The sequence below is a fragment of the Protopterus annectens genome, chromosome 3.part1, assembly GCF_019279795.1.
Source record: "Protopterus annectens isolate FY-2018-M chromosome 3.part1, PAN1.0, whole genome shotgun sequence".
Lineage (NCBI taxonomy): Eukaryota > Metazoa > Chordata > Ceratodontiformes > Protopteridae > Protopterus > Protopterus annectens.
The window spans coordinates 252,941,643-253,013,731 of record NC_056732.1 but is presented as its reverse complement, the minus strand read 5'-3'; positions in this window follow the sequence as shown (position 1 = coordinate 253,013,731).

The window sequence follows — 72,089 nt, the reverse complement described above, 5'->3', positions numbered from 1 at the left end:
CCCTTATGTTAAATGAGTAACCTATACTCATGTGTTTACAAAAGTTATAAGATTCGTATTTGCTCATCCCAGGATTCTTAATAACTTATGTTGGTCCATTTCTAAGAAATTTTTCAAATTCAAACCTCTTTTGAATGTAAAGGAAGGGGATGGACCTAAGAAACTGCATAATTCTTAATTATTACTAAACAGGCTCCAGTTTTTCTTTATAATTGAAATTATGTGGCCACATTCAGGAGTGAATGTTAATATAAATGAAACTTGTGTCCTATTAACCTTTTGGAACGTATTCATTTCTTTACATGGATACGATGAACTTTGAAGTAAAGGTGAATAAAATGCACTAGATCTTTTATGCAGCACTTCATCCATCATTTCAGTTATAAGCTCTCTTGGATAACCTCGAGTAAGGAACATATCAGCTATCTTCCTACATTCTACTTTAAATTCACTATCAGTTACCATCCTTGTCGCTCGGACTAATTGTCCTTTAATTACTTATTTCTTTTGGTGGAAACGATGGGAACTGTTGAAGTGTAAGTAAGTATTTGAAAATGTATTTTTCCTATGGATCCTAGAGCCAAACCCCTTTGAGAATGATCTTTAAACACTTTTATATCCAAGTAAGCTTTAGTTTCTGTGTTAAATGTGTATGTAAAACTTAAAAAGGTAGTGGTTTGATTCAAATAGTCTACAAACCTTTTTGCTTCATCCACACTCCCCTTATACAAGATTGAAATGTCATCAAGAAATCGTGTATACAAGACAAAATTGGTTGGTTAACTGATTTTGTGAAAGAATACAATTTCTTTCCCATAGTGCCATTACTGAGTTTGCAAAACTGGCCCCACATGGGGTCCCCATTGCCACCCCTATTTTTAGTAAAAATAATTGGTCCTTGAACAAAAAGCAATTGTTTGATAAGACAATGTCCAGTAATATACTCACTAACCTGATATCACTGTCTGGGGCACCTTTCAAACCCAAGAAACGTAAAACATGATCTATCCCTTCTTCATGGGTTATGGACGTGTATAAATCCCTGATGTCTATAGTTAGAAAGTTATAAACACTATCTAACACTAATGAGTTTAATTTATTTACAGAGGCCCATGAATCTTTACAAATCTGTTCCTCATCCAATAAATATTTCTTCAGGATGTCATCCACTACCTTTGTCAAAGGGTATGTGATACTATGGTGGTCATCAACCAAAGGTCTCATAGGTGGATCCGTCAGGGATTTATGTATTTTCGGTAATTCGGACAACACTGGTGTCCTTGGAGCTGGCATGCATAAGTAGTTTAACAAATGTAAATCTATGAGTTGTTCAATAAATAGATTGTTCAAGTGCTCTCTAATTTTCCTATATGCTGTGTTGAATTCATTGAGACTGACTCTGATATACGTGTCAGTATTCAGCATAAGACTCATTTTCTGAGTGTACCAGTCCAGTTCCATTACAACCAGTCCTCCCCCCTTATTGGGTTTAAATGTTCTTATAGGTAAATGGCAAAAATCTAGAAAGGTTGCCCAAATCTCCCTATCTACATTCATCACTTGATTACGTTTCTCTACGTGAAGTCTCCTGAGGTCCATTTCACAAATTTTCTAAAATGTAGAAATTAGTGGGTGGCTAATGGGATTTAAGGTACTAGGAATGTAATATTCTGATGACACAGATTGTGCCCCCTAAACAACAATGGTAGGTTCCATTTCCTGATGAATTGTTTTAAATCTAGAATTGTGTGGACAATATTCATAGGTTTAGAAGGCACAAAGGAAAGACCCTTTGCTAAAAGTTCCACTACACAAGGTTCAATCTCATAAGGGGTAAACCTATAGATGGAAAAATCTTCTCTTTGATTTTTAATGATAGGTAAAGGGGGCAATGGTTGCTCATTCTCTTCTAAAATGACTTCTAGAGAGGTGTCTATACCAATATTCTTGTCTTGAATAATCAATGTTGGGGATTCCTCCAAAGTCATATACTCTATAGCATAATTTTCATCTCCTGACAGGTTACTCATTAGTGAATTAACAGGATCAAAAATGTCTGCTCTTTTATGATGCAAAGGTTGAGAAGAGAGGGCATCCACTGTTAGATCCACACTATCTGGTACAAAAGTACTTGGAATACTGTCCACTACATCACATGGTCCTAACTCCTCTTTATTATCGATCAAATAAGGCCCAGGGGGCTCCACACAGAAACTATTCGATGTTCCATTTGAATCCCTCTTCCCCTTCTTTACTGGTAAGTTCATATTTTCCAAGCCTTCAGCAAACACTGTTGGTGCAACATTAAAGTCATTCGTACCCTCACTAAAATCACCATGTGTCAATACAAGTGAACCAAAGACACTCAAACCTGAATGTTCATTCTCTAAATCGTCCCTGATGGACAAACTAACAGATAATGCTTCCTTACTGAAGAGTGGGTGACTACCAGTTACACACTCTAAATTAGCTGCACAGCAATTTGACCTAAATACTAAATCTAATGGGACAACAGTCATAGAACTCTTGTATGCACTAACCTGTGTAAAAATAAAGTTCATACTGCTTACATTGTTCATGCTTACAATGTCAAGTCCGTTTGACTTCTCTTTATCAAAAACTGAAGGGAGCCCAGGAAGCTCCTCAATACAGCTATTCAATGTAGAAACATTACAGCAACTATTCAAACCCTCTATTAAAACCTCCTTCCCCCTGATTACTGATGCTGTCACATTGACCGGATCATCAAACAGGGGTGAAACAACATTGTTAAAAGCAGTTAATACATTTGGGACATTTAAAGCATCATTAGAGTCACTATGAACATGTATGATAAACTCAGAGTCCCTATAGTTTAACAATTCATACTTAGGGGCTTAGGGTCATTGCTAATGACCAAGGTGTCAATGGAAGGTTCAGTGTTATATAATCTGTCACTGCTGTTACAACCTGCAGCATCAAGCACAATTGCGGCACCATCAAAAACAAGAGGAAATGGAACTCAGTGATGGAACATCCATAGACCACACAAATGGACTAATTAGTGGGTAAATGTTAATACTGGTTAAGGAGTTCAGATAAATAGTACCTGCTGCACTTCAGTCTCCTTGTGCTATGTTTCCACCTCCCAAAAGGGTTACCTTTTCTTTCTGTTGCTGATTTTTTGTTGTTGCTATTGGCCGTTTCTCCACTTCTGATTTTTGTCTCCTGTGAACACTTGTTGCTTGAGGCCTTCCTGCAGGAAAAACCTGGTCCACATGGTCAGGTTCCATAGTGGGGTTGCCAAAATCATCTAATTGGTCTAGCTGCTTCCCTGGTTGAACTGATTTCAGACTCTGAGGGTAGGAAACTGCTGTTGTTGGATGAACTGATGACATGTTCCATTGCATTGACCCATTCCAGTTCTGGGAGTGACGGGGGGCAGGATAGGCTGTACCACTAGAGTAAGTTTTAATGTCTCGCTGTAATTTTTAAAGTTTTGTGAGCCTTAGTTTATCCACATACTTATTGATGCTTTCAAAACATCTTTTGTAGCCATATTTGTACCGGGAAAATTCAATTGAAAAACAAATACATGTATGTATAACATTGATTTCATCGTTCAAACAGTTTATCACGAGACCATAATGCTTAATGATACGTTGCATTAATTCAAAGCCATGTCTATTGAATAAATCAAGTAATTCTTTGTGGAAGGGGGAGACTGAGATGAGACCTGTAGGGTATTGACAGGATCTCAATCCCTTAGGAACAACTCTTTCTTTTAAACATTCATTGAAATAAGTAATTTATAACTGTAATTTTTTTGATTTTAAATAGTTTTGCATCTAATAATTTCAAATTAGATGCAATTGAGACTGATGCTTCAACAGACAGATTCTCATTTGCTCCAGGGACTTTGTTAGTAGCATTGTTCAACACTGGAATGGTGTTTAGCCATTTTGACACATCAAACCGGTCAAGATGTTCATCGTTGGTGGTCAAGGTACAAGTACCTTGTCCTAGGAAACACTGAGTGGTCTTACCTCTCACATACCCTTTGGCAGAGGTAGTGGATAACATCCTGAAGAAATATTTATTGGATGAGGAACAGATTTGTAAAGATCCGTGGGCCTGTCTAAGTAAATTAAACTCATTAGTGTTAGATGCTGTTTATAACTTTCTAACTATAGATGTCAGGGATTTATACACGTCCATAACCCATGAAGAAGGGATAGATCATGTTTTGCGTTTCTTGGGTTTGAAAGGTGCCCCAGATAGTGATATCAGGTTAGTGAGTGTATTACTGGACATTGTCTTATCAAACAATTACTTTTTGTTTGAGGACCAATTTTTAAAAAAAAAAAATAGGGGTGGCAATGGGGTCCCCATGTGGGGCCAGTTTTGCAAACACAGTAATGGCACAGTTAACAAACCAATTTTTCTTGTATACACAATTTCTTGATGACATTTTAATCCTGTATAAGAGGAGTGTGGATGTAGCGAAAAGGTTTGTGGACTATTTGAATCAAACCACTACCTTTTTAAGTTTTACATACACATTTAACAGAGAAAGTATAGCTTACTTGGATATAAAAGTGTTTAAAGATCATTCTCAAAGGGGTTTGGTGCTAGGATCCATAGAAAAGATACATTTTCAAACACTTACTTATACCTCAACAGTTCCCATCCTTTCCACCAAAAAAAAATCAGTAATTAAAGGCAATTAGCCCGAGTGGCAAGGATGGTAACTGATAGTGAATTTAAAGTAGAATGTAGGAAGATAGCTGATATGTTCCTTACTCGAGGTTATCCAAGAGAGCTTGTAACTGAAATGATGGATGAAGTGCTGCATAAAAGATCTAGTGGATTTTATTCACCTTTATTTCAAAGTTCATCATCTCCATGTAAAGGAATGAATACATTCCAAAAGGTTAATAGGTCACCAGTTTCATTTATATTAACATTCAGTCCTGAATGTGGCCACATAATTTCAATTATAAAGAAAAACTGGAGCCTGTTTAGTAATAACTTAGAATTACGCACTTTGTTAGGTCCATCCCCTTCCTTTACATTAAAGAGAGGTTTGAATTTGAAATATTTCTTAGAAATGAACCAAGATAAAGTTATTAAGAATCCTGGGATGAGCAAATGTGAATCTTGTAATTTTAATTTTTGTAAACACATGAGTATAGGTTACTCATTTAACATAAGGGACAAAAACTACAAGACTTTAGTAAATAAATACAATTCTAACACTAGCTATGTGGTTTACCTTGCCCAGTGTAACATATGCTCCACATTTTACATTGCAAAAACAGATCGTAGACTGAGGGAGCATGTGTATGAGCACATTTATTGTATCAGGAAAAGCAAGGTCAAAAATGCACTAACTGCCCACATTAAAACAAAGCCTATCCATAGTTTCAAATTTAGAGTAATAGACCAAGTAATAGGAGACAGAAGGAGAGGGCCAAAATCTTTACTATTAGAAAAAAGCGAATTGATGTGGCAAATTGGTTTAGATGTTGCCACCATCCTGATATTAATGATGGGTGCTCCATTCAATTTATTAGATAATTTTTGATTTATAATTTATATCTTTATGAGTGTTTTTGTTATGAGTAACCTATCAGATGTACGTGTTCTGAGTGGTGTTATATACATTAATATATTTATATATGTATATATATATATATATATATATATATATATATATATATATATATATATATATATTCACTGTCATTTTGCTACCAGTGACTTTATGTTAGTATGACAAACGTGGTGGACCCCTTAGGTATAGACACACTATGCCTTAAGGTAACAAAGTTTTAAAGTAGAGTAATGGTTGAATAATGTAAGTTCTGAATTCTAAGTATATTTAACATTGAGGGGCAGAGTATTCAATAACAATAACATCTTTTGAGGTTTAATTTTTGATTTTTAAAGTATGTATTATGTTAAATAGGATGTTATACCTTTTTACTAGTTCCTATTTTAAATCTTATAGAACTTAATTAATGACATTAAATGTGTTTGTTGCCTTTAGTAACAGCAAGGAATTTAATGAATTTTACCTTAGGTTTTTAAGCTGCAAGTATATAATTAATTGCTTTTGCTTTTGTGTTGTATTGGTTAATTGTGTAATTAGGGGGTGGATGGGGGAGCTCCCTTCTGTGGTTATAAACCTAACTGTTTTTTGTGCCTGCTGTTTGTTGTCTAAAGAAGTTTAGTCATTGCACCGACGAAAAGCGCTTTACTTCATTTCCTCAGTGTGGCATTGTATTTTCTTCTTTTTTGTTCTCTTGTCTGTTAAAGGGCTACATAGCTGAAGATTCCAGAGTTTTGAAGTGCTTTATCCTGCATTTTATTGTTTTTCTACAGTTTGTAGTGGTTAAGTGTTGTGACTTCAGTATAAAGGATCCTGGGTTCCAGACCAGCAAGGGCTGTTCATTTTGTAGCTGGGCAGAACAAGGACTGTTGGATACAGAGTGGTTATGGCAGTTTTGAGCAGCTTTAAGTGCATTTGTGTGGGTTTGCCTGAAGCTTAGTGGTGCTAAACTATAGGTAAACGTACAGGCACTTACACAGTGTAGGTAGTGCTTACCATTGTGCACATCAGCTTAGCTGTGATATTGGAGCAATGTTGATACTTGCTAAGCATAGCTTAGCCCTGGTAACCAGGATACACAACCCAATCTGATACCCTGCAGTAAGTGTATGTAATGCCATGTACAATACATGCACCTATGTGCTGTCATTACAGTACCAAGGAGTGTGAGTGTAATGTGTGGGACACAGACATATATGAGGCCTGTACAACACTGTTATCTGTGTGAATGTGTGACATACATGTTTAGTAGTCCAGGGCCCATGCTGTCACACTGACATGTGGTGTATCATGGCAGTACTACTGCTGACAGTGCTAAGCCAAGCAAGAGCAGAGTGCTTAATGTAGTACTGACAACAGGCACACCTTCGAGCATGACTGGACACTGACGGCTCCCTGTTGTATCCCTGGTGTGTGAGCTGTGTCACAGTATATACCCCTTACTTGTCTGTCAATGCACTCATGCTACTGCATAGCTACCTGCAAAGCTGATGACTGTCAGTCCCTGTACAGATGTGCAGATGGCAGGTATGCAGCTGGGCTATGCACAGTCAACCTACACTTGATTGATGCCTACTATGCATGTGGCATGTGCATGAGATGTAGTACTAATGTTTGGGTATACTATGGGTTGTATCGCAGTCATGGCCAATGTGTGATGGTGGGTATGGCAGAGTGTCATCATGGGTTTCAGGGAGCACAATATCCAGTGGGGAATGTGGGTGCTGTGTACACTGTTATTACACCAAGGTACACCATGTATATGTGCCATATACCACGTTAAGGTTACCACTGTCACCATCAATCATAGAGGTAGCTGTTACTACAATCCAAGCCAGTTATGCATGTGATGTGTGCAACCTACCTGTAACACATTGGAGATACAGTCAAGGTAGTTAGCAGCGATAGGCCATGATATCTCAGATGTGTGCCTGGCTGTTATGTGTCTGTAAATGTGTATGTGATGGTATGCCAAACTATGTATTATTCAAATACATCCATTACATCCCCCATTAGCAGACTGTACATGGCGGGGGTTGTTCTGCATATACCATGTAACCTGGACACACCTCACCCTAAATGCTGTGCAGTGTGTGCAATGTAAGCCACACACGTCAGTATCATGACATAGCTAGATATGGGTCTAGTCCTGGTGTTGGCAAGTAACAGTGTGCGTGTATATGGATGGGTCTAAATCAGGTTGCAGGGTAAACATGCCTCAGCGGGCCACCTGTCCATGTGGCACAAGTCATAACCGGTATACAAACTAGTGAAATGTGTTTGACTGTACCCCAGATTTGTCACAGCCATGGTGTCATCACAGTGACATACCCTGTTGTGCAATATGACTGCAGACCATCCTCATGCTGACACATGTACACCTACAACACACATGGATAACATTTTAGAGACCACAACCAACTAGTGTTACTAACAACTATAAGGCATCATTGCTGGACAGCTACATTACCTGCCAAATATACCACACACTCTACTCCCTACAACATGTTACTCTGTAGGACTGTGGTACACTTTTGTACAATCACTGTGTGCATCAGAACCATATCATCCTGTCCCTGCATCGATGGTATGGATGACAGGTATGGGGCACAGGTATCATCGTATGCACAGGGCATCCTCGTGCTGACACATGTACACCTATAACACAATTGGATAACATTTTAGAGACCACAACCAACCAGTGTTATTAACAGCTATAAGGCATCATTGCTGGACGGCTACACTATCTGCCAAATATACCTCACACTCTACTCCCTGCAACATGTTCAACATGTTACACTGCAGGACTGTGGTACACTGTTGTATCATCATATGCACAGGGTGTGATGGTTTGCCAGAGGCTGAGGGTGGGCCATACATTTGATACCATGTATGTGGGTGAGAGGTGTACTCTGGGGAGCTGGATGATGTGATGTGGTGTGTGTAGGTAAAGGGTTGCCCTAGGTGTGGTTGCATAGTGTGTGGGTATGCATGCACACAGTGCTGCCATGTGGCTGCCCTACACAGGTGTTTATGGACAGCTGCAGACTATACCTGGCAAGGTGTGCAGTTCACTGCCTCCAGCCATGGACATGTGGACTGTGCCTGCCAGGGGTTCCATGGGCACGTCCAGGTACAGGTGTCAATGTGCTACTCTCATCTGCTGATAACATTTGTTCGCTGGTAACATGTCCCTCCTGGGCCTGTTCAGCACCACATGCACGTGGCCTGCTGTGGTGTGGACAACACACCCCCCACACTGCTGGGGCTGCTACTGCCACTACAGGAGCCCCTTCGTGTCCTAGTATGTCCACATTGACTGCCAGCTGTTGGTGTTGCTAGCCCACATCCAAGTGGGTGTCACCGCATCCCCATCACATGTTGAAGCACGGACATCCCACAGCCGATGAGGGCCATCATCTCATCATGCCATCTATCCACTTGCTCGGTAGAAGCACGGATGGCACCAGAGTGTTCATGGATGTTGTCGCTTACAGATGTGAGAGTAGCCCTATGCAGCCTAAGGCCCTGTCTGGTGTAATGCTCAATATGTGCCTGCACCACCATTACAGCCTGAAACATGCTTCTGCTGGTAGCATCTATGTCGCCTCTGCCAGGGGCATGATGTCCAGCAGCCCTACCATGAGCACCTTGGGACATCTGCCTATGTGGTAGCCTGCCAGACATCCGGCTATGCCTGCTGTGACTGGACACAGTAGGCATGATTACCACACTTTCCTGTGCACTGCCACTGAACGCCAGCTGTCCCTCTGCTACGGCCACTGGTGATGTGGTGTGTATAGGCACTGAAACTGTGTGCAGGGGTGGGGTGGCTAAAAGTGGGATGTCAAATGTTGGCACAGTGTCAGCCCCTGACAACCCCACCTGTGCCTCAACATTATTATCATCATCATCATTGGTGTCTGTATAGACACCTACATCAGATTGCATGCAGGAGGGACCCTGACCCACCTCGCCACCTGTGGGGGAAAACAATAAACTCACTTTAAAACATGTACAGCATTGCCTAACAGTACACACACACGCACACATGCACACACACACACACACACACACACACACACACACACACACACACACACACACACACACACACACACCTCTGTAATACCCACCTGTCCATGGCTTTACAGACAGTCCCATGTATATGTCCATGTGTTACCCCATCCTGCATCACACTTGTTAACATACATACACTGATACCACTCATTAACATCATAGTCCTCTAAATGCCCACACAAGCAGCAACAACACAAGGCCTGTTGTTACTTTACCTGCCTGACCTGTGTGCAGTGGATTTACATGGTCTCACTGCTGTCATTCGGTATGCACCCTCTGTATGGGCGAAAATGATGTGCATGGCCCCTATATGTGTGGGCTACTAAGTTTTATCCATAATACCTCCCACTGGTGTGTCACTTAATGCTCAGTAGATGCCAGATATGCTGCTCTGTCAGCCCATCATGTGACACTTGTAATATTTAGATACATTCCTTGGTGTTTACTATTACTTCCCCAATGCATCTGTAGAGCTGCATTCATGGGTTGTAGTTGACCTCTCTGCTGACTGTGATATTAAGTGTGTACCTGGAGTATACCTTCCCTCTGGATGCCTGTTTCATGCTACAGACCATATTCTACTATCTACTGTCCTGTGATTACACACATGGCAGGTATTCCTGGTGTGTACTGTGGCAGTCCATGTCCATATACTGCGCAGTCCCAAAGGGGGGTACAGCCGTATGAACACCCCGCAATCACACATGTACATACATGGCCATACACACAAACACACATACATGGACACACGCATCATACATGCATCTACCTCCCACCACTTCACCAGAGTGACCCTGCAGGCAAACTAACTAACAACCAGGATGTGCACACACACACACACACACACGCACACACGCACACACGCACACACACACACACACACACACACACACACACACACACACACACACACACACACACACAGGTGAGGTTGCACAATGATCGTACACACAGTCCTCCTATTAACCATCTGCCAACATGCAGAACATATAGTACAGAACAGCATGCAGTTCAGCTATAGTCAAGCCATGCTAGCAACAGTATACATGTGTGTGATGCATGTTCTGTGTCACTAGGTAATGCCCCTTCCCCTGGATACTACTGCACTCATGTACACAGTATTGCTGTGCACCTGTTCTACACCCTGGCATGTACTGTGCACCACAACTCACAGGTGTACAACCCATTGCAGAATGTGTAGTACTGTGTCAGTTATGTCAGCTTTACTTCTCCCAGCCCCTATGTTTTCCATCTACACATACCTGGGATAATATGTGGACTGTTCTGTTGTCATTGGTGAATGCCTGATGCCTGATTTGCAGCTGTCATCATCAACAGACAATGTATGACCATTGCAGAAATGCTTACACTGACAACCATCACAGTATAACATGCCTATGGGGGGTGTACACACATTTATTGATTTTACACACACATCCTTGATCTGCCATGGGACCACATCACCGCATATCTTAACAGTACACAAGCCCGGTATGTGACATATGTCCTGTACTTTCACATGCAGTGTCTACAGATTGTGTTAGGTGTGCAGCCCATGACCACAATGCGTACACACCATGTGGGCATATGTGTGCACACCCTTATCATGACGGTTTATCACACCACTTGTTATGTGTACTACAGCAGTCACTGCTCATGGCAGGGGTACACCAGCATGGGCCTTCTGCATTTGCAAGTGTATGTTCAGTCTACCTTACATATCCCCCTATTCTGCATGATTGCAAGGTCTATTCATGTGCACATCCCATGGTGTTCACACAATGCCATCACTATTGCCGTGTGGGTAGGGATACAGCTGCCACAGGTCCTGAACCTGAATATATGCAGATAAAGCCATTCCTTCCATCCTTAGGATCCCTGCTGCAGTGCACTGATGTGTCATGCTGAGACTCCCCCCCCCCTCAGCTTTTATGCAGATGCATGACAGGTAAGCCCTACACATTTGTGTCATTTTACAGTGTCCCATACACTGAACACCACATTTTGCAGCCTAGACCCAGCTGATAATGTGGACTACTGTAATGTCTTATGCCATAGTGTATCTCTGCAGCAGTTGGCATTGCCCTACAGGTATATACACTGGTGTTGCACTGTATATGGGTGTTGTTCAGAACATGTCACTACTGTAGGCCATGTCTACCAACAGTATGTTACTCCCTGTGGACACATTCCACAATGACAGGATGTTAGTTATCATGCATGTTTGTGACATACCCTTCCAATACCCCATCATGGTCACCCCTGTGAGACTGTGCATTTCACAGCAACAATATATGCACATGTACAGCATGCATTCAAGGTAGGTATGTTGGATGTGTGCATGGAATATACCAGCACCATTACATGCCTGGTGTGTTGGCATGCCTCTAGATAAGACATACTCAATAGCTACAGGCTGCTGCCTTGTCTTTATCCCGGAGGGACTTACATAAAAAGGGTGAGAGATGCAATGTCAGTGGCCACACCTGTGGCACTGCTACAGGCTGGGTGCAATACTACCATACATCAATGGTAAATTTCCACAATACTACCATATCTGGACATCTGCTTATCACTACAATGCAGCAACACAATATATCTATGACATGTCAGATATGCATGTTCTACCTGTACCACTGCAGATATTTACACAACAGTGGTCTACTGATGTGCCCTGTGTCCTTACCTGCATGCTCCTCGGTTGGTGTGTGGGTGACACCCAACTTCACAAAAGGGTCCAGTGATTGTTGGTGTTCTGGACAAGCAGGTGCCACAAGGCTGCTCAGGAGCTCCTCCACATGTGTCAGGGGGATGGATGGCATGGTGCCCCACTGTGGCAAGGTGATCCCCTGGACTGCAACAGCACGCTGACAGGCATTGTGAAGCAGGTCAGTACAATGAAGCTGGACCTGTTCATAACTGTGGTTGTTCAGTCCAACATCATTGACCGTGTGGACTAGGTTGTTCCACAGGGTGGTCCACTCCTGCTGCTCATGTGCGTGCCTGCCAAACAGCAGTGGATAGTGCTGAATTATGTGTGCTATCACCATGTCATTCTCAGCAGTGGAAAATGTGGGCAACCATGCATGTGCCATCTTGGCTAAAAGACATAAAGATGGAAACAGGTCTGAGCAACTCGTACGGCAAGGTTACCACAGTTTGTAATACACATCTCTGTCACCCTCCCACCATATCAGCTTCAACAGACTGTACCCACAACTCATTAGGTATGGCTACAGCTTAACTACCGTCCGGACAGATTTTGTATTGTACTACACCTTCTGCTATGTGATTGTAGCCATGCCCCCTGTGTGGACACTATCATTGCTGGCCTGTTACAGACTATACACCTGCATGCCATTGACAGGGCCACTGTGGTTACATATATGCCAGTGGTATGGCTTCTCTGAGATTGCTGCACATCTGACAGTCTGTGTTATTGGGGATATCTGTGCATACTGTTGGACATGTACTGGGATTGTGTAGACTATTGCTACCAACGTATGTTCTATAACAGTTAGACAATAACATGTATATGTTCTATTGGCCAGCTGATCCACCTCTCCACACCCATATGCCCATAATATCTGGCCACATCACATGTGTGTCCTAACCTGGGCCCTCCTCGTGTACTGTTACAGCAATACCATCAGGTGGAACCACCCAGGGGATGTTGGCCCACCTGCTCAGGGCACACACAGACATGTTCCTGTCCCCTGAGCTTAGGTCTAGGGTCTGTTCCATACTGGGCTCCACAGACACATGAGGGATGTGCTACATCTGTCTGAGGCACCCAGTACACATTCACATGGTCAACATGCTCCTCCTGCTCAGCCTCCAGACCAGGCACCTTCAAGATGTGGACTGTTGTTGTGAGTGGCAGTGGGTGGGAGGCTTGTTCCCATTGTGCCCATATTGTGGACCATGGACCATCCACATCACAGACCACACACACCATCCACAGTGTTTACCCACCACGTGTGTCACACACCACCCCTGTAGACTGTCCTCTCTATCTACCAATCCTGATCACTTCCACATGTATACCTGCCATAATTCCCCATATTCCCATTGCATACTTCACAGATGGGGGCAATGTGGTGCCAACAAGGGACTAACATGTGACATACCCATCCATGGTGCACACACTGCCAGCTGTAGATACCTGTGTGTATTGCTATGTGTGATGCTGCCTCGCACATAGCACACATAACTGTGGTAGTGATATAGGGGACATATCTTTACATACATATATGTTTGTGTGCATGTGTGTGTTTGTACATATGTAGACTTGCATATAGGTACATATGTATAAATATATGTGATGTCATATATATGTGCATATATATATATGTCTACACATGGGTATATGTATATTTCTGGGTATACATGCTGGTATACATATATATCCTTATATATTATATATGTGACATATGTACACATATGCATATCTACATGTGGGGTACATTTAGACATCAGCTCCACAATCTCACAACACCTTTCTGCACAGCTGCACTGTTCTGCCTTGCTACAACACAGACAGGTGCCACATATGGACACAGCCTGACATTAGTGTGTATAGTTGGGACCTGATTGCAGGTAACCCTATTACACACCTATGGCATTCTGGCATGCTACATTACAGATTCACCTGAGTATCCTGCCAGTGCTGGGCCATGGCTCCCACATGTCCATCATGATGGCATTACTTCCACCACCAGCTATTGGCCACATAATATACATACTTTCCATTACACAACACACACTATGATGGCTTACATCTTGTATGTCACTGCTGTCCTGCACAGTTAACAGCTATGGCCCACTACCCACAGGGACAGAAACTATTGCCCAAAGCAGTTGTTCAGTTCAACATCATCACAACAACACCTGATGGCACATATAACTCATTCCACATCATCTATCCCATTATGAAGGACCAGGTACTACATTGTAATACATGTACAAATACTTCACATACCTGTTGTGGGAATGATGTCTTTATGAATGGCAGCTGCCTAAATGCCTGCATCTTCAGCTGTTAGTTTGATGAGCTTTAGTTTTTTTTCCCCCTGCTTTCTCTCTCTCTCTCTCTCTCTCTCTCTCTCTCTCTCTCTCTCTCTCCAGTGAATGGATGGAGCTGCTTTGAGGAGATTTGCAGCCTGGCTTTAGTAGGTGATACACTTGATTAGGTGATGGCCTCTGCACCAATCAGTGTTCTACACTTGCTAACTGCATGCAGCTTGCTGTGCAGTACTTCCAATTACCACTGTCATGGTAACAACCTACTATAAATCCATACATTATGTGGATGTGGTCCCTCTACCTTTTCTTGTGTGATGGACATCCTTCCTGTGTGTGATCATCAGTGTTAAAGACAGCAGGTAGCAATACCTCTTACAGGAGAACCGGCACACTCAGGCCAGCTACATATTTGTAGGAGGTTCCAGAACTACAGACAGAGTGTGAGTAGAGTTGTGTTATGCTTTGTATAGTACTGGTGTCACAGGGCGTGTGTGTACATACTAGTTTACCTTGTAATATATCAATACCTATCTGAATAGCTCTCAACTGTGGTCCTATCCTCTTGGTGGCCAGAGGTGTGCCTATCATGTTCTGTCTGTCCACCACACAGGTCGTGTCAGATATTTCACTGACAGTGTGTGTGTAGAGTGTTATCAATACATGGCAACATCCATTTATGTTTCTAACCTCAATTCCCTGACTAAGGGTATGTTGCAGACTATCCTGTAACACCAGTGACTTGCTTAGTGTATGGCAACAGTATTCCACATATGGGCCTGTGTTCCAGCCTCTGTCCTCCACCTACATACCACGCTTTGCACATATGACATGCTGTCAGGGGTTGTTCTGTAGTGGGCTGTGAGTATATCGCACTGCCTTTGCTGCCATCAGTCCATTGCTGTTGTATCCCCCACACATATGGTGAGGCTGGGGCCATATATGTCTGAGCTACACCTACACAATACATGTGTGCCCTTATGCACTCTAGAGGCCAGTGTATGTAACAGTGGTATATGGCCCTGTATTATTGAATCTAGGGGGTTGAACCATAAATGACTTAGGCGGTTACAGAATGTGGGGGTATCAGGGGTGAGCTGCCTTATGGTATCTTGATGCACAGTACCGTATACTTCACCTATATTTACATTACTTACATAAATTGGGTTAATGCAGGCCTACTGCCTCCTGCCATACAGACTGTTCTGTTTGTCAGTGTGCTTGTGATGGTGTCAGTTTTGCCTTGTCATGTAACAGTTACATCCCATTTGGTCAACTGAAGATTTTACCACCTAGTGATTTTGTACAGAGTGTAGATAGAGGCTGCTGAACTATATCCCTGCATTACTTATTGTTAATTGTTTGGTATCCTGTGCCCCAGTCTATATTTACTATTGTACAATTTGAAGGGTTTGGCCTGGACAGCAACAGCTGTGAACCATTCCAGACTACTGTATTACTATAACTGTTTCACAGTTGCATTACTCTGTTTATATGGATGTCAGTATCTGAACAGGCATATGACATGGCATATAGAACTGTAATAGTACACAAATAAAGGTTTTCCATTTCTGCCAACCTGTGTGTAGTGTTTTTTCCTATGACCTCTCTGTGGGTATATGTTGCAGGCAATAATTGTCATTTGTATGGGTAGCCCATACAGTGTCCAGCTGTTCAGGTGTTAACTGCAGACCTGGTGGCTGTTCCATATTATGTGCACCTTCTACATATGTAGCTTGCTGTACATATCTCTGCGTGTGTATGTGTAGTCACATATCTATCTATATAGATGTATATGGATGTATGTATATATATATATATATATATATATATATATATATATATATGTGCGTGTGTGTGTACGTGTGCGTGTGTGTGTGTGTCTGTTTGTGTGTGTGTGTGTGTGTGTGTGTGTGTGTGTGCGTGTGTGTGCATGTGCATGTGTGTGTGTGTGTGTGTGTGTGTGTGTGTGTGTGTGTGTGTGTGTGTGTGTGTGTATCTGTATCTGCATATATGTGTCTGTATATATGTATCCTGGGGATGTTGATAGGTTACTCATTTTACATTTCCTATGGGCGGGAAATGGTACTGCATAATATGCTACCAATACCAGCCTGACATCATACAGGTGGGATGTAGTACTGTTAACATATTGTGCCCATGTCATGTCAGGTCCTGGTTATGGGATCTGCAACACTTGGTAGTGTATTGCGGGGTGGATGTGCTTGGCTGTGGGGGGTATGCCTATTTGTACAAGACGTATATTGTTTGGGGCCTCTCAACCCCATTAACAGTGCATGTGGACATATTTGTTTTTGTTAATCTACCATTGCTATCTACAGATAAATGGCCATATATACCTATATAGATATATATATCTGCTTACATATATATATATATATATATATACATATATATATATATATATATATATATATATATATATATATATATATATATATATATATATATATATATATATATATATATATATATATATATATATATATATATATATATATATATATATATATATATATATATATATATATATATATATATATATATATATATAAAACTATGTCATATACCTACATAGATATATATCTGCATATATATTGTAACTTGCTGTATATGTAGACATATAGGTGTAGACATATATATGTGTCGATGTAGGCATTTGCATGTATATATGTTCATATATATATATATATATATATATATATATATATATATATATATATATACATATATATATATATATATACATATATATATATATATATATATATATATATGTATATATTTCTAAAAATATATATATATATATATATATATATATATATATATATATATATATACATATACATATACATATATAGATATGTTGTATCTGTTTAGATATTAATATATGTACACACACATACATCTTAATGTTCGAATACATTCTCTGTACTGTTGCATGACTGGGCTGGATGATATGTTTCTGAAAACATCAGACTTATGTATATCTGGCATGGCTTAGTCATAAATCACTTTGTCTATGGTGTGCAGGGTCCTGGTTTTGAGCCTTGTAGAGGCTGTTTATTTTGTTGCTGGGCAGAACATGGGCCATTGGATACAGAGTGATTAAGGTACTTTAAAGCAGTTGTAAGCAGGTTTGCACGTGTTTGCATGGAGGCAAGCACTGCTAACATCCGGTTACAGTTTCTTATACTCAGCATCTAAATTGCTTAACCAGTGTAGGTATTGCTTACCCCCATGCAAACAAGCTTAGACCCGCATACTACTGCTTAAAAGTGCTTACTCCAGCTTACCCCATGCTAATTTCTTTAAAAGAAAAGAAAAAAAGGGTTGATAGGAAAGTGGTGAAAAGGGGGCACAAAGAGGGAAAGACAGTAGGAAAAATAGCTAGGGATGTGCAGGAAGGGTGTAGGGAATGTCCATATCTGCCAATTTCTTCTACAGCAACAGCTGTGGATATACATTAAATTTGGAGGCCGATTTGGACTCAACCCCCTGGGCAAAGGGTGAGGACAACAATAATAAGTTGTGGTGCTAATTAGACTGGATTACATGTGTCCAGCGGACACGTGTGTGAAATGGACAGCTATGCATGGGATGAGATTTTTTTGTGGGAACAGATTGCCCTTTTTTTCAAGTGAGAGTGGGATGTTGGGAGGGGTAGTAGGTATATTTGGGGAGGTAAGTTGGGTAGGTTAACAGACAAGACACACAAGAAGCATACAGGGGTGGTATATGACACGTGGGAGATAGACACCTTGATGGGGAGTGGTGTTGGGATATTGGAAGCCCACAAGCCCCCTAGTGGTAGCAGTGGAACTGAGGTCCCCACCCATGGGCAGTCACCACTGCACCTTTACAGCCCTGAAGGTGATTGTGCTGGGGGCTGAGCCACAAACCCAGGCTGACTCTCTAATCGCAACAAACGGCCCTTGAGCTGGCGTAGAAGATCACCGCACTGCTCATTGATCACTCTACTCACCATGACCCTGACCATGAGATGGGTGACAAGTGCCTGTCCATGCCCACTCCCGGGAGGGGGCTAGCCCCATCCCATGAGGTGGTTCCACCTGAAGGTGGTGCAGGACCAGTGGACAAGGAGGTCTGGGGTTGGGCCCCAGATATGCTGCTGCCCGGTGCCTTGGTCATTTGAGGTGGGACAGGTGGGTCTGCTGGGACCGGCCTTCCCAAGCATGCTATAGTATTTAGATTTCATCATATATGGGTTAGTAATAGTCAAAATATTCCAGGGTTAGGTATAACAGAATGCATAGATATTGCCATTAACCCAGGTACCAGATACGGAACAGTTGCATAGCAAACAAAACACATGCATATATGGGATTACAGTGATAATAAGAACAGCATGCAGGTACATTGATGGCACCATGCCAGCAATGTTGGAATTATTCAATATGGCATATGCATGGGAACCATTAAAATATTTATCAAACAATTGGACATTATCAGAGTCAGTACATATCAGCTGGGGTGGTTATGTTGATTATTGTTGGAGATAAGGTGAGGGGGGAGATGTCAATTAACAAGTAGTATATTCCACATTACTTTCCTAGTCAGTGCTTCTTATCTATACCTTACAAGTCCTACTACACTACCCTATAGACTTATTTTGGACAGTGATATGGCTGTTGTCATCATTACACATGAACCGGTTTTACCTGCAGTATACACCTCTTACCTGGTATACCTGTGGAGGGAATGTTTGTTAACACTGACTAACTGTGCACATACGCCCAGATTCCAGGTTGATGTTTTCAACTATGCTATCCAACTCTTTCTGCACAGACTCTGGCCATGTGCTTACCACATGCTGGTGTGCCTGGACATATCTAGAATATTGCCCTCTTCCACCTTTAGTGACCTGACACACACATATACATGCTTTCCTACACAGTTATATTATGTAGCACAGTGTGGGTGACAGTGACCAGTGATACTTTATTTTTCAGAGAAACTGCAACACTCACAGTCTCCTACAATACCAGGGTGGACAGTACCAGTACAGGTTATATTGGTCTGTATTTCTCAGCACAGTGTTCATATCCAAGTACATGTGGGAACAATGTTTGTTAGCACTACCTGACTGCTGCCACACAAAGTTCCAGATTACACATTAGTATTATGCACATACATCTCACGCTGTTACTGTACACACTCTGGTCACAGCTTGACAACATGGGAATGTAGATAGGACATACTTGAAATATTATTCTCCTAACAGTTTTGGGGATTGCTACAGTGACAGGTGTGTTCTTATGATGGTTGACAATCACTTGTATTCCCTGTTTGCTGGCTACACATCTGGGATCATCCCACAGACTTACCAGGGGACAGGAGGACAGGCAGCAGATATAGGTTCATAGGTTCATAGGTAGGTGCTAGACTATTGGCCCTAGGGCCTATACAAGCCTAGCCATAAAGGTACCCTGGCTTTCGCCACCCAAGAAAATTATTTTCCTGTGCACCTGTCAAGCAAAACCACAGAAGTGATCCCCAGGCTGAATTTCCTATTACCCATCCAATCATCAAGATTTTTCTTGAAGAGTGCTAATGAGGAGCTCTGTTTGACATAGATAGGTAGTCTGTTCCAGAGTATGGGAAGTCTCTGGGACAGGAATCTATCCCCCCAGCATGTTCTGTTTATTGTGGTGACAAGGTTTAGGTCCCTAGAGCATGTAGCTCGGAGAGATTTCTTTAAGTAGAGCATGTCCAACAGCTGTGGGTTTGACATAGCTTTGTATGTTAGGCAGAGATCGCCTCTGAGTAGGCGATATGTGACAGAGTAAAGCTGGAGTTTTTTGAGACGGTCTGCATAAGGCATCTGTTTGAGACCAGTAATCCTCTTTGTGAGGTATTTTTGAAGCCTTTTCAGTTGTAGATGTCTTGTGAGGTACATACCAAAAGGGGAGTTGTACTCTATAATGGGTCTAATGAGTGATGAGTAGAGGGGATCAATGACCTCGTTTTTTCTGGATGAGAAACCTTTTGTGATGAGGTGTGCCGTATAGAAGGATTTCCTGACTACTGTGGCAATGTGATTGTCAAAGGAGAGACTACTGTCCACCTGTGTCCCAAGGTCTCTTATCACACTTTCGGTGTTAAGTAGACTACCGCCTATGTGGTAGTTCATGGGTACAGAGTTTTTACCAAAGAGGATGACAATGCACTTTTTGGCATTGAGCTTGAGACCATGTCTTTGACACCAGGCATCTGTCTCAGTGAGGCCCTTTTGTAGGATGTCCACATCCTTAGGAGTTTCAATTATGGCTCCTAGTTTGCAGTCATCTGCGAATTTAGTTAGCCAAAGACCTTCTGTGTTAGCCTGTACTTCAGAGAAGTAAATACCAAACAGAAGAGGACCCAGGACTGAACCCTGTGGTACTCCACTTGTCACTGGTCTGAAGTCTGATTTGGAGTCTGCTACTTTCACGGGGTGGGTTCTTTCAGTAAGCCAGTTGGCAACCCATCTTGTGACATAGGGATTTATACCTAGTTTAGTGAGTTTATCTATAATTCCAGAGTGGGGGATGGTGTTGAATGCCTTGGCGAGATCTACATAGGCTGTGTGAACCACCTTCCCCTCATCTATGGCTTTGGTGACTACTTGAAATAAGTCTATCAGGTTTAGGAGACATGATCTGCCTTTTACAAACCCAAACTGTGTGGGGTCCAGAGTTTGGAGATCTCCAATGTCTTTGTTTATGAGTTCCATGATGATGTGTTCCATGGCCTTGCAGACGAGGCTCGTCAGGCTAATGGGGCGGTAGTTCCCGGGGTCTGTTGTGGCCCCCCCTTTGTGGAGTGGGATAACTGTCGGGGTGCACCATTCAATGGGCACAAAGCCTGAGGTGAGGCTATGATTGAACATGGTACTTAGGTGGGGTGCCAGTTCATTCTGTAGTTCATGTAGAAGGCAGCCTGGGATGTTGTCAATACATACCAAAAGGGGCGTTGTACTCTATAATGGGTCTAATGAGTGATGAGTAGAGGGCATCAATTACCTCGTTTTTTCTGGATGAGAAACCTTTTGTGATGAGGTGTGCCATATAGAAGGATTTCCTGACCACTGTAGATTCAGATCATGGCTTTGTCTGCTACATCTTAAACACTGTCCATCACAGTTGTGTCTGCTATATTGATATTGCTGTATATCTCCAATCTGCATTCTGTCTTATTAATCCCCTGTGCTTATGCATTCTGACCTTGTATAACAACACTCTTATACAGATTTCCTAGACAGTTATATGTTGTAGGACAGTGTGGGTGACAGTGATGTGTAATACCTCATTATTCAGAGCAACTGCATATCATTCTTGTATTTCTGGACACAGTGTTGGTATCTGACAGACCTGTGGGAGGAATGTTTATTAGCACTACCTGAATGTTCCCACACACAGTACTAGGTTCCATATTACAATTATGCACATACATCTCACTCTGTTATTGTACACACTCTGACCACAGCTTAACAAGTTGGGGTGTTAATGGGACATATGTGGCTTCTTAGTCACATAAGGTATTGGGGAGTTGCTAGTGTGCCAGGTTTGCTGTCATAGATGTGTGTCAATCAGTTGTATTTCCTGTTAGCGGTCTATACATCTGATTTCCCAGGGGGACAGGTTGATAGGAAATAGATATGGGCCACTTTAATAGACATTCTGGATATATCTGTACAGTTGTGGGGTATGATTCTGTATGCAGACTACTACCACTGGCAGGATTCAAACCATGGCTGTATGTGTTAAACAAACAACAGTTCACATCTCAGTGGCATGTGCTATTCAGTTTTTGTTGTCTGCATTTTCCCTGTTTACTGTCTATGTGTCACTCAGTTGTGATAAATAGCCTCTGGGGATTACACCTGTCATATACAGGCATTCCTACATATTCAATTTATGCTGCATGGTGTGGGTAACAGTGCTTAATACTACAATACTATTACATGATTGCAAATCTACATTATCATATGATACCAGAATATACACCTGCAATCCAGCAGTTAGTCCTGTTTTTTCAGGATATTACACTTTTATTGCCATACAAACAATATGAGACTCTTCCTGCCATATTCTCTAGTGTATGCAGTATTTGCCTTGAACAATACAGGTTTTATACTAGCAATTACTTTACTGCTACTTTTATTTTTATTTCCTATGACAGTAAAAGCATGACTATTACTGACCTGCCTCACGTCGCAACTGCGCCAGGCGGCTGATGTGGGCCTCCTGGTTCGCGGCCCACTCTGTTGCAGCTGTGGGGGACATAAGAGGAATATTTAGCCATAACTATCCATGATATACCTGAGCTGGCAATTATTACACACATACTGGGGTGATACACACATCTGGAACATCGCCTGATGCTCCAGTGTCTTGGAGCTGCTCCTCCAAGAGGTCCCCCTTCTGCCACTTCAGGTTAGCATAGTGGTGCCTGACCTGCTCACCAGTTTGGGGTATGCCAGTGGCACTGTTGAGGTCGCGGGCAAGATGGTCCCAGGCCTCCACCTTATATTGGGAGCCCCGGTACTGACCCTGCAGCAGTCTCTGTGCATGGTCTTTAACTAGGAGTCCTGCCATGACCTTGGACTCTTGGATGCACCAGCGCTGTGTCTGAAAGCGCACTCCTTTTCCCCCTTACTGCCATAGTGCCTAAAAGGGGAAGCTACAACCAGTTATGAGATGTATTCCCACCTCTTGGGTTTAAGTAGGGCCGATTTCCCACACTTTTCAGTGATTGGCCAGTTTTGAAAAGGCTAAGCTATGGGCAAACCTGCTTACCTAAGGCTGGTATTGTTTAAAGGGGTATACCACTGGGCGCAAAGAGTTAGCTGGTCTACACATTGCTCACACCTCCTAAGCTGGCCTGCACCATGTTTAGTATTGCTTACATTAGACTTTGCATTATATTTACTTTTTGGCAGTGATTTCTTATTCATTACATCTTATATATCTGCCTGGTATCCATGATTATTGTGTATGTACACTCTGTGGAGTCCTTGTGTTTTATTGGGGACTTCAACACTCTGTTACAATTACACCTCACTTCTGGGCTTACTGCTGTACTCCAGTTCACATATTTATGTTATGTAGTGGGTTATGGTGCATATAACTGTATATTGATGCCTTTCACAGGTTCAGTTTGGTTATACTATGATGAGGACTTTTTTGCTACTACCTCATTCTTCTGTATTTCTATGATGGCTCAGTGGATAACTACTGGGACTATGGTGTATAGGGTCTTGGGTTTGAAACATGCATGGTTGATTGTTTTGTTGATGGGCAGAACAAGGGCCATTGGATACAGAGTTATTAAGGCACTTTTGAGTAGTTATAAGTAGGTTTGCACAATGGTAAGCACTGATAACCTGCCATTACATCTGCTTACAGAGAGTTAGCTTTAGAATTGCTTAGCCAGCGTAGGTATTGCTTACCACTGCACAAATGGGCTTAAGGCCGCTTATTAGTGCTTAAATATGCTTACTACTACTTATTTGTGCTTAGACCTGCTTAGTAGTGCCTTATTCATTATGATACTGACACCTCACATGTGCATTTACTGCAGTACTCCAGTTCGTAAATATATGTTAGTGGGTTATGCAACAAAAATATTGGTCATAACATGCTTTGCCTTGTAAAATGGAATACGCTCCAGTGGGACTAGAACTGGGAATGCCTGCTCGTAAGGCAAATGCTCTGGCCACTACACTATTGCTGTGCTGCTTCATCTGCCTATATCTTCCTTCTTATCCTCTTCCACCTTTTAAGCTGCTTTAATTGTAGCTAAGCGAAGGGCACACTCATGCGCCTATGGTTGCTGTAATCGGATTTTAAAAAAAAAAATATTTTCTTCATTTTTATTTATATGTACTGTTGCTGTTGTAGACATGGGGAAATTGTTGGAGGGGATATGCAGACACCTATGAGCGGTCTCGCTCAATTCCTACTCCTTTCTGCTGTTCTACATTGCAGGGGCATGTTTATTCTGAGAGCTCTGCTCTCAGACACGCCACCTGCACTCTTACACTCTCCATGTAAGCCAAGGAGCTTGGGCAGTGTGCATCATTAATATGCATGGTGTGCTGCTGTCCTGCTCCTAAATGGTCCCCTCTGTGCAGGACAAAGCTAGTCCTGCACAGAAGATTAGTAAATCCGGGGTTCGGTGTCTTATCCATCATACATATAATTCATATGAGCTCCACTATTTATAATTAAGTATAAAGTGTTATAAGTGAGAATGAATATAATGTGAAATGGAACAACAGTAAAAATGTCTGGAATTTCCTGTATTAGAACCCAGGACTCAGTGTATGGCAACCCTACACTTACACCTGTTGTCACAAGACTATTGAAATAACACTTCTATATTTTCCTATTCATTGCTATAAACTGGACAGTAAAATATGTTGCACTTTATGTATTCGAATCCAGGACCATCTGTATTACAGCCCTACACTAACATCTGCTGCCATAGTTAAATGACAGTTGCATAATTCCCTATTCATTCTTAAGTTCTATGTTTTAACCACTGCTCAATGCCACTTAGCTTGTTTGTGAGGTGCCAAACAGAATTAATAGAATGCATCCATTTTAAATTGTTGACTGTCTACGTTCAATCTAAAGGTGTTCGATGTCTGCAGGTGTTGGGGAAGCTTGCTAACTTCTGTGCAACGTCGCTTAGCAGTGTTGTGTGATGGAAAGCAAAAAATGCAGCAATGTACGTTCTTGACCTTTACAATGTCTACATCCTGTTTGCAGATGTTCTGTCTGCTTCATGTGTGGGCCACTAGTCCATGTTTGTGCACTGCTAAGTGTTGAGCAATCAAGCTGAACACAGCTAAACATGACATTGATTGGGTTTCTCCATTTCCCTTGTTTAAGCTATGCCACTCACTTCACAAACACTGGCATTAAATTACCAAAAAAAAAAAAACACAAAATGGTTAATTAGGTGAAATGAAGAAAAGGAAATCTAATGAGTTCACACTAATTTACATCTTCACCATGCTCACAATCCTAAAGCAACACTATAAAAAGGGAACCATGTAGCTAGGGAACCTGATAGTGAGGAGACTTGTTATGTGGGTAACACAGAAAAAGATATTACTTTGGGATTTATCTGGACAGAAGACTACTGATCTTGATAAGGTATGGTTGCATTTTTCTTCTGTTTATATATATATATATATATATATATATATATATATATATATATATATATATATATATATATATATATATATATATATATATATATATATATATATATATGTACACACACACATTAACAAATGCTACTTTTATCTGTATGCATTTTTTACAAGTGTACTGATGGCATAGACATGTTTGTCAGGGCATTTTACTTTTGCGGATGCACAGCCTTATTAACTCTCATTACAAGTGCTAATGTTGCAACTGTTTTTCTCTGTACACTCTTGCATTGTTATTTCCATGAAATGTAAATGTCCTGTATTGTCAGTGACACAGGGGTTTTAGCATTCTAGGATGGACCATACACACATTTAAGGGAGTGCAGGCCATAGGAAGACATGACTGTCAATTGCTTAGAATGGAATATTCTCTGGGAAATATGTACACATCTTTCAGGGACAGTTTATTTGAAAGCACTTTTTGTATTTCAATGTGTTTTTAGCAAAATGTGCCATTTGCCTGTTGTTTTGAGGGTAGGAGAGCAAGGTTGCATTTTTGTTTTGCCACAAACAATATTTTTCTATTGTTACTATCTTTGTTTTGGATCCGATCTTGCTTTGTGTGCAATTGTAATATTTTACAACCAAACAATTCCTTTTCATATTTGAATATCTTGACTATTTTATGTTTTTCAAGAGGGTAATAGTTGGAGCAGGACTTTTATTTATGTGATACTTATGTGTATTATCCCTCTTTGCGTTTTATGTCACCTAGTACTATGGCACCCTGGCATCCCAATCCCTGAAAAACCTGCTTCAATGACCCTGAAAATTAAGTCATAGTGGAAGCATTTTGGCATCATAGTGCCTTTCTGTTTGAGAGGGTCATGGGAATATGCCTGGCAGAATGCAAATTTGGCAGCAGATAGTTGCTAATGTGAATGCAGTAGGTGGCCATATCAGGACATATGATTAGGTGCGCCATCAGGCCACTGACATGATTTTCATCAGCCAGAAGGAGAGCAGCTGCAGTGACCCATGAATGGTTGGCTACTGGGAGTGCCTGGTAGAGACATCACTGACACCAAATAAAGAGTTCCTGTCTGCTGTCAGGGATTCAGTCAGCTCACTGGAAGATGGTCAACAGCATGTCATTGACGATGGTGCTGCTGTTTGAGGGATGACAGGTACATCCCAGAAGGAGCTTCCAGGTAGGCTTACCTATCTCAATTGTTAAATAATTATTGTATAGTAATATACTGACTGCAATAATTAAGTTATGTTTTTTTTGTTTGGGGGGGGGTAGTTGTAGATTGCTACAGTTAACAACACATTCTCATTGATTAAGAAGGGACTTGGGATGGACCTGCCATCAAGTTCTTGTGAAAAGTATTGTTAGTTGACATATAAAGGGAAAAAAGCTTTAATTCCCTGTATTACTGTACATTCTAATGATGGTATCCTTACTTTTAGCTTAACTTCTTCCAGGACCATCCAGCATAGAGAGCCTACAATCATCTGCACGTGGTAAGCCAAACATTTTTATGTCAGTACTGATGAGTAGTTCAAAGAATTAATTAGTTTGTGATGTGTGTGTCAGGACTGTTATGTGTATTGCTGTACTGTCTATAATACTGGCACCACTGTTAGTTTGTTAGCAAATATTTCACTACAGTAGTGTAGGGATTATTTTTTTTCCTGTGTTTGTTGTTTATTATCACAGGTGATCCTGACATTGGAAGTGTGTGACTCCTACCACCTGATGTCAGAGTAATAGCAGACTCTGATGATGATGGTGGCCAAACAGAGGCAGACTCGGGAGTGCAGAGGTTGAATCTGACACTGAGGTTGACATTCTGCCATCCCATGTAATTCCATCGGACACAGCCAGTAGGCCTACACCAACCAATTCCAGCGTGGCCTCAGATTTTGGACAGGTGGAGGCTGAGACACTCGATCAGGGCAGTGTTGTTACTGTGGCATCATTGCCTGTTGACACTGGTCATTGCCAATGTGTGGGTGAGGAGTCATGCAGGAAAGTTGTGAAGAGTGCTCGAAAGAGGCCATCTATCCATCCTCCACCTGATCCAGGTCAGTGTTCCTGTGCCACTCAGCGTATGTTTACAGCCATCATGAAGGCACAATAGTTCTCATAGTTCCTCCTTTGAAATACTTAGGGTTGTCGTTATGGCACAAGCTGATATGTGTGACTGGTTACACAGTGTTGCTAATTCAATAGATTTAATGGAATGGGTGGTGTATGTGATGGAAAGTCTGCTGGGAGGAGGATGGCATCCTTGTGAGCGTAGGTCAGCCACATCACCTGATGTTAGCTAACATGGCCATACCAGATCATGCTGCCATAGTTGCCCTACTTCTATTGCTCCATCAGTGATTGAGGTGATCACACTCAAACATGGCAGGTCAAGGGATCATGGTCCTGGGCATCCTCATGAGGCGACCTGGTCCAGCAGACATCAGTCAAGTTCAGGTAGTAGCAGTGCATCTGACTCTGGGCGTGGAAGTGTCAGTGCAACTCCTGGCAGAGCTAGCTCTGAGATCAGGTATGACAGTGAGGAACTGCCACCTTTACCATGCATGGCTTGCACCTGTCTGACATGCCAAGATGTAGAGCTAGCCTAGAGCTTGGATGTGTTCCTGCAGACACTTGCACACCAATTTCACCTGGAGGCCCATACAGACACACACACAACAGTTACATGGTTTAGCTATGAAGCTTAAACTTCATTTTGTCTCACTGGCCATTTGTTACTTTATCTGTATGTGTGCCTGCTCCTCTTTCTTACTAACACTCACTCACTCACTCACCTTCCTTTTGTGTCAGCCTAGGCTTCCTGTGCCCAGCCCCCACACACACAACAACCTGTGCAAGTGATGATAACTGGGCCATGTCCTTGTTTTCTTTCTTTTGAATTCAGGGATACATAAGATTTTGTCTGATGCTCAGGGTGCATAGCTGACTTAGTTCTTAGTATATCTGCATTTGTGATGCTCTTTTGCTAATTGGATTTTTAACATATTTTGGTCTTACAATGTTACAGTTGATAGAATCAAAACATTTTTTGCATCAGTATTTTTAATAATCTTCTGAGGGTTGTGAAGTCTGAACCTGAAATGTATCTCATTACTTCCTAAATTCTCTCTTTAATGATTGTACAGTAAAAAAATATGAGGCCAAAGCGAGGACATTTGGTCACCATCAATAAATTTTAGAGGTATTAATGTGTGAATCTTTGATACCTGAAGCCTGTTACTGGATAGAGGACACATGCATTCTCATAAGTCTCTGCTGTCACATGTTAAAGTCATTGCTGCACAAATCACCCACCTTTTACTTGCTTACATTACCAAGTAACAACATGCAAGGATATGCTATTTATTCATATTATTATACAATTCTGTTTTAACTCTCAAAGTTCAATACTTACCTTGTAAATCCAGCAGCTGCTACAGTTTTAGTTCAGGGTTGATTCTGTCTGATGCTAGGAGTATACAACCATTACAGAGTAGGAAAAGGTTTTAAGTGTTGCCTGACATCAATGTTACTATATGTATGTGCATAGGATGAAGGTTTTAGCCCCTTAGGTCATGAGTGAGTGTGCTGTGCATTGCCTCTTAGCCAATGAAAGGTCATATTGAGCATGTCTTCATCTGCCTACACCCATGGCAGCTGCTGATTCCCCCTCTGACTCCTCACCTGTGTGTGGCTGTGGTGACCTTGCCATTGGTGGTAGGATGTGTGCCCCTTCACTTTGTTAATCCCGATGAAGCTGTTTTCTCAGGATGATGTTGTAAAGCATGGTACAGATGGTGAATATTTCAGTACATGTACATGGATTGTACTGCAGTGCTCCCCCAGGTGTATGTAGGCACCGGAATGACAACTTCAGCACCCCAAACACATGCTCTATGATATTTCTGGTTTCAGTGTATGCCTCATTATGGCATTCTTCAGTGGGTGTGTGTGCATTTCTGATGGGTGTCATCAGCCACAGTTCCAGTACATAACCTGCATTCCCCAGTAAATGACACTGGAGAATATCACCCGTAGTGAACATTTGATACAGTTAGGAGGTGTGCCAGATATGTGAGTTGTGGTAACTGCCTGGGTTGCCAGCGCACACATTCAAGATGATTCCCTTACCATTACACATGACTTGGCAGTTAATAGAGTGGAATCCCTTTCTATTTATGCAGAGCCTTCACTATTGCCTGGGTGGTACCTTAATTTCTATATGTGTACAATCTATGGCACCTAATACTCCAGAGCAGTGTGCTATGCGGTAGAACTCTGCATATCCATGTCCCTGTCTTCAGGAGTACAGGGAAAATACATGTAGTCACTGGCATGTTGGAGCATAGCTTTCAGGAATTTATGGAGGATACTGTATGCTAATACCTGTGATACCCCAGCATGTCCTATGTTGTTCTATGAAAGCTTCCTGTAGCTAAAATTCTAAGTACTACACATACCTTTGTCTCTACTGGCATGGGCTCCTCTCAGTTTGCCCTGGGTCTGAGTTGACAACAACAGAGTTTGGTGAATTCCTGGACTGTGTCTCTATCCACCCTGTAGTGCTCTACAATTTCCACCTCATGCAGATTGTGATAAATTAAAAGAGTTCTGAAAACTCTCCTCCTTTTTGGCCGTTGTCTTTTAGCAGCAGCAGCACAGACTTTAGCCTGTTGCACATACACATGAAATAAAGCAACAGCAGTCCCTAAAATTCTTTCTATGTAGACTTCTTTCCATGGCTGTATTCCAATAGGTTTTGGAATTAACAGGGAAAACCAGCACTGATAGCACTTTATAGCTTGCTGAATAGCTCCTCCATCTTGGACTGGTTGATTAGCATACAATTTAGTTGTGTATGCTGTAATTAGCATGTCACGGTGTTTACCATGGTTGTGTGGCCCAAACAGTGCAATACTGTGTAGGGGTTACTGAATCTGCCCGAATATATAAAGACAGCATAATACTTGAAAAAGTAGTTAACAACTGTAGCTCAGATCTTGTAATATACAGCTCTATCTTTTTCCCTATCTATAACTTTACAGCACTCAGATGATTAAACTTTCTTCGGTTTACTCTAAGCATCCATATCCTTGTCTACCTCATATCCTATTGTTCCATTCATGACATGTGCATCTCTTAGATTGCATGCTTTAAAAGGCATCAGCTTTAGACTCTTTGTTTTTAAAATCTGTTGCTAAATCCCAGCACCGCCAGTAAATAATGTAATGTTGTGCAGGGGCTGTGCAGCTTAAATTCACAACCCTGGCACAAAATATGTGAAGAACAGGGGTTACAGACCTTGGATCCCACACTGCTAACACTATCACTAGTTATATATGCAAGGGGGTGGGGTGATTTGCCTTAAGACTGTATCGCAAAGTGCATTACTATCTTAGGTTATAACCAATACCTGCCACAGCCAAATAAGCTGTCTACTGATGAATTACAGAACTGGCTAATAATCTTTTGTTCATAGGTTCACAGGTAACTATTAGGATACCTTTCCTTGTGAATTATTTTAAACCTAGGCTATTTTGCTTTTTATGGTTGAATTAACCTATCCTATTTTGGGCTATATTGGTCTTACCCATCTCATGGTCAATAATTATATATTAACCCTAGTGAGAATAACTGGGATAATTTTATTTATTTATTTTACATTTGTTTACCAGAAAGTGTCCATCTGGGCTAGGAACCTATTTTCAGTGGAGTCCCAGGAAGAAAAGCTTCATAACGCAATAACTGATACAGAGCTATTACATGAGTAAGAAAGTACAGGTTATAATATGACCAGTTAAACATACATAAAACTAATCGAGAAAAAAGCATAAAAGAATAAACATTTTACATTTACACTTTAACAAATTCAATATGCAGTCACAACATGAATTGCATGACCGCATAACTGATAAATCTGAGAAAGAGCACTACTTAGGAATTACACAAATGAGAATGAACAGGTTGTAGCATGACAAGTTAATGCAGCTAAAAAGTTAAAGAGGAAAAAGCAAAAACATTTTACATTTAATTTTAACAAATTCACTTTGTAGCCACAGCATGAATTATATGACAACACAGAAAATGTGAGGGTTCCCTGGGATTTTACCCATCTCTGTCTGAGCCCACTGCCTTTTACTGCAGTCTTACTAGCAGTAACCAAGACTTGACTAGTATATTTTTATACACGCGTGAAAACAGTATTTTAAGTACTGATGTTATGTTATTTATGGTTTTTGTTACATTTGCACAAGCTTTAAGCTAGTAACCATGTTTTTTTACTGTTTCATCAGTTTTAGAGTTCTGCTTAAATGTTGGCTTCAATTCTGAAAGAGCTAGTCTATATCTGATTCAATGGCAATCATGTGTACATTTTATCTCCAGAACTCAATGATATCTCACTAGAGTATCTGTTATAAAAATATAGACAGATTTGTGTCCCAGAAACTCCCCATTTTGTGGAATAGACTCCCTCTCCACATGAAACAGAGTACCTCATTAACCCTTTTTAAGTGTGACCTTTATAACTGGAAGGGAAACAGAAAACATACCCCTGGAATTCCACCTGTGTCCCTGTTGGACAATGGCACAGGGTGCTGACTTGTTGGGACATGGGCTAAATTCTTGGCTAGGTTTGTAAGGGCCTCAGGATCAATAGTTTAGTAACTTCTTATGATCCTCTCAGGGTCAATAGTCTAGTAACTTTTTATGATCCTATGATGCTATGATCCTAAGATTAGTTAACGAAGAACACAAAATTGACCACTTTGAATCACTTCAGGCCATACCTTTAACTTTAAACATTTTTCTTTTTAGCAGCAAACTCTGAAATATCTCTAAGATAGTCATGTTTCAGTCCATTATACCACTCTCTCTCTCTCTTTTATATTTCCTTCCTTTTTTTTGCGTTGCAGTCTGCAATGATACACAAGGCATCACATGTTACTAAAATTTTGAGAATCCACCAGTAAACCCTTCAGATCTTTAGTAAGCCAGTCATAATATCATAACCTATTAGCTTGGTGCATCCTCCTTCCAGTGAACCACATTCATCGCACTACATTCTCTAACAAATACTAGTCTAATTACTCTAGTAATATTTTATCCATAATGTAAATACACATATATAAAAGTGACTATTCTGCAATAACCACATTACTATACCTGTTATGAATAACCAATGTACAGCAGTTCCCTTATATTTATTTGTTTATTAAGTAATTTATTTATTTATTCACTTGGCTAGTTAGCTACCATTTTTAACTATGTTAAGGAGACTAGTCTTTGATCTTTTTCATCCATAGGCTGGACCATATTGTAAGCACCAAACAATTCAGCAAAAAGACACTCCAGGAAAGCAATAAAAGGAAATCTTATCATTAGTAGGATCGGTTGTTTATATTAGTTGTAATAAACAGCAAAGCATCAAAAATGTGTACTTTACCTAGTATATACCTAAATCATGATTAGCATTTAATTATATTGATTATGAATGATATGGAATTTATATGAGAAGCTACTTAACTTGAGCTGGAAAGAACATCAGGAAAGGTCACAGTATAGACTAAATGAAGTATACATGCAAAGCTTCATTGAGCAGCTATTTACACTGAATATGCAAAAAGAAAATTATTGAATCAATATTATATTTTAATGACAATGCCTAATACAGAAGAGTTGCATTTAACATATGTAATCCAAATGATTTTGATAAAGTGAATATTTTGCAGTGCAGGTACACTACCTTAACTCTCTCATGTAATCAGATTTTATTTCATTCCCAAGGTGTGATTTCTTAAAGAATGTTAATTATTTATCAAAGTATTTTTTGGCAAGAATGTCCCAAGACAAAGGGGCTAGCTTATCAGAAACCATTTTGCAGGTTGCCAATCAGAATTGGGGTCTACATAGTTTAAGAGTTGACACCCTATTGTAATACCAAAATTCATAAGTACAAGACCCAAAAGTGTGACAAAAGTCTGAAAATACAGGAGAACAATGACTGTTAAACATTGCCGTTCTCTTTTAAAGTTGCTTTTTGCCAGATTTAAGCCTCCCTGTACCCTCTTCATATGAGGGCAAGCCCCCCAAACTTATATATACAATCTTCAAAAGTGACAAACCTTGGAGAACATTGAATATTCAGACAAATGTCAAATGGCAGTCTCAGACTAAATATATACAAGTCTGCACTTTCAGTTATTCAGTCTGTCTGTTCTGAGACTTGCATTAATGGGTCTTATAGTAGCAAATGGTTACCTTAACAAGGTTATGTTTTCTCAGGGAATAAATGAGTCAAGCTTGCTAAGTTTGTTTGTTAGTGGAGGGCAATACCTCTCTAATTAATGGGTATGCTAAACTGCTCAGAGCAAAGGAAAGCCTAGTTGAAATTGATAACAATTGTTAATGAGGCGGATGAATCTGAGTCCTGTTTTACGCAGTCTGTAGCAAAGTTCTATTCTGTGATGACAGAAAAGCAACACTAGGTTATGTACACCCTGTTCTTGGTGTTAGTTCCCTGATAGCAATTGCCCAGCATGACTTAGTCATGAGTAGATGAGAAATTCTATGAGTCGATCTAATAATTATTAGACATGCAGTGCAGATGACGTTTAGGAGCCTTGTCAAAATTCACAATTGCCCCAAAGCAACGCCTGTTTAACTGACATGGTTAATATCACACAGTAGGCAAAGGAATGTTGAAGGAATCAAACCATGTACAGCTTGAAGAAGCTTGTCTGCAGTCCACAGCCTTAGCCCTCTGTGGTAACTGCCAGACTTTGAATGATAAAAATTTATCTTGTAATAATTTTAAATACTTTTGTTGGGACACAAGTGGAAATGGCATTCAAGTGGAATCCAGTAGAATCTTATATATATATATATATATATATATATATATATATATATATATATATATATATGTGTGTGTGTGTGTGTGTGTGTGTGTGTGTGTGTGTGTGTGTGTTTGTGTATACATATAGATATTGTAGCTTAGATATCTTTTGTAAGTGCTAAGGTCTCTAAAGTAGGCATATGTGTGCCCATGACCATTTTATTTGTTTATAGGTTCATAGGTGTGTACTAGCCTAATAGCCCTGGAGCCTTTACAAGCCTAGCTCAAAAAGATTGCCCAGGCACCGTGCCACGCGATGTTAGTTCACAGTGCCCCTATCCAGTAGGGCAACTGGAGTAGTCCCTGGGGTGAACTTTCTGTTACCCATCCACTCGTCAAGATTTCTCTTGAAGAGGGCCAATGAGGTGCTCTGCTTGACATGAATGTGAAGCTTATTGCAGAGTATGGGCAGTCTTTGGGAGATGAACCTGTCCCTCCAGCATGTTCTGTTAATTGATGGTAATGAGGTTGTGATCTCTGGAGTGTGTGGCATGGGGGGATTGTGATTTCTTTAGGTGTAGCATTTCAAGTCGGGCTGGGTCACACATGGCTTTGTAAGTCAAGCAGAAATCACCTCTAAGTAGATGATAAGAGATTGAGAACAGCTAAAGTTTCCTGAGTCTGTCCATACATCTCCGTAGGTGAGATGGAGATTTCCATGGTGATCAGTTTGTGGTTAGATTTAACCAGGGAGGAATTGACTATAGGTGTGGAGCAATGGTCTCCCATGTTGGTGATAACTAGGCCGAGGATGTTGCTTCCTCTAGTGGGGGTTCAGAATCAGCTAGTCTAGGGCATTGGAATTGATAAATTCCAGAAAGTATCGGGCCTGTACATTGGTACTTGAATAGTTTTCCCAGTTGAAGGAAGGGTAGTTGAAGTCACCCAGTATGAGAGTATTGAGTTGGACCTTGATAGATTCCAGGGTGCTTAGGAACTTGGATTGAGACTCTATGGACATGTTTAGGGTTGTGTAGCAGGCTATGACATGTATCACCATCTTACCCAATGTTAGTTACACCTGAAGTATCTTGGATGTATTGTGCTAGGCTACCAGTCTAGAGGTGTGTGTATCCTTTAAGAATATGGAGACACCACCGCCTTTGGAGCTTCCCACCATATAATCAGGCTGAAAGGTATGGAATGAGTTGTAGCCTGAGAGTGCAGGGGTGCTTTCTGCCTCTTTAAACCAGGTCTCTGTTACAGCACAGATGTCGACATTCTCCATTTTGATGAGAGCTCAACTGAGTGCGTCTTGAGTTTGGACTTGCATTGAGCAACATGATCCTCATATTGCATTTGTTTGTAGCTGTTATGGTGGAATTTTGGTCTTTGGAATACTGCCTAAAAAGGCACTATAGGGCTGGCAAGAGCCTTAGCTAGTACCCGTAATCCCAGGGGGGACAGATACAGGCCGTCTTTGGCAAAGGATCGAGGTCTGTCGATGATGTCATCCCAGGCAGACAGATACTGGATCCCCTTAGAATGACACCAGAAACTTAGCCAATTGTTGAAGTCAATCATTTCCTGCTTGTACTGTGGTATCATTCTCAGTGATGGTAGAATACCACTCATAGCTAGGGTCATACTTGCCTAGGCCACATAATCTGAGAGTTCCATCACATCTCTTTTCATGTAGTCCAGGGAGGTACGTCACACCCACATGGACAATAACTGAGTCATATTTGTACTAGTTGTGGAGTGACCTGAGTGCATGTGTTATGTGGTGGATCCTGGCACCTGATAGACAACTGTCACCTTCTCCTTGTTCAGCCTAGTGAGTGGGACATCAGTGTGCCTCACAACTGAATCTCCTATGCATCAGTTCCAGTTACAACAAATTGATTCTGTTCAATAGATGTTAGGTCTTGAGATGAACTGCATTTCTTTGTAACAAAATGTCCTCTGCATACATTATTAAGTTTGACTGTCTACAAACCCAGTAAAATAAAGTTGTGTAATGGAAAAAAAAACAGAGGGTGCAATACCAATCCTGGAGGAACACCCTTTGTAAGCAAATCAGCATCACGAAAGGGATTTTGCCCTAGCAGTGAAAACAATCTGTCAGTAAAATAATTTCTGAATTTGAGGCAACTTCAACAGATAATCCTAAATTTGTCAGTTTGACAAGTAGGCGGTCATGATCACCATTTTCAAATGTATTTATTGTTTATTTATTTATTTGCATTTGTTAACCGGGAAATTTTGACTGGAGACAGGTCCTTTTTCAGTGGAGGCCCGGGGAGAAAAGCTCCACAGAATGACATGGTAAATGGTAAACAATAAAATCAAGGTATGTATACAGTACAGGTGATCATGACATGGAGAAATACAATAGCAAATTAGGTACAATTGAGTAGAAGCTCTAATTACAAACATTGAGAAATAAGAAGTAAAACACAGGGCTACAAATTTTCTAAACAGTAACTAGATAACAATAATAATAGACTAAATGATAACTAAATCCTGGAAGGATTAACAAGCAGTGAGTAACCTTCAGTTCAGTTTTATAGTGATAGAGGCATACCTCCCAACTATCCTGAATTACTCAGTTTTTACCAAGTTTTGGGGTCCAAATAATGGGGTGCTACGATTCCCAATTGGCACCCCTTCATTTTTGATTTTTTTCCAGTTTTTCTTTTTCAATTATTTTTTTCACTTTTTGAGGTGACGTCATCACGTGCGCGATAACGTCAGCTCCACCGGGGCTACCAGCCTGCCAGAGTTGAGTTCGCTGGCTGTTCAAATGGTCTGCAAGTGGGAACTCCGGTTATCTTCTGGGAAGTTCTGGCTGTGGCTGTTCAAATGATCTCTGCATTCGAGAAGTTGGTCTGCGAGCGAGAGGAAGTCCTGGGTACTGTAGAGTTCTGGCTGCACTCAAGAATAGGGAAACATGTTTTATTCCACTTTTGAGCAGGGTGTGTGTGTGTGTGTGTGTGTGTGTGTGTGTGTGTGTGTGTGTGTGTGTGTGTGTGTGTGTGTGTGTGTGCGTGTGTGTGCGTGCGTGCGTGCGTGCGTGTGTGTGTGTGTGTGTGTGTGTGTGTGTGCGTGTGTGTGAGGAGAAATAGCTCCAGTGAGTTTTATAAAACATGTCTTAGTAGGAGTTTAAAGGTCGGTTGATTATTGTTAGTACAGCTCCTCCCTCTGTTCAAACCTGTGTTTTTTTTCTTTGTTGTTTCGTGGTCTCCTTCAGGATTGAATGGATGAACAGATGCTACTAAGATAGAAGGGGAGGAGGGTGTTAACTAGTAGGTAGAAAAAGGGAAGAAGAAAGGAAGAAAACTGGTTATTCCTTAGTTTCATGATAGCATCCCCTTGTCTGTCGCTAGGATAGGGTTGAGAGCTGTGCCTGGCATCTGAGAAAGGCAGGTGTTCTGAGCTAAGCGGAGGTCTTCTGTCATCTTGTCCTATGATATCCAATGGTAAGGAAGGAATGGTCCGACCTTTAAATGTTTCCCCACATATTATTTTGCCATTCTTTATTTCAACAGAACCATTTAACTGAATTTATTGTATTGTATTTCAATCTTTTTTTTTTAACTTGTATATCGTAGCAGCCAACCATTAATATTTAAACACACCTTCCTGTAAAGATCTGATATGAAAAAGAGCGTTTTATACATGGGCTTGACTGAATCACTTCCAGAAATCATTTCACTATTTAAATGTAGAATCCCAGCTTGATTATCATAGAAATCTGAGTGATTGGGAATGAGCTGCAGATGAAAGCAAGCAGGTGTGTGCATGAAGACCCTGCAGCAGCAGACTTTCAAGGTGGAGATAGACCCAGAGCTGATGGAGGAAGATGAACATGGCTATAGATGTGATTAGTTGTCGAGAGTGAAGGAGACGTACCTAGTAGAACTGAATGAGCTCTTCATTGTGCATGCCGTTTTAGGAAACTGTGTGTGGCCAAAAACAGGAACATGTTCTATTGATTGGATGGATTCATTGTAATCAGACTGGCCTGCAGTGACAAAAAACTATCTTACCAAGGCTTAGTGCAGCTTAGAGAGTCCTGATGCATGTGTAACAATAGTACAGTATTCGGTGTTCTAACAGGCAGACATCGGAATCTGGATGCAAATGTGCAGGCATAAAAATAGTGCCAAACATTCTATATTTTATGTGCACTCCCATTGAGAAGCATCGGTTGCCTTAGTGTATAAGCTGGGTACTCCTATGTTTGAATGTGTTATAAGACTTAACGGTCTTTGTATCGCTCTCCGTTGTTGCCATGTTTGCATTCCATGCTTGCCCTGATGACGAGGCACTAAATTGTACGATATATTTTTCATTGTTGTTTTTATGGCTATAGTTGCATGAGCTAACTACATATAGGCTTTGCAGTCAGCTGATGGCAAACTGGAGGAATAGCGACCCCAACCTGGTGATAACTCTATATCGACCGAATCTTTTGCTGATTATTTAGATTCCGGTAGTCTTTTAATATAGTGCTGCAGACATGTTTTCTAGCCGGTGGCACTAACTGGACTGGACAAACAAACCTATTTAAGACTACCTAAGCACTGATTTCTACTAACCCAGATGCCTGGGGGGGTCCTGCACTTAGGTTTACAAATTTGTAGTTTACTTCATCGTTTTACTTTGCCACTAGTACCTGAATAAAATATTGTGAACCGCTAGATGCTTTGCAAATGTGTAAAGCTTGACGGGCTGTAACCCCTTAAATTGGTGGCTTGGACCTATGTTCCGCAGGTGAATCTATCCACAGGGTATCTTACTGTAATCTAACAACATTGGCATTGGACTGCTTTGAGTAATAGCTGTGTTTTTGAACATTTTTTCATATTATTTTCAATTGGAGGGTTATATTTTTACCTGCGCAGTACTGAACATTTCAACTTCACAGGGTGGTGTCTTTTTCAAGGAAGTATTTGAAGCAGATGCAGCAGTGAGATTCTTGACATTGAAAATGGAGATGCCATCTGAAAAATGTTCTATGTTGTCCACAGTTCCTTTATGTTTGGACAAATGTGACCTATAGACCTCTTTTCAAGTTCCAGCTTTAGAAGGAAAGATATTTGGAAGGGGAATTCGAATGAGAGGCCCTAGGATCAAAGTAAGCAAACTACTGGAGAAAAAGGTTTAGGATTCCTGTGTGAGCTTACTACCTAGGACATTTTTGTATCTAGGACTGGCCTAATTAATGTTCTAACAAATGGGATGTCTGACATTCTCTGTTTTTTCAACTATTCGTACTTTGTGAGATCAGCAGACATTGTATTTTTCAGTGGGTGTTTGATTTGGATTAGACAGCGAGGGATGGTGTATGCTTTTATGTAACTTGCTTGCCTCAATAATTACTGAATAACTGACTGTACCTTATCCCTACTAGGTGGTTAGTGCATGCACCCCATCAGGATAGCCAGTAGCCAAACCCTCCAAATATTGTCCCCCACTTACTCCTTATCCACTCACTACTACAACTACCTCCCCCCCACTCCAGCCTTCTATATTCCTTTGAATTCACCCTCACACATTTCATTCTAACCCTCTCAAACTTATTAACCATCTCTCTTCCTACACATCCTTCTCACTTAACTCATACTCTTGTCTCCCAACATGCAAGCAAAATCTGCCTATGCTCTAATACCCTTATTTCTAAGCCTAATCCTCTTCTACTTACTCTACCTTACTAGTCTCCCACAGTTTCAGCACTCCCCTCCCTTTCATACAACTGCGATTTACATTAAAAAGACTTTCCCTTTACAACCCAAGCCTCCCCCCACCTCTACAAACATAATGAATCTTTTCTATTTCAAAGGAAACTCTTCCTTACCCCTAGTAAAACACTTCCCATACCCACCAAACTCACCTCATTAGGTTCCAATATCTACACCTATAACCCATTAGAAAATAGATACCTATCCATACTCTACTCAAAATTAATCACCCTCCTCCTCTGTTCTGGAGGCATACACCCTAACCCAGGGCCTTCATGCAACTCCACCTCTAAACCACATTCACATAGCTCTCCCCTGCACCACAAATCTCTTCTCCTTGCCACACTTAATGCCAGGAGCCTTTGTAATAAAATACCTTCCTTTCATGCCTGGATCTCTCATAACAAATCTGATATTGTCTCTATCACAGAAACCTGGCTAAAACCACATATAAAAGATACCGAAATTATGCCCCCTAACTATAAACTTATAAGAAGTGACAGACCTCAAAAGAAAGGTGGTGGAGTAGCCTTACTCTTCTCCTCCTCCTTAACAGTAACACCCTATACCAAGCCCATGTTCTCATTTGACACCACCGAGCTAACCCTCACCCTTCTCAAAGTAAATAACAATAAAACTTTATGCATTGCTTCCCTGTACATTCCTCCTGGTAACAATATCCCTATACTGGAAGATATTCTTGCCTGGTTCACTTCCAACATAAACAGTGAGACTATAATCCTAGGCGATGTCAACATAAACTGGTCTTCCATTGACTCATCTACCCCTTCTCAAAGCATCAGCCTATATCAATTCACACAGCTAATCAAAACCCCTACTAGACCAAATAAAGATTACACCACAGGTAGCATCTTTGACTGGATACTAGTCTCCCACCCAAACCGAGTTTCTGATAGTGGTACTCTCTCAGACTCCCTTAGTGACCATCTCCCTGCCTACATATGCAATTCCCCCTCCACCATCCTCTTTCAACACAGACACATTACCACCCACAATGGGTTCAGGCACTTAGGCAGTGCAACAACCCACTGTGAGACAGCTGGATGTGGACACATGGCAGTATGGCAGTTTAGCTGCAGTGACAAATGCCTGCAGACAATTCCCTGTGGGAATAAAGGAATCCCCTGCACCTTAACCAGAGCTGTGAGACACAAACCCCCTATGTGATACACTCTACACCTCCCTAGAAACCACCATGTGCAACTGTCAGTGGAAGATGTGCCTGGCATAGGATTCCAAGTGGGCATCAAAGTGTTAGTGTGAAACCTGTGTGCTGTGGGCAAAGCCTTTATTTACACAATATGTAAAGTGATTTTGAAGTGCTTGGTGCATACTAAACCCTGATATAATCATAACTTATAGAACTGTGCCACAGCATGGAGAAAATCCTGCACATCACTATAGTCACACTTATGTTGCAAGATGTGCTTTAGAAGATGCTCCCTTACAACAATAGCCTTCCTACGTGGTGTCACAGGCATCCCCCGCAAAAGAGATTCTCATCTGGTATCTGTCAGGTTCTGTTCCTGTTGCAGGACAGACAAAAGGTCAGATATCTGCACAGTAGGGCATCCCAGTAATACCTTCAGCCGACGATGCCATGCCTCCACCTGGTTATTAGTCCACGGGAAATCCATGCTGGAGACATCACAAACATTCCAGAACCTCAAAGGATAGGATGATGGTAGTAGTTGCTGTGCAGAGCAGCGGGATGCATACTTGCGTGGTCGGCCTCACACATAATGATGATCCAGGAATACGCCAATAGGCTGTGCACAGTCAGGTAACATAGCCACAATGAACAACACAAGTGCTCAAAGAAAACACCAAAAAAAAACAAAAATCCACCAATGGAAGCAGCAAAAAATGAACAAGATGAAAAGCAAACAAATTCCAAATTTATTCTCCGCTTTCGTCACAGACTTCTTCAGAATGCTTTTCATCTTGTTCATTTTTTGCTGCTTCCATTGGTGGATTTTTGTTGGTTTTTTAACATAGCCACAATGTCCAGAAATGCAGGGACAACATCTTCCACTGGTAAGAATGCCAATGCAATTAGCTTGCGTACGCAATTGAGAAAGCGGTGTCCATACCATAGAGGGCCACAAGGTGGTTATGCTGGATCTGGCTCCAAATGATCTGTGCGAAGTGGAAAAGGCATCCCTTCAGAATACTCTTAGGGAATGCCTTACAGCTGGCTTGGATCGCTGCTTTCTCAAAATCAGTCATAATATACTGTGGAACCAGGGAGCACTCCTGTTCTGCAGCCATATGCTTCAGTATCTCCCACATACTGTTGTATGCAGACTCTGACTTCCTTGTCATGAGACAGTACACCGGGGGACAATCCTTGTTGAGGTGGGGGTGCCAATACAGCCATGTAATGTATACAGCTGGTGACATATATCAGCCTGTGTAGGGAAGGTGCCATCCCCAAGAATGATGTCAGATCTGCACAAATCACTTAGATTATGTGACGTTGTAAGTAGAACCAAGGAATCTGTCACATCCATATCAGACCTTCTACGGAGGATAAAGCTGCCACTATGGAGTGGATACTGGCTCACATCAATATCCGTGAGTATTACTGGAGGTGTGGTCATGGATGCCCGTGCCCTCTGACATACCCTGGTTATGCTACGGAGCAAGGTGGCATGGCAAGGCATCTCTTGTAGTACATTTTCATCTGCTGAGCCCAGGACACTCTGCATTACCAAGCTTGGAAAATCATTGCCAGTTACTGCCCTCTGCCACAGTTCTGCTCGCAGTGTAGCAACCTGGGCTATTGTTGCATCTGGCCCATGCTGGCGAGGCAGTGATTTCAGCAGTTCCTCCCCCTCTTCCTGCCAAACAGTGATGGCACGACCTCTGCAGGCCTGTAATCTCCACTCAATACATGCCCAGTACCGTTTAGGTGGCACTTCACACTCCAAATTGTACAGGTATCCCTCCACTACCAGCATTGGTTTGCCCAGTTGTCTGGGCACTGTGTTGTATCTGTTGCCAAGCTGACCAGGGTTATATAGGTACATAGATTCCATCATGGTAACGCCACTTGTTGATGGCCTCTCAGTATCCATCACTGCAAGTGTAGCTGGGAACAGGATGTAGAGATGTCACTGGTACAAGTCACTATCAGATGTTACAATACTTGCTATACACCACCCTGTGTTGGACCCTGTGTTGTAGTGCTGCCTGCAACAGTTCCCTGTGCAGCTGTCTGTACTCCACCTTGCTCTGACTACCTGTTCTGCTACGGAGTCACTATATGCAGTTTACACAGCCATGTGGCTAACAAGTGTTTGTAGTGTGGTAAGCACCTACACGGCCTGCTTTAAACACAGTTTCTGAGTGTACTGAACAGGTCCCCTTTAACTCCCAGTTGTTCCTGCTGGCCAATCAGGGTGTGGGGCCTAGTCTCAGTTTCAGTGATAAAGGTTACATAGGGAAGTTACTCAGTGTTGCACCCTTGTCTGCCTACGTGGGCCTGCATACTTCTGTACCCCAGCTCCAGTAAACACTGGATGGGTCTGACAGACCCTGCAATACACACATGCAGCTGTGGACTAGGTGGAGGGTTGACACTCCTGCCTGACAGTATTCCCCTACTACAATATGTATTCCCGGCTGTTGGCTATTAAGTCTATGTTTCCCTAGGTTCCATGTTCCCACCTGCCATTGCACTAGGGGGGCTCTAGCAGGACAGGTGCTGTTTGTTGCAATCATGCCTTTCCATCACTATGTCTTGGACATGGAATGGAAATATTCCCAATAGTGATAGTCACTGGCACATTATGTCTAAAATGCTGTGACATGCTTGGTAGCTGTTACTCCAACAGGTCTTACAGTAGCATGTGCTTTCTGAGGGGCATAAAGTTTGAAACTCATGTGTCTGTTGCACTACTCTATTGGATATCCATATATGTGTGGTATTTCAGTTACATAAATTCTGCATAGCTCAGGGCTGTTACTTCTATGTTATAAATGTAGACTGTATTGACATGGACATGCAGTTTGATAATGCGCATGTACAAACACTGTGCTGCAGCTGCAGCTACTATGGATAATATTACCGGCTTTCTGGGATTGTTTGTGTTCGGGTTTGTGAGGACTTCTGCTGAACTATTGGTAAGTTGTTTATTATATTCATTGTATTTATTTCTGTGCTTACTATGTATATGTGGGGCGGTTGTGATTGTATAGCTTTACTTGCGATTACTTGACGTACGAGGTTTTGGTATTCCACGCCTGTTTACTGTTTTGGTTTTCAGCCCACGTAGCTGCTTTAGGGGTTATCGCTCTTTATCTGTTTTCCCACCGACGTGGGTTCCAATGGCGTATCTCAATTTCGGCCGCACCGCTCTACGGTCTAGCGGTGCCGTGGCCTTCTTGTTTCGGCATTGTAGCTTGCTGGCAATCGTCTCGCTTTCTACACTCCGGAAACCCCACTCGCAACATGCAAAACTTCAACCCTCTAATTTTCTCTAATACCTTAAAACAGATAGACTCGAACCCTCTAAAGTTAGATGCCTCAGTCTCACATTTCAATAAAAGTTTCACTGATATACTTAACCACTTCGCCCCCAGTAGAACCAAACGACTCAGATCAAAAACAGCCCCCTGGCTAACTAAAGACACAAAACTACTTATGCATCACCGAGATAAAATCTGGAAATACTACCAAAAATGCAAAACTCCCAACTCTCTTGCCAAATACAAGCAACTGCTAAATCAAGTAAAAAAAACAAATAACCACTGACCACAAATCCTACTACCTTAAACTTCAAAATAATCATAAAACCAACCACAGAAAATTTTGGAATAGTATTTCATCAATATTATCCCCAGGCAAAAAAGAGAACCTTTGCCCTGACCCAGACACACCAGACCTACACCTAGCTACCCAATTCAACTCCTTTTTCATTGACTCCATAAGCAAACTCACCTCTTCTTTCCCTAACAACACCCCTCAACTTAACTGATAACAAAAACTTAACATCCATGAACCCTAAGTCCTCCCCTTTTACTCTCAAATCCATTCCTACCCACACTATAAAAAAGCTCCTACAAAAGTTAAAACCTTGCTGTAATGCCCTAGATGACATTCTATCCAGCTTTCTCCAACTAGCTGCTGATGGCATAGCCCTTCCAATCAGCATCCTAATCAATCGCTCCATTCAGGAGTCCTATGTACCATACCTCTGGAAAAAAGCCTTCATCATCCCCCTCCATAAAGGAGGTAAAAACTGTTCAATCTCCAACTTTCGCCCTATTGCTATCCTATCCCCTATCTCTAAGATACTCGAAAAATGTATAAACTTCCAACTATTACCCTACCTATTGGACAATCAACTCCTAACTCCTACCCAACTCGGGTTTATACCAGGACATAGCACCAGCGCTGCCCTTCTTTCCTTCCTCGAAATCATTAACTCTGCTCATGACTCTGGGAACATAGTTTCTAGGCTCCTCCTTGACTTATCTAAAGCTTTCGACACAGTCTCTCATGTGCTACTACTTTCTAAACTCTCCCATCTTAATCTCTCCTCTTCGTCTATCAAATGGTTCTCCAGCTATCTCTCAGACAGGGAGCAAGCTGTAAAATGGAACTACTGCACTTCCTCTTTCCTTCACATCCCAACAGGTGTACCCCAAGGCTCTATTTTGGGCCCTTTACTATTTAACATTTTCATCAATGATTTCCACCAAAAATTCCCCAGTGTTAAACTGGTGCAATACGCAGACGACTCCACTATCATCTGCTCAGCCAAAACTCTTCCTTTACTGTTAAAGCTTATGCAAGAAGCCTTCTCCTCCACTGAGTCCTGGATGCTTGACAATCATCTAGCCTTAAATGCCTCCAAATCTAAAATAATGATCTTTACCCCTTCTAGACATACTGCTGCTGACAAAGCATCCTTCTCTATATTTAGCCTAAACAAAACAACTATTGAAATAGATCCCCATACAAAACTTCTGGGCATTTTTATCGATGACAAGTTAAAATTTGATATCCACCTACAAACCAATATTAAAAAGACTCATCAAAAACTTGGTATGCTTTATCAACACAGATGCTACCTTTCTCTGTCTTCTAGACAACTCCTATCTACCACCTACCTCCTACCCTCCCTTTTGTATGGAGCTCCGCTACTCTCTAACCTCCAATCATCCCTAAAATCTAAACTTTCCTCATGTTATAACAAAATTTCAAAGTTTGCCACAGGATCCAAATCCTCTACTCACCTTTGCAACTCCCCACATGCTCTAAATTGGTTGGAACTCCCAAGCTACCTAAATGTTACTCAACTAACTACAGCACACAAGCTAATTTTCAAACCTTCTAACTGTCCACCACTCTCCTCTTCCCTAAAACTTCACCAGTCACATAGAACACTTAGATCCACAAATCAGAACCTCTTAGAACTTTACAAGCCTTTACACACACCAGGGCAACTTCTACTATCATTCGCCCTAGCCAGATTATGGAAATCTCTTCCCCCTTACATTAGAACTACTCCTAACCTTCCATCCTTTAAAACCCTACTCCACTCTCACCTCTACTCCCTCTGGGAGTGCTCCTGTACCCATCCTACCTGATTCCTGATACATGTCCTTATTCTATTCTACTCTAATCTCTGCCACTGCTTCAATTCATCTCTCTAAAATTCATTTGCCTAAATACTTGTAGTGTATTAAATGAACATAAATTTATTGTTTTTGCTAATATCTTATAAGTGATTGACTCAGCTCATATATTTCAAGATATGTAAAATCTTGCCTTGCTGTATATTGAATGTTAAACTGTTGTTCTCATATGCTGTACTAATACAGTGTATATTGTATATTGTCTTTCTGTCTGGAGCTTTTCTCCTCGGGCCTCCATTGAAAACAGGCTACCTTGGCTCAATGGACTTTCCCAGTTAACAAACTGAAATAAATAAAAATAAATAAAATAAATACACTTTTTTGGGAAGGAACGTGCATTGAGTGGAGCACTTTGGTTGATTTGTTAGTGCTTAAATTTCCTTCCAGGCTTGCATCTTGAAGGCTACTTTATTTTAAAATAAAGCAAGAAGAATTTGGGGGCTTCAACTGCAGTGTGTAATCAAAGACAAGAGAGATGACACCCTTTACACCCAGAATCAGGAGGACAGAGAAGTAATCAGGGATACTTTTAAAATATTAATGCTGTTAACTTCAACATTGACAGAAAACAGAATGTGAACTAACCTGCGTTTTCGGAAAGTAAATATGTCTATAGCTACAATTATTGTCGTTGTTTCTCTGGTTTAATCAAATGCCTTATCTCCTAAAATCCTGAGCCAAGCTGCCAAATTGGGAACTTCCTTGCAAATCAGAGAGAGTTGGGAAGTGTGGGTGAACGTTGAGGTGAAAAAATATAGCACTGTTTTAGTGTTTTGCCCTGAAGTGCCTATGTTTTATATTTCTAGAGAAATGAATGCACCCCTTTCAGGTATAGAGTAAGATCAGTATTTCATTTTATAATGTAACGTGTATTGGTACATAGTGTTTGGAAGAGTGCATAGTTATTATAATAGTAGTATTGCCTTCTGTGTGTATGTATATATGGATATATGTGTGTGTGTGTGTGTGTGTGTGTGTGTGTGTGTGTGTGTGTGTGTGTGTGTGTGTGTGTGTGTGTGTGTATATATATATATATATATATATATATATATATATAATATGATTACAGCCATATTGATATGCAGCTTTGTATGGTGGTGTATATTCAAGAGTAGAAGCAACTAAAAATTGCACATGTGAATTATGAGCTGCCTCTTCTGTGGTGTAGACTCCTTGAAAGCATGGCTGAGTATCACGGCTAGCAGTCTGAGATTATGTTTGTGTATTTTAAATGGGACATATTACAATCATCAGACCTAGACTTCGCACATACCTGTGTTTCACTCCCACGGCTTGTATCTGTCCCCATGGGTAACTGATTAAGTTATTTAGTCAATGCCAGTCACCTCTGAAAGATGAGTATTGTCCCTGTGTCATGTAGATAACTGAGGAGAAATTTAGGAGAGATTTGGTTGCACAGACAGCCAAACATGGAGAAGAAAATCTATGTAGATGTGTGGGATGGTTGTGCCCTATGAAAGCTGCAGTTTATTGACAGCATGTGTCTGGGTGCTGGAGATAGCAACTTGTCCAGCCTACCACTCAAATACTAACTGAATTCAAATACTGAGGTACAGTGAGATCCAGACATAGCAGAGTACTTGGGATGGTAAGAAAGGTGGATCTGCTGCTGTGTTTCATCTTTTCTTGTTAAAAGTGGCATTGCATTCTAGCAAGTGGTGGGAGAGCTTTTTCTCAGACAGAAACTTTGGTTATTAGTTCTTTTGCACTGTGATCCTTTTTAGAGGGTGTATAAAATGAATCTATCATACACAGATGGTTCCTCTTCTTGACCCACTGTGTTATATATATTCATCAATCAGTAACAGTCTTCCTATCTTTCAGGAAACTGATGATTTCTTGGCATACTGGTATGTTGCTCTGACTGTAGTGCACAGGGTCCATGTTCAAGACTTGGCAGTGAAATGCATGGTGATAATACATTTTATTCTAGCAACTTTCCAAAATTATACAAGCAGTGTTAAAAATACATCCCTGGTTTTTGGCCTTTTGTCCCCCCCCCAAAAAAAAAAACTGAAATTGAAAATAAGTGCGGTAATTGTGCAAGATGCCTATGGCTTACACTACTGTCATTCAATTTTTATATATATTGTGTGGGTGTGGAAGTAGACTTTTAATGATGGAAATGTTCTGAATCGGGCAGTTTTATCATTATTGGTTCATGCATTTTGTTTCATTGCCTACTGGAAAAATGTTCAAACAAATTTAAAATGCACTCTATCTAACAAGTGTGCTGCTGTATTATACAAGGAATATAATTTAATACAGTCAGGAAGGTGTATCAAAGAACACATGTATGTTTCTTGTTTTGTGTGCAAGGGACCAATGATTTGAAAACAGCCCAAAGGTAATCTTTATCCACCACTGCCCAGATGCATTTTCTTTGGATGTGGTGTGGGTTTCAATGCTGTTTCAATGAATATGAGTTTCAAGGGCAGAGAAGTTTTAATGCCAAGTCTATTTTCAATGTGAGATAGTATTGCTTTGCTTAGCAGATGTCTATTAGTGTTTGTGCATTGTGCTGTAAAATGTAAAAATAAAATCCAAATAATCATTGCAGAAGTAAAGCAGTATGCACACATTAGTGTATATGGTAAATGGGGTGAAATAGCCAGGTAATGGGACATTGGAATGGCTGAAGGGGGACTCTGGTGCCATAATTTGGTTGTCTGTTCTTCAGTTTGCGTTTGAAACTTGGTATCCCATAATTCCATTGGAGTGGGTGGGGTTATGTAATTATGTATGCATTTTATGTTAATCAGCATACAGATTTGTACCTATTTTTCATGGCCCTTGTCCAGATATTTGATGTTTCCAGGTTGAGATGTATGGATAGAGGAGATACTCTATCTAAACCTGGGAAAGGAGAGAAGGGTTGGAGGGGGTTATTAGTCGGGGTTTGAACAAGGACAAAGCCAGTGAGAATTTAAGTGAGATTTAAGTGCAGTCTTGAAAAGACTGCAGGAAGGAAGGGTAGTTATGGTAGTGGGAAGGTTGTTCCAGTGCTTGGATATAGCGCAGGAAAATAGTGCTTCACCTGCTGAGTTTTTGGCTTTGGTGACCAGGAGTAGATTTTTTTTTTTGCAGGAGCATAGTGGTCTTTGAGAGTGGTTTGGCTGGAGAATTGTATGGAGCGATGGGATTCAGAGAGGGTGGTTTACTAGTTTATGAGCAAAGGTGAGTTGAGTTTGGTGTAGGAGTTGTGGGAGTTCAAGCCAGTCAAGGTCTCTAAGGGAGACACAGTGGTGGCTGCATTAAGAGGCACCAGTGGCAAATTTTGTGATTTTATTGTAGCAGGCTTTGAGTTGGTGTAGGTCTGACTGTCTAAGATTTGTAAGCATTGGTGATGCATAGAGTAGGGTGGAGATTAGTTGGGAATTGACGATAGACATTTCTCCTGTTTTGGTGAGGTATTGGTGGCTTCTATATAAGGTACTCAGCTTTTTGTAAAGTGTTTTTATGGTTAGTGATATGTGGGTTTCAAATCTGAGATTATTGTCTATCTGTACGTCAAATAGTTTTATGTGGACCGTTGGTGAAATGGAGGTATTATCCTTGGCTTGAATAATGAAATGTGGGGTGTTTGGGATAGATGTGGAGGATTGGAAGATGAGGAGTTTGATTTTATTTGGATTGAGGAGAAGCTGGGCATTAAATAGCCAGCCTTCAACTGAAGAGAAAGATTCTTGGGTGATCTGTTGGTGTTCTGTTAGAGTTGGGGTTGAGCAGATGAGGGTGGAATCATCTGCATACTGTGTGAGAGAGGCATGTTTGGTGGCAGTGTGCAAGTTGTTGGTGAAAAGGGAGAAAAGTAGGGGGCCAAGGATGGAGCCTTGGGGAACCCCAACAGTAACAGGGAGACAAGTGGATAGATTGTTGTCCCAGATGACTGATTGCTGGTGACCTTCTAGATAGCTGTGGAACCAGTTTGTGGCTGGTGTGGAGAAATAGAGGTCAGATAGAGCAGAGAGTAGTAGTTTGTGTGACAGCATGTCAAAGGCTTTAGATGGATCCAGAAATACAGCAGAGGAGAGGAGGCCATTGTTTTTGTGATGGAGGCTAGTGCTGGTGAAGGAGAGGAGAGCAGTTGCCATGCTGTGGTGTGGTCTGAAACCATGCTGGGTATTGGAGAGGAGGTTATTGTTAAGGAGGAATTTGGAGACCTGTGAGTTGATGCATTTTTCGAGTATCTTGGAGAAGGGCGAAAGGATGGCAATGGGGCGGTAATTGGAGAGGTCAGTGGAGGAGCCACCTTTGTGGAGGGGAATGATGTGTGATATTTTCAATCACATGGTTACATAGGATTCAGATGTGGAGCGGTTGATTAATATGGAACTAGGATAAGCTAGGACATCAGCTGCTATCTTTAGGTATTCAGCGGGCAGGTAGTCGGCTGCTAGTTTTGTGGGTTTTAGTTTTGCAGGAGTGTTTTTATGTAGGAAGTGGGTACTGTGGAGAAAAAGAAGGTAGGGAGGAATGGTTTTGGGTTGGGTGAGGAGGGAATTAGTGTAGGGAAGTGTTTTTTTGTTAGGGATAGAACGGATTCTGTGAATTGTTTATTGAAGGAATCAGCAATGCTACTGGTGGAGAGAGGGGTGGTTGGTAGGGGGGGTGTTACTTTTCCTGGGCAGAGTATAGAGTTAATTGTGGACAATAATTTCTTGGGGTTGTTTTGGGAGGAGTTTAGGGACATCTGATAGAAAAGGGTTTTGTTTGCTTTTACTTGTTTTTTGTCCTTGTTACGTAGTTCAAGGAAGAGTTGCCTATCTGAAGGTTTTTTAGTAATGCACCGACATTCCCATGTTTTATCCCTGATTTTCATAAAGCCCCTGGTGTTTTTTTGTAGCCAGGGGGAGCTCTTAGTTCTGATTCTGGTGTTTCTCAAGGAGGCATGGGAGTTAAGGATGTTGAGGAAGGTACTGTTAAAGAAATGGATTGCTTTGTTTAGGTTGAGGTACTTTAGAAGTGACCAGTTTACATTCTGGAGGGAGGAGGGGAAGGAGTTGAGGTTAAAATTGGCTTTGCTGCAAATAAGTCTGTGGGTAATAGGTCTGCAATCATTAATGTGATTTTTTTTAGTAGGAAGGTTGAGGAATAGTCACTGAGGGAGTCAGGTAAACAGACTGCTATGTAGATGTGAGGGGCTTTGTTAACGAAGACCCAGTCAAGAATGGTGTGGTTATTGGGATTTTTATTGATCCTAGTGGGAGTTTGTATTATCTGAGAGAAACCATGGAAATTTAGGTGGAGGGCTGGGTTGTTGCTATTGAAGATAGCCAATTGATGTTAAAGTCCCCGAGGATGATAGTTTCTTGGGGTAGGGAGAGATTGGCCCAGTCTAGTAGGTTTTCAAGGGGAGGTATATTTTGGCCGGGTGGGAAATAGCACTCTATAATGTTAATTGATTTTTTAGGGTTTTAGGGAGCTGGTTTGGTGAGAATTTGAATATTGAGGTGGTGTTTGTACAACAGTGCCACACCTCCTCCTTTTCTGGATAGTCTGTCCTTACATAGGATGTTGTATCCAGGTGGGAGTATCTCCTCACTTTTGATGTGAGGTTTGGGCCAAGATTCAGCTAGGATAAGGATGTCAGGGGAGTAGAGGTTTATGTAGGCATGGAGGTTTTGGATTTTATTACAGATGCTCCTGATGTTTAGAGACATAATGAGGAGGTCATTTGGGTTTTTGTTGCTTGTGATATGGGTGATGGGGGAATTGTTAGGAAGGGGGTTTGTGGAGATGTTGGTGATTGTGGGGCCATGGTTCGGGTGTATATCTCCAGTGAGAGCAAGTTTAGAGAGAGTGTTGAGAATATGTTTTATATATACAGTAAAAAATGTGTTGTATTTTATGGATAATTTGTGTTCAAATGTGGTGGGCGTTTGGTAATTGAGTAGTTGTACTGGGAGGAGGTAGTTTGTGGTTGGGGTAATGAGAAAAGGTAGATATCCCTTGACTTGGCATCCAAAAGGGATATGACAATATACATAAGCACAAACCCTTCAAAAATTATGAAAAAACAATAAAGTTACAATGCTCCTGTTAAAAGGAAGCTCCAGCTTAGTAAGAGGCCGACATTCATCGCTACCATCCGTTCCTGTGGATCCCGGTTAAATTCAATGCCCTAAACAGGCCAAATCAAGTGATAACTGTTCATTAGTTCCCAAAAGAGAGGTTAACCTTCATCGCAACCCTATGTAACAAAAAATCCACAGTCCAAACCAATGAATACTCGCTGGATAAATGTTCAAACACAGGCTTATTTTTATATCCTGAAAATGGCCCAGATAATGTTGTTTGTCCACATTACAATAAACTGATTGGTTAAAAAATATTGAATTTTATGTACTATATTTGGAGTTTAACCATGCTTTTAGTAAGAAAAGAGGTCATTTTTATACAATCCAGAGTTTGATCATAGATAGCTATTATGACTAACTTACCTAATTGGAAAATGCTGGCAATTTGTCTGTAATCACTCAAATCTTAAGGGCAATGCACATTTGGAAGTCAAATAATGAAATTCTTAAAACTTCATGGAATTAGTTTTGTAGATAGAATTGATCCTAGGTATGATTTAAGGTCTTGGATAGGCCAGAGTAGCTTACATTTAAATTTGTTGAGTGAAACATGAAGAATGTGCAGATATATTTGCAGTCCAGATTTATTTTACTTCTAATTTAAAGTAGAGTTGAAGGTATCCAGTAATCTTGTACACAGTGATAGAATATCATTTAATGTATTATCAGTATCAAGTCATGAGCTGGTGGAGGGAGGAATCTGTATTTTAATAGCATTTAGTGTATCTGTATTTATTTTAGTAGCCTCTCCTCCTAGACGTTCCTCTTCTTTTGGAAGAGTTTGTTTGAATTAAGGACTTTTCTGATATTCCAGAATCTGTTGGAGTTGTCCAGAATCATTTTTGTAGATTCATGTGGTATTCTGCTTTAGAGATGATAAGTTTTATTCTAGTGGCATGTTTTGGATGCTGATATTCTTGTAAATAATTAGTGTATTGTATGTCCCTGTTCCTGTCTTTCCAACTGTTGTCTTTTACCATTAATTATATTAATTATATTTAATTATATTTATTCTTATTATAAACAATCTAATCTAGATTGGAAGTAAGGATGTTCTAGAGCAAAACTAGAATAAATGTAGTTATACACATTTGAGTGGTCTCTTAGTTGTAATATTATTAATGGTAAGGCCTCATGTTTTTCTGCAAGCATAATGTGAGGTGTCTGTTTCATAGATAATATGTGTGAAACGAAAGAAAGGCCTGGCAATCTACTTCCATTTCCCTCCTTAATTAGGAAATGCTGTGGATGGTAGTGGCTGTTCACATGGTCACTATATGAAATGTTTCCAACTTGTAAACACAACAGATGATGGACATACCAGTAAGAAAGTGTTGTGAAGTAGTCTCTTAGTACATTATGGAGAATGTGATTATTAGTTTAAGGATGCCAGTTATAATTAAATCTAGAATGGAAGACTTGTATGTAGCACAGTTTTCTCTATTGCCTACCTTGATAATTTCTGTTGTCTTTGGAATGATCCAAAATGTATTTAACAGTGTTCTCCATGACATTTACAGTAGAGGTTCAGTAGGTATTATTCCAGACACAAATGCATTATACCAGTCATAAAAAGATATAGTAAAATAAAAAGAAACTGACTAGCAAATCTAATGTTTTAGTTACTACATCACTTTGGAGACATGCCACATGGAGCATATATGTTGTCTTATTTAAGGTTATTCAACTTCTCAGCAATATCCCCATAAAATGTCATCATGTGCCCACTCCTCAGAATCCCAGACATTCTTAGTTTTACAGGCTATAATTCTCTTTTACCATTCTTTTCCAAAACTCAATAAAAAAAATGAAAGAAAAGAGTACTGATGACTCTTTACCTTCTCTCAATATCTGCTTTTATTCACATTCCAGTAAGGTCAGTGCTAAATCCCTCACATACTTAAAATTAATTTCTTGCTTCTACTATTAATATTTAATGTCATTTTTCCTAATTTTATACCTTTCTTTTTCAGCTATTCACATTCATTATACTCTTAACACTTTCATAATTTTTCTCCTACTCTTACTCATGGCCAGAATGACATGGAGTGTGACAGGGCTGCAACAACAGGCCCTCGTGTCTGATAAAGGTCCTGCTTCTCCTACCCCCAGTTCAGCCAGCGTTTATATCATGCTATCGAAAGATGAAAGTAGCGAATGCTATTTCTTCTAACGTAAAATATCTAACCCACATAATATTGAACATTCAGAACAGCAAGTTTTTTCCTTGGGAAAAAAAATCGCTATTCCAAAACACATACACACAACACAAGCACAGCTAAAAAACATCAATCCACACACATACACTTATAATCCTACAACTAACCCTACACTAAACTGTACATACACTACTATCTATCCACTTACCTTAACCCAAACCTAACCCTAAGGTCCGTCACTATCGCACACTCACCTAACCCGCGCCCTAACCCATTTCTCACTTAACCCACCCCTAACCCTAATTTACCTAACCCGTGCCCTAATCCTAACAACCACACAATCGCACACTTACCTGAACCCGACCTGTAAATTTCCACCACAGCGCTGAAAATAGCAAAGCCACAGAAACGGCCAACCGAATTCTTTCCCTAGGAAAGAATCCGGTGTTCTGCAGCTTCGCAATTTTTAGTGTTCACTCAAAATGGGTCGATATTAGAACATTTGAAGTTTTAAATGTTCAATGTTTTGATATAGACCCGTTCAGCCACTGATCCTGTGCTACTCTCTCACTATTTAAATAGGATCCTTATGATTATCAATTCTAGGCCCATGAAGCTCATAATCCAGTATTGCATTTTATTTAATTTATATCTGAGTGATTTCAGGCTGACAGGTGTTAAACATGATAATAAAATCTGCTTGGTCTTTTAATAAATAATGTCAGCAATTTCTTGGACTTCAAGCCATTTACAAATAAGTTAGGTAGCTGTGCAGGTAAATTAGCTAAACATAGGAAACAGTCAGGCCACATACCTTGGGAGGGATTATAAAGAAGCAGTTGTTTGTTGCACATTTGTGCTGATTAGTAGCAATCTAAATGTACTTAATGATGATAAAGTGTCAAGGGCAAAAGCTCTTAAAACATTAGGACTGGTGAAGGGTACTGTTAGAGCATGGAAAATAGTGTTATTCTTCTTTAAGACCCATTGTAGCATATTGATCTTAACTATTAGTAAGTATACTAAGTAAGCTTCAAATAATCATAGAAAGTACCAAAAGAGATTTATATATATATATATATATATATATATATATATATATATATATATATATATATATATACAATATAATTGCAAAATCACTCTTAAGAAAATTCAAGAGGATATGTTGCAATTTATCTGGAATCATGAAATCTTGCAAAACAGTCCAATCAGTTATCACTTTACTATCATATCCATTTAGATATCAGAGTACTAGTAGGATAGAATATTAGTATACAAATTTCAAAGATATTTTGTAAACACATTAAACTGTTATTGATATCAAAATGGCAAGTAATATGAATATTCTAGAGTTGTCGCCTCACAGCAAGATGTTGTCCCGTTCGATTCTCAGATAGAGCATCTTCTGTGTGGAGGCATGCATGAATGGGCGAGCCTTCGTTGAAGGTTGTGCGTCAGGGCTGGTAACTTGGCACATAAAATCCACTACCAAACATTAGTGGACCGGCGTTCTGCTATGGCGACCCCTAACCGGGATAAGCCGAAAGACACAACAAAAAAGAAGACAAATAAATATACAAGTTATCAAAAGTTTGTGTTTATATTGTACATATATGAGTTCTTATGTTTATCCATCCCATTATCCCCTTTCTGCAACATATAATCATATACTCAGGAATAATTTAAAACATTGTATCTCTTTATATCAAATGCCCTTCTTCCTTAATTCCTTAAACAACATACTCTTCCTTCATTGACCAATAGACAGAAATGTGGAGAAAATCACAGCAGCTTAATCTTATAACATTTATCTTAAGTCTTCAAATTAAATTAAAATAAAATGAGGGAATTATTGCCAAAGTCAGATAAGGAAACAATAACCTTGGGAGCACTACCTGAAAAAGGAGCCTACTGCCTCATACAGATGTCAGAAATTGCATCATATTCTAGGACTCCACCTTAGTACTATTAATTAAAGACTCAGATGTATGTACATGATGTGGGGTGCCTGTCTAATTATACAGCTATATCATTATTGAATTTTTACAGAACACCACTTTAATGGATATATAATCTCATTTTTTTGAAGAAGAAGACACATGTTATATAGTAACATTTCTGTTTTAATTTTATGAAAGCTGCTGTTTGACCAATTCTAAACTGACTCACTGGAAGCACTAAATGCAAAGAACTCAGTAGAATATCATCAGTATAGAGCAGATTTTTATGGGTATAATTTCCTAGAAAAACCCTGTTCTCAAAGCTCTACTGAATCCATGGGTCAAAGTCTTAAAATGAAGCCAAGAAGTAATGTGCATGGCAACTTCCTTTCTTAGTACCCTCAACAACACAAATGGAAAGAGAGTGCATAATATGTACAGTAAGTCAGAACATCTCTCTAAATAATGATGCAGTAATGCGTTATTAAAAACCAAAATGTCTTAGAGTCCATTAAAAAAGCCTATTAAATGGATTCATATGATTTCTTGAAATTCAGGCAGAGAAACCTAAAAGGGCTTTGGAAAGTCATGAAATTTGACTTTAAATTTACTATAGTGTTTTTAACAGAAGAACTTGAACAATAATCAGCAATACAGAAAAATAACTAAAGAAAAAATAAAACAGCAAAGTATGATTTCAGACAAAAATTACAATAAAATACTGTATGTATAAATAGTCTGTAAGATAACAATCAATCATTTCAATTTGAAATCAATAAAATAAATAAATTACAATAAAGCCAATTGCTGCTAAAACATATTTTATAAGAACAACAAGGTCAAATAAGTAAGATTTAAAGCAGGTCAGAGTGGAAGACAGCCAAGAGTCAACAAGGTAATAGATACGAGAGGTACAGACATGTGGCACACATATGAGTGAATGCCCACTGTTTCGGATCATGTCTATTGGACTACCATCAGTTTCAGGAAGCAGAGCATAATGCCATAGCTGGACAGTATGGAATGGTAAGCTCATTTAGGTAAGAGGTACCTATGTGATACAGGGGCAAATTGTAATTAAAGCAAAACTGGATTAGAAGCCAGAACAAGATTCAGTGCATGTGTAATATGTTTGTAATATCAGGTACCAGCAAATAGCCTAGCTGTGGAAGGAAATGTGACCATAGGAAGGACATGCAGATTCCACATAGAAGGTACCTCCAGCTGAGTACCAAACTAAAGAATTTCTTGCCACTTTAAGTAAAAATTTACCAGTAGCTAACTTCTCAGTGCATGAGGCTGTTGACATTTCGTCTTGCAGAATCTTATCTCACAAGACACAGATTCAGTTTTACACCTTTGATCTTATATTTAAGTTTTTTTTTTTACAAAACATTCAGTCTACCATCAGTTCTGGTGAGAACTCATACAGATTCTACTAATTTGTATAGTATTTGATCAAAAGTTACGAATTTCAAACTTTCAGAAATTTTGAAACAAAGTTTTTTTTCTTTTATCATGACATATACTGTTTCACAAAACAATTTCCATTCAATAGATTCATTTTTTTATTCTTTCAATCACATTGTAGTGCTCAACAGCTTTTGCTTTTTTTTATAGATACTTCTGTGCTGGTTCTTCTCTACTCAAAACTGCTAAACATGCCAGACACAGAGTTTATATTCTGCCAGACGTACTTTCACTTCAAGTGAGTTATAGTAGCTCACCTGTGCTGAGAGTACATCTTTTAACACCTACTCAAAGTTTTAATTTCTGTATTCAGCATGACTTATACTGTTTAAATTACTTCTCACAATTTTGCCATTGATCTCATCTATATACTATGATTATTTTATGGGGTAGTTTAATCCACTGCATATGTGCCCCTAAGCCCCATAAAGAAAAAAAAGTTAGTACTGATGCAAGTTTGGTTGGAATGGTTGCTGGTTTGGAATGGGGTGGCAATGATGCTGGTGGGGAGGGTGGGATACCTGGGGGACCCTGATCCATTACCTTGCCTGTGATCTCATTTGACCATGATCCGGTTCTGTGTCCCACTACATTTCATTGACTGTCAAAGAAAAAATGTTTTCAGACTAAGCAAAGCACTATTTTGTATCTATATCTGGTACTATTAGTGAGACAAGAGGCCACATGCAGCCCTACTAAGCAGTGAGGAAAACAGCATGGAAATGGGAGTATGCAAATGACCATATAATGAGATATAAGTGAAGGTGTACAGTCTAATGAGTGCATATGACAACAAGTCTTGATTCATAGTTGTAGGATAAAGCCGGCAGCATTTTGTTAATCACTATAAGAACAAGAAGCACACAGAAATTTGAGCAGCTGTAACAAGAAAAGATACAAAGAGCAACAATAGTCTTCATGCAACAGCAGCAGCAGCACTGATTGTCTCTGTGTGTCACTATCTCCTAGTTAGTAGCATGATGCAGCAGCAAGGGCAATACATGAAAATGATACTAGCAGTGTATCACCTTCTACCAGCTAGCAAACCAGACGCTGAGAGACCATTTTGAGTTGGCAGTGATATTATTCAGGCTTTAGTTGATATTTATTACCTACAACAGGATTTTTTTTGTTTATTTATCCTTTGTTGACCAGGTTAGTCCCACTAGTCTTTTCACTGGAGACCAAAGGTGATATTTATACTACTGGGGAAAATTTGGCTAAGGCATCATGCAACCCCCCCTTTTCTCTTCGATGGATGCTGTTGGAATTTTTTACATCAATCTGTGCTAGCACCAACTCAGGCAGATGGGGCCTCAGTTTCATGTCTCATCTGAAGGACTACACACTCAGGATTGTGGCACCCCCTTATGCTGCACTGCAGTATCAGTACAGAAAAATTAATCCATCTGAAGTAGGAACTGAACTCACGGCCTTCTGATCTTCCAATACCAAGGGCAAGTTTGTTACCTGGTTCACCACTGAAATTGATTAAGAGGAAAGTATTGACTTTTTGTAACAGAGCTAAGGTATGTGTAGCACTTAGTATATTAGCTACAGGGATCTTCTACAGACAGACAGAGGGAATATCACAGGTGTTAACCAGCTGAATATACCATAAATTTATTTATAGTTTACTTCCATGTGTGGATGAGCATATCTGTTTCACCAACACAGTAGAGAAGACAGTCACCATTATGCATGTTTTATTTTTTATCACATCTATTTTGCTACAAACTGTGTATTGAAATTCCGTGCAGTTATCTATGCTGTTAGTGCAATTACTGTGGTAACATGACATAAGTACTGCCAAAGGCAGCTTGAACCCAAGCCTCACCAAAATATATATGTTCACACTCTGCTACGGATAATGCAGGATATTCACTGAATCCATGGCCAATGACTCCCATATGGAACCCACACAGCATGGCCAAACTGCAGTATAACAGCACCCACACACAAATCAGAATCATCATAGAGCACATGTGAAACCTGCATTTCTGTCTCAAGCAAATGGAGAGCATACTTAAAAATATTATTGTGCAATCTTGTACCAATGAGATGTTAAGATTCCCCTTAAGTAATATCTGTAGCTCTCATGTACCTGCAGAGAAAAATAGTTACCAATGGTTCCCTAAATATCTGTGAATCAAAGTTAATGACTTAATGGAACTTCTGTTATTACTAAACACAACATTCAGAGTGAGTTAATAGGCCTCTAAAAAAGTTGCGTATACTAGATAACAGAAATAAATAAGTTTAAGTACATTTTATAGCAAAATACATAACTGTAAACTATGTTAACATGCATGCAATAAAAACTGATAAGCCCTGATGGTCAGATGTTTATTATCAGTTTCTGAGTCATGTGTTTCTGAAGTATAGCCAAACTATCCACTTATGCTGTATCGACAAGGTTAATAAAAAGGCTTAAACATTTATGTCCGCAGCTAGTGGGGTTTGGGATCATTGTTCTGAATGCAACCATAAAGACTTAAAAAGCAGAAAAAGTCAAGGGCATTCAGAAGCTATGTAGGAAATACTCCTTATGGGTATTGGTATATATCTCAAGGGCCTTCATTACAGGATCATTAAGGTATCACACAGTGAAAACTCTAGCTTAAATGTGTTTTTCTTGCAGTTTTTATTGAATAGTTTGTTTGGGTGAACTTTTTTGCTCTTTGATTTGTAAATTTCAAATCAGCAGACACCACAGGTTAATTTTTAAAGTTGTCTACATTTTAAATTGAACAGAACAAAACTATTTTTCATAGTTGCAGCAACCAGGTTACTTTTTTAAATTCATGGATGATATAGTTCCTGTATCCAGTAACACATGGGGAGAGAGAGAGAGACAGAATGTAAATGTAAACTGACTTTTAATTTTTTGCCTGTTCAAATCAGAAACATACGCAAGTGCCCTATCCAACATGAAAGTGCTAAACATTTTAATCTGAGCAGTTACATTAAAGCAAATTAAATCACATAACATTAGTGATAATAGAGTAATGCTGTCCTGAAATCCCATTCCATTTACTATCTTTTCACCACCAGTAATGTTTAGCTTTATATTGCTTCAGAACATTAGATTAAATATCATTGTAACAACAGAATAATTTCCTTAGCTATGCATATTAAGAAGCTACTTTACTGTACTGCACATCATAATGTGGTATGCCATACTATGGTGCATTAATGCTGCCTTCCATGGCTGACAAATTAGATCACCTTAGATTTTTAAAATGTGACTAATCACCTACAGTATCTATCTGCTTTTATTTGTGTACTTACATTGTATGTATTTATACTTATGAACTGGATATTTTCTATGCCAACCATGTAACATTATTTCTTTATTCTGTTTTACTTGCTTTTATTTTATTTTATTTTATTTTTTGTGGTCAGTATATGCTAACTTTGTCCTGCATCCTGGCCACTCAATTGACTCATTCATTCCCATAAGAGGGAGAGAGCTCTATGACAAATTAATTTTCCAGGCATGAAGCTTGACCATATTGGGAATGGTCCCATAATCCGTGTGGGAGTTAAGTTTTTACTTTATGGATCTGCATCAAACTAATTTTCCAGGCATGAAGTTTGACCATGTTGGGAGTAGTCCCATCCTCCATGTGGGAGTTAAGTTTTCTCTTTATTGGCCTGCATCACACTGCACATGCCCATATATTTCTGAAAATTAGGCATGCAGTGGGACACAGTGATAGGCGCCACACACTTTTACAAATGAAAAAAGCCTTAACAGGACCAACCTCTTTGACACTCATGTATCCAAGTCTGTTGAGGTCTAAGCCAGGGATTGTAATATAGCATGTTCACTCCAGACATATATTCCCACTCATTCTCCCCTGGGATAGGCGAGCAAGCATGGCCTCTTCATGGCCCTGAATCACCTTGGTCATATTCAGAGCTACATCCTTTCACCCCTTTGAACTAGCATAGTTGCACAATATTCTTTCCTTGGTGTCTATGAAGCCTTGAGTGTAGCTGAAATAGGTTCATAAATATCAGACGAAACTCCCAGTTAAACATTATTTTATTATTATCATCTTCAACCCCCTTTTTCTTATTTTCTACATGGAGTAGGTGTCCTGTCAAGTGTTGCCATCTGTCTCTTGATTCAGTGTCCCTGTCTTCTTCAGTATACATGCCTGACTTTCACATGTCTTCTGTCACACAATCAATCCATGTGTCTGTTGGATGTCCTCATTTCCTCCTGCCTTCCTCCTGTTTGTCTTAAATCTTTCTTCCCCTATTGTCTTCTGCTTTCTTGCACATGTACCTGAACCACTGTAATCTGTTCTCTTTTACCTTCTCTGTAATTGGAGCTACTTGGGCTTCTGGTCTGATGTCGTCATTTCTTCATCTAACCCACAATGCATCCAACCACTCATCTCAGACATTTCATCTCCATAACCTCTATCCTCTCCTTCACAGCCCGGGTTTCTGTACCATACAATAGTACTGTTTGCACCACTGTTTTGTATGCCTTACTTTTCATCTTTTCTGGCATTCTTCTGTCATACACTACCCTGAGGCTCTGTGGTCTTGCTCCACTATTCTCCATTCAAATTAATTTCTCACCTTTTTCATATTTTCCCCTTTCTACTGCCATTACAACTGTTTTATTTGTACTGTGCCTAAGTCATCTTCTGTGGGATTTTCTTCATTCAAAAGCTGCTAGAAATACTCCTTCCATCCACCTTTGAAGCCCTGTGGACTAGTGAGCTGGTTGTTGATGGCATCCTATATGAATGGTGTCTGATCACTATCCTCTTTATGTTTTTGTCTAGCAGCCTGATAGAGTTTCCTTCTGCAATCTACTGAGACACTTTCCAGAAGCTGGTAGAGTGCCTCTGATTCCTTCTTCGCTATTGCATCTGCTCTCTTAGCCTCTCTTTTAGACAACCAGTATTCCTTCTTAGCCTAGTCTGTCTTTTCTATCTCCTACTTTTTTCTGTACTCTTTTCTTTTTTCTTTTGCTGACTTTCTGGACTTCAGCATTCCATTACCAGTTTTCCTTCTGCACCTTATTTCTGTACCTGGCTCAGTCACATATCGTTTCTATAGTCATCCTGTTCTGTCTGCCCTCATACGTGCATTCAGGTCGCCCATTATCAACAAGAATTCATGCTGTCCTGTTCTATCTAGTAAGTCCTGCTACTGCTGTCTGAATGCACTCTTCTCGCCACTATCACTCCCCTGCTGTGGGGCATAGACTGAGATTATGAACAGTGCCCCATTCCTTACACTGGAGCCTGACTGCCACAAGTCTGTCATTAATTCTGATGACATTCTTCACTGTCTTCTGAAACCTCCTCCTCCTCCTGAGTAGCAGTCTCTAGATTCCAAGCCAAGTGGCTTTGCTGTACTGCAATTACATCTTGTCTCGTAGACGCAGTGGTTCCTTCTTACCATCATGTTATCCACCTCCAAGCTCCATCCTTCTAGTGAACTTATAGTGATTGTTACAAATATTAGTTCATGTTTGGCAGCTTGATTGGTTTTGCATCCAGTTTTTGCTCTACAGAGCTATCTGCTGTCTCAGGTAACATACATTCTGGGCAGCTGGACAGTAGCCAGCCAGTAGTTTATTTACAAATATTGGCACATAGACTCCTCCAACCATTAACATGGGTCTCTGGCATAGGCCAGAGTAGGCCAACCCACTTACCACCCGCAAATACCCATGCAGATTTTTGGCAAAATTAGTCAACACAACCAAAGTGCCAACAGCCAATTTTACACTATCAAGTGGCTATCCCTGACATGGTGCAAAGTCTGTGATCATGTTCTGTTATCTACAGGAAAACTGTGCACCACATTACATATCCAAAGTGGATGATCTATATAACACCCCAGATAAACACCATCATGAGTCCGTGCTGCTGTGCAAATCATTCTTGGGTGAGTTTGAGCTGGAAACCCCCAGCATGTTTTGGGGAAATGGGAGGAACTCCCAAATAGACACAAGGAGAACATGCAACCTCCATACAGATATTTGCCTGAGGTCGAACCTTGTAACGTGAGCATGGGAGACAAAGACCTTAATTATTATGCCAACTGTGTCATTCATATATGTAAAATAAATATTAACTACATCTTTCACTCTAAAAAGAAAAAAGGAAAAAAGGCAAAGACATATACATAACTCAAATATCTGCAAATGAAATGTTTCTGAATGGGAACTTATGCTTTCAGAATTTAGCATTCGCATTTCTGTTTCAAAAGACACATAACTGATTCCATATGACTCCAATGAGCAGGAAATGAAGGACCTTTTTTAACATTTAACATACTATTCTAGGAATAATCTATGCCATTCATGTGAGCAGTATTGCCTTATCTATAGTATCCCACCCAAGTTATTACCTCCGTCTTGACCAGTAATATGTAAGAAAAATCTTATCTGCCAAAAGATGAGTGTCTGTCTTTCAACAAACTGTTTTGCTAAGGGATATGCAAGTTAGAATTACAGCATATTCATTTAATAAATTCAGAACAATATTTTATTGGACAAATCCTAAACTTACTATGTCACACAGAGGTAAATACTGATAACTTTCATGATTATTTAACCTTTTGAGAATCCAATTTCACACAGGCACAATTAAGTTTAGTTTCACAGCTTTAATCTTATATTCAAGTTTCTTTACAGAATATTTAGTCAACCATCAGTTCTTGTGTAAACTCATGCAGGATCTATTAATGTGTTCTGTTATTTGCTTACACGTTATGAATTTCAAAATTATTGAAGCAAGGTTATTCTTTTGTTATGAAATGCACTGTTTCACAAAACAATTTCATTTATGTAGATTCAGATTTATTTTCATTCTTTTAATGACCTTGTACTATTTAACAGTTTTTGCTTTTTTATAGATTTTGCTATGCTGGCTCCTTCTACATGTAACTATTATGTAAGCAAGACACAGGGCAAATATTCTGTCAGACATTTCATTAGTAAGTTACTCCTGTGTAAGGCCTACACTGAGAATAAGTTTTAAAAACCCACTCCGTGTTTAATTTCTGGCATTTCCTATGACTCAGACTATTTGAATTGCTTCTCAACATTTTGCTTATGACCTCATCTATATTGTAAGATTATTTAATTAGGAATTTTTTCCATTTTATTTCCAAACTTTTAATATAATACTAATTTGTTATTTGTGTTATTTGCTGTATTTTTCTCTTGATGCATTCTAGACTTAAGCAAAAACAATAACAAAATTGAGGCAAGGGGCTGTTAGGGATTGAGAAAGTTACTGTAGCTGCTGAGGTGCTAACCTGTCCCTCCAAACAAAAATTTAAGCAATCTTGATCTTGAATCAGGACCGCTAAACTGCCAGGCAAGCAGTATTTGTGTACTTTGAGGAACTACTCTGACATAGTCGTATATTGAGCTTTTATGCTGGTCCATAATATCTCTTTGATAAGTGCCAAGGATAGCTTTTTGCCACAGCTAAGTTGAGCACAGGTGTTTTCTTGGCCATATTGAATGGTTCGATTATATATTCATGTATGGTTGCAGACAATTACATACCTCTGAACTGTCCAGATTTTCACAGAACATCCAGATTTTTGCCTCTTACTTTCAGTCTGTTCTTCATAAAATTTATGGTTTTCTGGCAAATCATTGAGGACTGAAGTCATTAAATAGCAGTAAATTATGACAGTCATTTGAGTTTCAGAATTCATGTCCTGAAAATATATAATAATGCAAAATATGTCATTCTAACTTTCTAAGTTTATAGGAGCAATCTTTAAAATCTGTCCCTATGTTTGGGCCTTTGTTTCCCCATTATTTCTATCTTTGTCCATATTTCTTGTGCTAAGGGGTTGAGAGGTATAGTGGCAGTATATTTGGCTGACACTCATTTGCGTGATGCAAGTGAACTGCTGTAGGTGTTGAGCAAAGGGGTATTTGTACAAATCCTATTCTAGGTGAATTCTGGTTGGCTGATAAAGGTAACTGGTGGGGTTGGGAGTTTGTGTGCAATTGTGTGTGTATTAGGGTCAGGATAAGGGTTAGGTATGGGGATAGATTTAGTGTGTTTGCAAGTGTGACACTTTTAGTATTAGGGTAAGGATTCAGTAAGGGAATAGATATAAAGTGTGTGGAAGTGTGAGTGCTTTAGGGTTAGGGTAAGGGGTGGGCAAAGAGACATATTTAGTGTATATGGATGCATATGCATGTGTGATGAGTGTCTGAGTTGTTTTGTGTAGTGGAACTGCTATGGAAAGGGGCTTTTGTAAAGTAAGGTGTATGTTATACGTAGGAGGGGGCAAGGTTAGGATCAGCACAGATTACTATGGTGGAGCAAGGTGGCAAAGCATCTTTCCTTAGAAAAGCCTTTTCTGTAACACTATCACTATTCAAATTTCAGCTGAATTACTGATAGGGATCTGGACAGAACATTGGCAATTGAATTTTATTTGCTTTTTCATTCTACTGTGTCATTGTTCAGTGCTGTCAAAATAATGAATGGTCAATATGTTTTTGTCAATATTTTCACCGTTCATTATACAATGTTTTATATATATATATATATATATATATATATATATATATATGTATATATATATATATATATATATATATATATATATATCAAATAACAATCAGCCAAGCCACAACGTGGTGAAGGAATAATAAGCCAAGAAAAAAACCTTTTTACGCGTTTCGTTCACATTTAATGCCACATGAACTTCATCAGAAAAGGTTTACAAAACCCACATTGTGGTTAAGTACACTCAAAAAAGTCACATGAATTACAAACTAACCAATAAATGAAGATGCCTAAAAACTTGTCACAAAATTAAAGACATATTACAAATAATAAACATAAAAAGACTATTTAAAGTCTTTAAATATATTAGTTAAAACATTTAAATTCTATTTAGTTGCAAGAAACATTTAATATTAATAACGTCATTCAACCCAGGTGGTTGATCTGCGTTTAACATTATCTGCCATATGGCTTCTCTGCATTCTAAATATACTTTAAAATTCCCAGCTAATAAATCAGATTTGACACTTTCCAGCACTGAAAATCTAAACTTTTTGAACAAACTACAATTTAAAGCATGTCTAGCAAGAGCATTTGACAAGTCTTTTTTCTTAATGGCCAAATTATGCTCATAAATACGTTTATGTAATTCCCTTATAGTTTTACCTACATAAAATTGTTCACAGGAATCACAAATGGCCACATAAACAACAAATTGTGTCTTACAAGTGTAATGACCGTTACTGTAGATAGTCTTTTTTAGATGTTTAAAGAAAATTGAACTATTCCCTGATATATATCTACATTGCTTGCAACCATTACACGGGAATGTACCATAACAAATAACCTCATCCTTAGGTTGCCTAACTGCTTCAACTGTGGTCTTAATACTAATAGTTTTTTTATATGTAAATATTGGTGCTTTCCCAATTACCGAACACAAATCGTTGTTACCAAAAATAACCTTCCAATTGTTAGATATAATGCCCCTAATCCAGTCCATTTCATTTGATATTGGAATAGGAAAAGCCAAAGAGAAACTATTAGAACTAGTGGTTGTGTTTCTACCTCTAATTGTAAAATGAGTGGTAGATAGAATAGGACATGCAACACGGGATCTCAAACCCAGAACTTCATCCAATATTTTCTTAACCCAATTACTGTCATAACCTCTATCAACAAAAAAAGAAGCTAACCTATTAGCCTCTCTATGGAATACCACATCTTTACTGGTTAATCTACTTAAACAAATGAATTGTCCCTTCACAACTCCTTTTTTCATGAATTTAGGATGCAAGCTATCATAATGTAAATACTGATTGACGAAACTAGATTTTCTAAAAATATTACTAACAAAACCATTGTTGTCTGTATTTATTTCTAAATGTAGATCCAAAAAATCTATAGTGTCTCCAAAGTGACCAATAGTAAATTTCAAAAACTCTGTTGAAGTATTTAAATATTCAACAAATTCATGAAATGTCACCTCGTCTCCACTCCACAGAAAAAACAAATCATCTATGTATCTTCTGTAGAAAACAATATGATTGGCTAAATAATGAGGAAACAGGAATTTGATTTCCCACATTGCCATAACTAAGTTGGCAAAACTTGGCGCAACACGTGCACCCATTGCTATTCCAGAAATTTGTTGGTAATACAAATCCTCAAATTGAAAAAAATTATTCTCTAAAATAACATCCATCAAGGTGCACAGAGTGTTAACAAAACTATTATCCATGTTCGTGTACCCAATTAGATATTCTCTTAGATATTCAACACCAACTTCCTGATTGATACTCGTGTATAAAGACACGACATCTAAGGAAGAAAAGTGAAAAATGTTGTCATCAGTACTAATTTCACTCAATTGTTCTAACAAATGCCAAGAATCTCTCAAAAAAGACTTGGTTTGTTGTACAATTGGATTTAGCCATTTGTCCATCCACATAGAAATAAATTCCGTTTTAGACCCACTAGCAGAAATAATTGGTCTGAATGGAATGGTACCAGTAGCTTTATGAAGTTTGGGTATACCAAAAACTTTGGCCAATCTTGGACATTCATTGTTCAAAAAATCAAAAGTGGTACTGTCTATATTCCCTTGAGTTAATAAATCAAACAATAAAACATCAACTTTCCTAAAGCTTGCCAAAATATACTGCTTAGTTACTACCTTGTAGCAACTTACATCACTAAGCATACATTTCATTGCTGAACTGTAATCAATAGCTTCCATCACTACAATAGTACCCCCTTTGTCAGCTTTCATGATACGCCAATCGTTTTTACTAGCAATGTAATTCAAGGCCTGTCTTTCCTCGAAAACCAAATTATCACTATGATTACTACTGTAAAGATGAAAATTCCTAAATTCATGTTCACACATTTTTCCAAAAACAGACAAAGTAGAATGTAACAAAGGGTTGTAGGTGCTTTTTTTCTTCAACTGGATTTTATCAGTTTCAAATTGTGCTACCCCATCAAAAATATATTTCAAATTCAACTTTCTCAAATATAATTTGAAGTCGACAATAAGCCTCGGGACATTAACATTGTTTGAAGGAACAAAATTAAAACCTTTCTGTAACAAAGATACAACATTAACCGGCAAAGTTTCATGGGTTAAATTTAATACATTAATGTTGTAGTTCAGTTCCTTTTCCGGTTCTTTCCCTTCCCTTTGTTCCTCGTTTGTACTTTCCCGGACCATTTGGGAACTTTGGTGTTCCCTTCCTTGTCCATTAAAAAAGGAACATTCTTATTGCCAGTGGAAACAACACTTGCAAAGGATTCATTAACATTTGTGTTATTAGTCACTGTGTTATCATTTGAAAAAGTGTTCTCACTTGAAACACATTCTTCAACAGTATTCATGTTATTAATTAAATGGTTGTTACTGTTGACCACAAACTTGTTGTTTTGTCCATTAACAGTGCTGTTATCAACTGACTTTTTCTTGATGGAATAAGCAGTGTTGTTTTTATATGCCAACATGTCCCGTTTTAATTTCTTTTGCTTCCTGTCTACTATGGAAGCTCTTACTCTATCAAGTTTAGCGTCAATACCAAAATACAAAGTTGCTAGTTCACCAAATGCTTGCGATGCCCTAATTTTGGAATCTAAACATTCAGTTTCCTTTTTAAGTGTCAATAACGTCTCTGTATAATGCTCGATAAGCAATTTCATAAATGACAAACCTGTGTTGTTGAATAACTCAACTAACTGCCGAAACAGTTGGTCACCTTCCGTGACACAATTAGGAAACTTGAAACATCTTAATCCAAAAGGTACATATTCTAACCGAACGTTTTCCTCTAAGTAAAACACCTCCAATTGGAGAGACACACATTTAGAGCAAAGCTTCTCTAAGGAGAAAATGTCTTTCTTGCACTCCGAAACACAATCAACAAGTAATGAACTGGTATTTGGACTTACTTGTTTGTCGCTAAAGACGGAAGGTAAAAGAAAAGGATTGTCCATAGTTCTAAAAGTCTGTTCAAAAACTTTTTCTTTACACCCGATGACATCCTGCACTCTTGTAACTGAAGCGCCACGTTGAAATGAAACCAAACTTGGTGCAGCATCTGCAGCACTAGATGTAACATTGTTCACATTGCTGGAACACTGATTGAAAGAAACTCCTTTGGCTCCTGGGCAAACCAAAGTAGCGTTCATTTTTTCATTTAAAGGAACAGCTCCCATCTGCCGGGCCAGAGCGTCACGAACTGCTTCCTTGACGGTTAGCTGAATAAGTTCTTGTAACGTACTCCCCGACTCAGGAACTGAATGTATACTTAAATTTAATAAAGCATCCTGGCTAGAATCCTCACTTGCCATGCCTGACCACCGAACAAACACTTGTAGCACAAACAGACCAGCAGTAACCAAATAACAATCAGCCAAGCCACAACGTGGTGAAGGAATAATAAGCCAAGAAAAAAACCTTTTTACGCGTTTCGTTCACATTTAATGCCACATGAACTTCATCAGAAAAGGTTTACAAAACCCACATTGTGGTTAAGTACACTCAAAAAAGTCACATGAATTACAAACTAACCAATAAATGAAGATGCCTAAAAACTTGTCACAAAATTAAAGACATATTACAAATAATAAACATAAAAAGACTATTTAAAGTCTTTAAATATATTTTACAATTAGAGGTAGAAATACAACCACTAGTTCTAATAGTTTCTCTTTGGCTTTTCCTATTCCAATATCAAATGAAATGGACTGGATTAGGGGCATTATATCTAACAACTGGAAGGTTATTTTTGGTAACAACGATTTGTGTTCGGTAATTGGGAAAGCACCAATATTTACATATAAAAAAACTATTAGTATTAAGACCATAGTTGAAGTAGTTAGGCAACCTAAGGATGAGGTTATTTGTTATGGTACATTCCCGTGTAATGGTTGCAAGCAATGTAGATATATATCAGGGAATAGTTCAATTTTCTTTAAACATCTAAAAAAGACTATCTACAGTAACGGTCATTACACTTGTAAGACACAATTTGTTGTTTATGTGGCCATTTGTGATTCCTGTGAACAATTTTATGTAGGTAAAACTATAAGGAAATTACATAAACGTATTTATGAGCATAATTTGGCCATTAAGAAAAAAGACTTGTCAAATGCTCTTGCTAGACATGCTTTAAATTGTAGTTTGTTCAAAAAGTTTAGATTTTCAGTGCTGGAAAGTGTCAAATCTGATTT